Below are 72,089 nucleotides of genomic sequence, written 5' to 3'. Positions count from 1 at the left end.
TCAAGTAAACATACCCATATATACTCAAGTCATCAGTGAGGGTGAAAACATAACGATAGCCACCACAAGCCTTAACGCTCATTGGACCGCACACATCAGTATGTATAATTTCCAATAAGTTGGTTGCTCGCTCCATTGTTCCGGAGAACGGAGTCTTGGTCATTTTACCCATGAGGCATGGTTCGTACATGCTAAATGATTCGAAATCAAGAGACTCCAAAAGTCCATCTGTATGGAGCTTCTTCATGCGTTTGACACCAATGTGACCAAGGCGGCAGTGCCACAGATATGTGGGACTATCATTATCAATCTTACATCTTTTGGTATTCACACTATGAATATGTGTAACATCACGTTCGAGATTCATTAAGAATAAACCATTGACCAGCGGGGCATGACCATAAAACATATCTCTCATATAGATAGAACAACCATTATTCTCGGATTTAAATGACTAGCCATCTCGTATTAAACGAGATCCAGATACAATGTTCATGCTCAAAGATGGCACTAAATAACAATTATTGAGGTTTAAAACTAATCCCGTAGGTAAATGTAGAGGTAGCATGCCGACGGCGATCACATCGACCTTGGAACCATTCCCGACGCGCATCGTCACCTCGTCCTTCGCCAGTCTCCGTTTATTCCGCAGCTCCTGTTTTGAGTTACAAATATGAGCAACCGCACCGGTATCAAATACCCAGGAGCTACTACGAGTACTGGTAAGGTACACATCAATTACATGTATATCACATATACCTTTAGTGTTGCCGGCCTTCTTGTCCGCTAAGTACTTGGGGCAGTTCCGCTTCCAGTGTCCGCTTCCCTTGCAATAAAAGCACTCAGTCTCAGGTTTGGGTCCATGCTTTGGCTTCTTCCCGGCAACTGGCTTACCGGGCGCGGCAACTCCCTTGCCGTCCTTCTTGAAGTTCTTCTTACCCTTGCCTTTCTTGAAACTAGTGGTTTTATTGACCATCAACACTTGATGTTCCTTTTTGATTTCTACCTCCGCTGATTTCAGCATTGAAAATACCTCAGGAATAGTTTTCACCATCCCCTGCATATTGTAGTTCATCACAAAGCTCTTGTAGCTAGGTGGGAGCGACTGAAGGATTCTGTCAATGACCGCCTCATCCGGGAGGTTAATGTCCAGCTGGGACAAGCGGTTGTGCAACCCAGACATTTTGAGTATGTGCTCACTGACAGAACTATTTTCCTCCATCTTACAACTGTAGAACTTGTCGGAGACTTCATATCTCTCGACCCGGGCATGAGCTTGGAAAACCATTTTCAGCTCTTCGAACATCTCATATGCTCCGTGTTGCTCAAAACGCTTTTGGAGCCCCGGTTCTAAGCTGTAAAGCATGCCGCACTGAACGAGGGAGTAGTCATCAACACGCGACTGCCAGGCGTTCATAACGTCTTGAGTTGCGGGGAAAACGGGTGCTTCACCTAGCGGTGCATCTAGGACATATGCTCTTTTGGCAGCTATGAGGATGATCCTCAAGTTCCGGACCCAGTCCGTGTAGTTGCTGCCATCGTCTTTCAGCTTGGTTTTCTCTAGGAACGCGTTGAAGTTGAGGGCAACATTAGCGTGGGCCATTTGATCTACAAGACATATTGCAAAAGTTTTAGACTAAGTTCATGATAATTAAGTTCATCTAATCAAATTATTTAATGAACTCCCACTCAGATAGACATCCCTCTAGTCATCTAAGTGATCCATGATCCGAGTCAACTAGGCCGTGTCCGATCATCACGTGAGACGGACTAGTCATCATCGGTGAACATCTTCATGTTGATCGTATCTTCTATACGACTCATGTTCGACCTTTCGGTCTCTTGTGTTCCGAGGCCATGTCTGTACATGCTAGGCTCGTCAAGTCAACCTAAGTGTTTTGCATGTGTAAATCTGTCTTACACCCGTTGTATGTGAACCTTAGAATCTATCACACCCGATCATCACGTGGTGCTTCGAAACAACGAACTTTCGCAACGGCGCACAGTTAGGGGGAACACTTTCTTGAAATTATTATGAGGGATCATCTTATTTACTACCGTCGTTCTAAGCAAATAAGATGCAAAAACATGATAAACATCACATGCAATCAAATAGTGACATGATATGGCCAATATCATTTTGCTCCTTTTGATCTCCATCTTCGGGGCGCCATGATCATCATCGTCACCGGCATGACACCATGATCTCCATCATCATGATCTCCATCATCGTGTCTTCATGAAGTTGTCACGCCAACGATTACTTCTACTACTATGGCTAACGGTTTAGCAATAAAGTAAAGTAATTACATGGCGTTTATTCAATGACACGCAGGTCATACAATAATTAAGACAACTCCTATGGCTCCTGCCGGTTGTCATACTCATCGACATGCAAGTCGTGATTCCTATTACAAGAACATGATCAATCTCATACATCACATATATATCATTCATCACATCCTTTTGGCCATATCACATCACAAGGCATATGCTGCAAAAACAAGTTAGACGTCCTCTAATTGTTGTTGCATGTTTTTACGTGGCTGCAATAGGGTTCTAGCAAGAACGTTTCTTACCTACGTCAAAACCACAACGTGATATGCCAATTTCTATTTACCCTTCATAAGGACCCTTTTCATCGAATCCGATCCGACTAAAGTGGGAGAGACAGACACCCGCTAGCCACCTTATGCAACTAGTGCATGTCAGTCGGTGGAACCTGTCTCACGTAAGCGTACGTGTAAGGTCGGTCCGGGCCGCTTCATCCCACGATGCCGCCGAAACAAGATAAGACTAGTAGTGGCAAGTAAATTGACAACATCTACGCCCACAACAAAATTGTGTTCTACTCGTGCATAGAAACTACGCATAGACCTAGCTCATGATGCCACTGTTGGGGAACGTTGCAGAAAATAAAAAATTCTATGCTTCACCAAGATCAATCTATGGAGTCATCTAGCAACGAGAGAGAGGAGTGCATCTACATACCCTTGTAGATCGCGAGCGGAAGCGTTCAAGAGAACGGGGTTGATGGAGTCGTAGTCGTCGTGATCCAAGTCACCGAAGATCCTAGTGCCGAACGGATGGCACCTCCGCGTTCAACACACGTACGGTTAGGAGAGACGTCTCCTCCTTCTTGATCCAGCAAGGGGGAGGGAGAGGTTGATGGAGATCCAGCAGCACGGCGGCGTGGTGCTGGAAGTAGCGGGGATCTCGGTAGGGCTTCGCCAAGCTCAGCGAGAGGGAGAGGTGTTACGGGGGGGGAGGGAGGCGCCAGGGGCTAGGGTGCGCAGCCCTCCCTCTCCCCTCTTTATATAGGGGCCCTGGGGGGCGCCGGCCCCCTAGAGATCCAATCTCAAGGGGGGCTGGCGGCCAAAGGGGGGAACTTGCCCCCCAAGTTAGGTGGGGCGCCCCCCACCCCCAGGGTTTCCAACCCTAGGCGCAGGGGAGGCCCAAGGGGGGCGCACCAGCCCACCAGGGGCTGGTTCCCTTCCCACTTCAGCCCATGGGGCCCTCCGGGATAGGTGGCCCCACCCGGTGGACCCCCGGGACCCTTCCGGTGGTCCCGGTACAATACCGGTGACCCCCAAAACTTTCTCGGTGGCCGAAACTGGACTTCCTATATACAAATCTTTACCTCCGGACCATTCCGGAACTCCTCGTGACGTCCGGGATCTCATCCGGGACTCCGAACAACTTTCGGGTTACCGCATACTAATATCTCTACAACCCTAGCGTCACCGAACCTTAAGTGTGTAGACCCTACGGGTTCGGGAATCACGCAGACATGACCGAGACAGCTCTCCGGCCAATAACCAACAGCGGGATCTGGATACCCATGTTGGCTCCCACATGTTCCACGATGATCTCATCGAATGAACCACGATGCCGAGGATTCAAGTAATCCCGTATACAATTCCCTTTGTCAATCGGTACGTTACTTGCCCGAGATTCGATCGTCGGTATCCCAATACCTCGTTCAATCTCGTTACTGGCAAGTCACTTTACTCGTACCATAATGCATGATCCCGTGACCAACCACTTGGTCACATTGAGCTCATTATGATGATGCATTACCGAGTGGGCCCAGAGATACCTCTCCGTCATACGGAGTGACAAATCCCAGTCTCGATCCGTGTCAACCCAACAGACACTTTCGGGGATACCTGTAGTATACCTTTATAGTCACCCAGTTACGTTGTGACGTTTGGTACACCCAAAGCACTCCTACGGTATCCGGGAGTTACACGATCTCATGGTCTAAGGAAATGATACTTGACATTGGAAAAGCTCTAGCAAACGAACTACACGATCTTGTGCTATGCTTAGGATTGGGTCTTGTCCATCACATCATTCTCCTAATGATGTGATCCCGTTATCAATGACATCCAATGTCCATAGTCAGGAAACCATGACTATCTGTTGATCAACGAGCTAGTCAACTAGAGGCTCACTAAAGACATGTTGTGGTCTATGTATTCACACATGTATTACGATTTCCAGATAACACAATTATAGCATGAATAACAGACAATTATCATGAACAAGGAAATATAATAATAATCATTTTATTATTGCCTCTAGGGAATATTTCCAACATGTTCATGCTCAACGCTGGCACCAAATAACAATTATCCAGGTCTAAAACTAATCCCGAAGGTAGATGTAGAGGTAGCGTGCCGACGGCGATCACATCAACCTTGGAACAATTCTCGATGCACATTGTCACCTCGTCCTTAGCCAATCTTTGTTTAATCCATAGTCCCTGTTGCGAGTTACAAATATGAGCAACCGAACCAGTATCAAATACCCAGGCACTACTACGAGAATTAGTAAGGTACACATCAATAATATGTATATCAAATATACCTTCATTCACTTTGCCATCCTTCTTATCCGCCAAATACTTGGGGCAGTTCCGCTTCCAGTGACCAGCCCCTTTGCTGTAGAAGCACTCAGTTTCAAGCTTGGGTCCATCTTTGGGCTTCTTCCCGGGAGTGGCAACTTGCTTGCCATTCTTCTTGGAGTTTCCCTTCTTTCCCTTGCCCTTTTTCTTGAAACTGGTGGTCTTGTTAACCATCAACACTTGATGTTCCTTCTTGATTTCTACCTCCACAACTTTGAGCATTGCAAAGATCTCGGGAATAGTCTTTTCCATCCCTTGAATATTATAGTTCATCATGAAGTTTTTGTAGCTTGGTGGAAGTGATTGAAGAACTCCGTCAATGACACAATCATATGGAAGATTAACTCCTAGATGAGTCAAGTGATTATGATATCCAGACATTCTGAGTATGTGTTCATTGACAGAATTGTTCACCTCCATCTTGCAGCTATAGAACTTGTTGGAGACTTCATATCTCTCAATTGGGCATTTGCTTGAAATATTAACTTCAACTCCTAGAACATCTCATATGATTAATGACATTCAAAACGTCTTTGAAGTCCCGATTCTAAGACAGAAAGCATGGCACACCAAACTATCGAGTAATCATCAGATCGGGCTTGCCAGACGTTCATAGCATCAAAATCTGCTCCTGCAGCAGGCCTTTCACCTAGCGGTGCATCAAGGACATAATTTTTTCGTGCAACAATGAGGATAATCCTGAAGTTACGGACCTAGTCCGTGTAGTTGCTACCATCATCTTTCAACTTAGCTTTCTCTAGGAATGCATTAAAATTCAAGGGAACGGTAGCACGGGCCATTGATCTACAACATAGATATGCAAAAACTATCAGGACTAAGTTCATGATAAATTAAGTTCAATTAATTACTTAAGAACTTCCACTTAGATAGACATCTCTCAAGTCATTTAAATGATACGTGATCCAAATCAACTAAACCATGTCCGATCATCACGTGAGATGGAGTAGTCATCAATGGTGAACATCTCCATGTTGATCATATCTACTATATGATTCACATTCGACCTTTCGGTCTCTAGTGTTCCGAGGCCATGTCTATACATGCTAGGCTCATCAAGTTTAACCCGAGTATTCTGCATGTGCAAAACTGGCTTGCACCCGTTGTATGTGAACATAGAGCCTATCACACCCGATCATCACGTGGTGTCTCAGCACGAAGAACTTTTGCAACGGCGCATACTCGGGGAGAACACTTTATACCTTGAAATTTAGTTAAGGGATCATCTTATAATGCTACCACCGTACTAAGCAAAATAAGACGCATAAAGATAAACATCACATGCAATCAAAATATGTGACATGATATGGCCATCATCATCTTGTGCTTTTGATCTCCATCTCCAAAGCAACGTCATGATCTCCATCGTCACCGGCTCGACACCTTGATCTCCATCATAGCGTCGTGGTCGTCTTGCCAACTATTGCTTCTACAACTATCGCTACCGCTTAGTGATAAAGTAAAGCAATTACATGGCATTTGAATTTCATACAATAAAGCGACAACCATAAGGCTCGTACCAGTTGCCGATAACTTCTACAAAACATGATCACCCCCCCCCCCCCTACCATAACTTCCGGAGGGGGAAGGAACGAGGAGGGAGGAGAGAAGGAAGGGGGAGGCCGAATCCCTCCCCTTCATTTCTCTCTTCTCCTCTTTCCTTACCCTCGTATATATAGGTGGGAGAGAGAGGGGCTGGTCTGCCCCCTTCTTGGCCCATTAGGTCCATGTAGTTGCTGGGGGGAAGCCCGGAACCCCTTCCGTGACCCGATATGTACCCGGTACCCTCGAAACACTTCCGGTGTCCGAATACCATCGTCCTATATATCAATCTTTACCTCTCGACCATTTCGAGACTCCTCGTCATGTCTGTGATCTCATCCAGGACTCCGGACAACATTAGGTCACCAAATCACATAGCTCATATAATACAAAATTGTCATCGAACGTTAAGCGTGCAGACCCTACGGGTTTGAGAACTATGTAGACATGACCGAGACACCTCTCCGGTCAATAACCAATAGCGGAACCTAGATGCTCATATTGGCTCCCACATAATCTACAATGATCTTTATCGGTCAAATCGTTATGACAACATACGTTATTCCCTTTGTCTTCGGTATGTTACTTGCCCGAGATTCGATCATCGGTATCATCATACCTAGTTCAATCTCATTACCGGCTAGTCTCTTTACTCGTTCCGTAAGGCATCATCCTGCAACTAACTCATTAGTCACTTTGCTTGCAAGGCTTCTTATGATGTGCATTACCGAGAGGGCCCAGAGATACCTCTCCGATACTCGGAGTGACAAATCATAATCTCGATCTATGCCAACCCAACAAACTCTTTCGAAGATACCTGTAGAGCATCTTTATAATCACCCAGTTACATTGTGACGTTTGATAGCACATAAGACACTCCTCCGGCATCCGGGAGTTGCATAATCTCATAGTCGAAGGAATATGTATTTGACATGAAGAAAGCAGTAGCAATAAAACTGAACGGACATAATGCTAAGCTAACAAATGGGTCTTTTCCATCACATCATTCTCCTAATGATGTGATCTCATTCATCAAATGACAACACATGTCTATGGTTAGAAAACTTAACCATCTTTGATTAACGAGCTAGTCAAGTAGAGGCATACTAGGGACACTGTGTTTTGTCTATGTATCCACACATGTATCAAGTTTCCGGTTAATACAATTCTAGCATGAATAATAAATATTTATCATGAATAAGGAAATATAAATTAACAACTTTATTATTGCATCTAGGGCATATTTCCTTCAATATATATGTAGCATAAGTTGTGGCTCATGGTAGTACACCAGTACCTAAGATGGAAAGCCAATCATTAAGATTTTTTTACCGAAGACAATCACTAAGTATTTTGAACATATTTTTCCTGCCATCATTTTTTGAAATTGGTTGCTTGATTAGAAATACACACTGTTAGTATATACTAGGATAAAGTGTTGAGGCGTTGCCTATGAAGATCATGTATCACGGCGGCACACGGCACCGCGCGGGATGGCTTCAACATTCAATAGAACTTTTTTTGTGAAAAATCAACAAAGTTATCAAATAAAAGAGGAGAAAGAAAACCCTTGCGGAAAGGTTGATAAGAAGATTTATCAACAGGAAATATCTTCCAGCCAAACGGAAAAAATATGAAAGAGACATGATGATTCTTTTCATTCAATAAAGATTTTCTTTATGAAAGATTTACCAATATGCTTTTTGTATATACATCATAACATAAAAAGTAAAGTAAACAGGCAAAAACAGACCAATTAATAGGATGATTCATGTATAAAGTTTAATAACACCGTATACAGTATTTCTCGCATAATGTATCAATAGACGCGGCGTGATGCCGCGCGGGCATAGCTAGTAACAACTATAAGGCCTCATTTGGTTGCCCAAGGAAACAAGCCCGGGGTAGCAAACCCCATCGGGGGATTTTGAGGGGCAGGTAGGATCCCCTTGTCCTATGGGAGAAATCTCCCCAAAGTCCACGTTACCAAATGGCAACGGGTGGAAGGGGGCAATATTCCCTTCAAAAAATAAATTTGAAGAAACACAAAATGAAGAATTCTACACAATTAATTCTGAAACAGCTCAGAAAAATACCATGAAAAAATAGGAATAAACCACAAAAATATTCAAAGAGTTACATACAATTCTAGAAATCACAAAAAAATCAAGGAATTTGCAAGTGTATAAATAATCACTGATTTAGAATATCATCTTGAGGCACTCATGAGAGTATAGTCAGAACTAAGGATTATTACCCAGGCTCATCTGCACCCGGTTAGAAATTTTTTTGTAAATCAAAAAATTCCAAAATATTTTGTGCGGTAGAAAATTTGATGCGTGAGGCCCGCTCCAAATTTCAAGTCAATTGAACATCTGAGCAGCTCTCAGCAAAAAAGACAAATCGGGCCAAAACAGTCCATGAAAAAGTAAACATTTTTACAGACCTCCAATTTGTCTTTTTTGCTGAGAACTCCTTAGATGTCCAAATGATTTAAAAATTAGAGCAGACCTTACGCATCAAATTGTCTGCCGCACAACAAAATTGGAATTTTTTGAATTTTTCTGCTATTTGTTTTCATTTTTTCATCAGCGCGGGTGCAGACTCAGGTGCAGAGATGGATTTTCGCTAGAGGGGCAACATTTCTTAGGTACTCTAATACAGAACAAGAAATCAAGTGTCACTCCTCTCGTGCTGAGTGACGATCCAAATGGGACTATGACCTTCGTGACCTAAAGGCTTAAGAATGTAGCTGACGTCCAACAAAAATTGTGTTGTAGCCTCATCTCGGAAGTCTAGCCCCCCTGTTCACACAAATGAAAGGATCATAAGCTGGGAAAGAGAAGTATATGAGAAATGTATTAACAAATTCTAATATGGCATGATAACACCGTGTTAACTGGCACAAACTAATTCAGTGAACAGAAAACATAGTGCAACCGCATTGGCACTTCAGCTCCAATCTTTCATGTGCAGAAGTTCAATTCGTCGAAAAGACCCCGATGGCCGGTCCAGATTGGTTATCTGAAACCAATACCGACTAAGACATAATCATACAGATCTTAACACAAGATACAGCTGAACAGAAAAAACAAAGTTTCACGATCACTGGTGACATTCTTAAGCCGATAATTAGTTATCGAGTATTATTTATTCTTACCAGTCGATTCTGAAGCACCAGTTATACTCAAGAAAACTGAAAAACGATTTTAAAAAAGTTATCGAGAATTATTTACTCTTACCAGTCGATTCTGAAGCACCACCCTTCCCATTTGTTATTGTACCTTTTGAATGTTCAATTTTGGAAGCACCAGAAAATACCTCATTTTCTTTGATGCTGCTTCCATCACACATGGTTCCGTTGTTGCACTTTCCTCTCGTTCTCTAAGATGACAATCGGATTAAAAGTATTGCAATAGTGGACATAAATTAAGTGAATAAGTAAAACTTACTCCCAACTAAGATTCAGTTTAACTATGTTCTTAGTCATAATAATATTATAAATGATACTGCAAGTCACATACATTGAATCATATCATACATCATCGTCTTTTAATTTTTGTCTTCTAATCTAATGCAATAATACACCCATTGCTGAAATTGTGGAGAAGACTGATTGCTCAATGTATGTCCACTAGTCTCATGCTTTGTGTTGTAGCATTTTGTACATCAGGGAATACAAATTCGTATGGATCTGGATGTCCACGTTCATCAGGGAATGTGAAGGCATGAAGTAGATAAAAATATACGAGGTTGAAGTTGGGGGAGAAGGGGGGAGGATAGGAAACCGCGGTCGCCGGAGGGGGGCGGAGCTTTGAGGCTGAGGGGAGATCCGGTGAAGGAGGAGGGTGATGGCCGCGGTCCGTCGTTGTCGCCGAGGAGCGGAGCGTGGACCCTGAGCACCGGAGGGAGGGGTCAGGGGCATCGCTTCTATCGCCGGCGCAGGAACTCGGAGGCGGAGGAGGCGGGGCGACGGATCATGGTCGACGACGTCAGTCGTACTCTCGTCTCGCTCGAGCCGTGGGTTTTCTCCTCGACATATGGGGTCGTGGCTTTTCTACCCGTGGAAACGGCATGGGTGAGGCAGGGTTACCTCCCGAACAGATGCATCCAAATGTCGCGGCCGGTCTCCCCGGGCCTACACAGCCTGTGGTTCTTCGACCCAGGGAAATAGCGGGATCCCCTGCAACCAAACGAGGCCTAATAGAATGAAAATTAGCCACAATAGAATTCAAAATAGTGCCATCGGTCTAACAGGGGCGTGCTGCTAACCAGCATACAAAGATTACATTCGATGTTCAGCATGGATATTAAACCTATCTCTACTCCTATAAAAAAGCGAGTCGGTGGTGATGGTGTGCCTGCCTTCGGGCTGTATATACCGTCCGATCTTGAACCTACGGCTGAGATTGAGACCGAGCGTGTTGTACAGAGCCAACGACCAAAACAGGATATTATGGAGGTTTCTCTCGTGAGATCGATTAATCTAGAACCTCTCCAAGTTTCGTCGCCGCCGGCCCCTCCCGTCTCTTTCCTTGCGACCTCGTTGGAGTTGAGTTGGGCGAGCATCACGTAGTAAATCAGATTTGGCTTAAGATCTCCCCTGTGACATCACTCCTTGTGGATCTAGCCGTGCAGGCTGTCGGAGAAGGAGAAGGAAACACGGCGATGGACGGACAGAGTCAAAGGAGACGACACAATTCGGCCAACACTGCTCACGGGAGGAGGTGCTTGTGGTGGGGACGCATTTCTTGCGTCATCGCGGACCCGATGTCGGCCGGAATCGGTGCCGTGGGAGGAGCCTCGTGTGCGGCGGCGGTCATCGGGGTCGGGGAAGATGATCACGGCACGGATGTCGTGCTGGCCGAGAGGCAATGCCGATGGGCACTCCGGTTCCACCTCGTCGGCGTGAACCACCTGCTGAGCGGGAGCAGCGCCGGGCGCTCGGGGGATGGAGATCGACCGAGCCATGAGCCCATGACAGACAGCGGTCGGGAGCAACTCGGAGGGGGCTGCCTGCAGCAGCGCAGCGGTCGGGAGCAGCTTGGAGGCGTTGGCTGGAATGGAAGCAGCGGAGGAGTCGGCAGTCGACAACCGGGAACAGTGATTGGGACGAAATGAGAGGAAATCCATTGGGGGCGTTCTGGACCTTTCGGCGCTAGCGTCCGCTCCCATGCACCAGGCAATCCGTTCCGTGCTTGCCGTCCTTAAGCCAGCCTTGAACGTCCCAATGGGCAGCGAGCGGACGAGCTGGCTGTGGCCGGCGGCATGATGGGCACTCATGACGGCCGGTCCAAATGACGGCTCGGACCAGGATCGGACCGACCCGGACCGTGTCCACCCTGAATGGGCACTAGGCTGTGCACAAGACCTCTACATGCGAAGCCTATCAGTACGCCACCGTCGGCTACTACAGGTTTTTTGCGTACAGTGTCGATGGTGACATGGTGGAGCCTACATGCGCAGCTTCGGAGAAGTGAGCAGCTCCGGATGGTCGTTCGCAGTGCAAAGTCGCCCTCGCCGGAACCGGCGTGGCGTTTGGCAGTTCCAAGGGGCATTTTCCGTCCCTGCATCTCCTAATTGTCTTTTTTTTAGGGATTCCTTGTTGTCTCCTAATGGGTTCAATCGGTATACAATGGCATATTTGAAAGTATAAAACTTTGTAGTGGCATGTTTTAAAATATGAAAATACACAAAATAGTGATATCAATTCTCAAAGCCTGAAAATTTGGAGTGGCATATAGTACTCTTTCAATCCAAATTAACTGACACGTACATAGTATAACTTTAGTACAAAATTGTAGTAAGTGTGCGGCAAATAATTTGGATCGGAGAGAGTATAGGCTTCTCCCTCAGTGATATCCCACCAGGAAAGATGGCCATGTCGCCCAGGACTGCACTCTCGGCCACCCTGGTAGGATCTCCAGGCTGCCGTAGCCAAGGACGACGAGCTGCGGTCCCCGTGATGGACAGCAACGGCGTCTGCGGGAGACGAGGAGTATCCCGTGTTTATTCCGATGAGCACTTGCAAGCTCTGAACCGTACATATTGCCATGACGAGGCCGCCCGTATTAATTCTCCGTTTCTAGGGATACGTGATGCCAGTGGTAGTGCAATAACACTGGCACAGTACACCGCGTTGTCCGTGCCAATGCTGTTGTGTTCTACCTCCACACTTGGCCGATATGATTCCATCCGCCGGGAGGTGCACGCACATATGTTTCATCCCCAATATTGCTTATGTGATTTTCTTATTTGCTCAACTTCGGGTCTGAAAAAGTTGATATAATTTCATCCCCAGTATTGCTTAGTCGATAGGCTAATCAATAGCTTAATAGTTTATAATCACTTGGGCCAATTACCTGATGCGAGACAGGGAAAACAATTGTTTAAGAGCCTTAAGCAATCTGTTCACAGAATTCTGCATGGGCTAGAATCAGGGAAATACAATAAGTTGCATGTACACAAAGTTTTGGATAATAGAAGTGTAAATTTGCACAGTACCATTAGAGGAAGCTTGTATGCTCAACATGCTTAACCATGTCAAAGCTCATGCACGAGTAATTATATCCTCGGGTTATTCGAATTATCTGGAAGGTGAGCTTTAAAATTTTGTAAATTAGTATTTCAATAGTTCAGAGCTGCTGCTTTACTACCCGTTTTTAGGTGGATGGTCTCTATTTTAAATCCTGATACAAATAATGCACTTTGACAAGTTCTATGTTTGGCGAATGATTCCAAGGCCTCATAGATGCCTAAGGTATGTATCTAAGCATGAATGGGTGTACAATATTACTTCTCTTCGTGGTGGCAGTGTATGCAGATTCTTGTAGCGATTAGTGGGGTGTGGACTAGAAGTAGATCATGTGTTGACAAAAAGCTGGTTGGGGTCATCGCAATTGCCAAATGTGTGTCGGCAATTTTTTTATTGTTGCATGCTCTCTGTCCCCCTCAATATGGGACAACAAGTAGAAAGTTGGATAGGGAGAACACCAAGTCTTCTGCAAGGTGAAAATTAGAATAAAACGGTTGGCTTGGACGAGGGAGTTCATTGGTCGGAAAACATAAGTTTGATTTTGCTCGATGTGTACCTATCAATAATATGACATCGCTTTGATTGATGTCTTGATACATCTTTTATTGTTCAGTAGGCTCCTGATACTTAGTAAAGAATTCCCATCAGATTATTTGTGATTCTGTAGCGTAGCACGGGCGTCTTACTAGTATATCAAAAAATGATACGGCTGTGGGATTTCGAGCAAACGAGCTAAGAGATACCAGCAGGACACACATTGCGTCGAACGAAGCAAGCGCTGCACAGGGGATCCACGACTTGGGCCACGCGCACCGCACAGGGGGTCCACTATTGGGCCGGCCACTGGAACCAAATCTAGTTGAACCCAAAACAGTATGACGCAAAAATCCCAAGAAATAATGCACAGGCAGTAACTCGAACAAACGATCGGCTGAAATGTTTCTTACCTCACGTAGCTAGCCACTTGCCATGACCACGTTTGTTGACAAATATGTTTTGCGCTAACCTTTAACAACAGAAGCGGCGACAGGTTTGAAAACATTTATTGAAAATTCAAAATACTTCCTGGAAATTATGAACTAATTTCAAATTCCGATTCTTTTTAAATTTTTGAGTATTTTTTTAACGTGTGTTCTTTTAAAAAATGCAAACAAATTTCATGAAAACGATTTTTTTTTGAATTTCCCAAACATTTTTCGAAAACATGGATAATTTTAAAAGGAACAATTTTTGAATCTTGAGAACAAATTTGGAAGCGCGAACAATTTTTTAAAGCATAAACATTTTCTGAAAATCTTGAGAACAAATTTTGAAACGAAGAACAATTTTGAAAAATCCCAAAAAAATAAGGAAGCACGAACAATTTTTTAAATGACGAACATTTTTTGAATCTTGAGAAAAAATTTCAATAATTCCGAACAAATTAGGAAGCGCGAACATTTTTTGAATATGTGAACAAAAAATGAAATCCGATACATTTTCTGAATTTCAAAAGTTTTGAACATTTTTGCATTACAATAAGATTTCTTGAATTTTGAGAACTTTTTTCAAAAACTGAATTTTTTTTGAAAACATGAACAAAATTTAAATTATTTGATTTATTTAAAAAAGAGACGAAAAGAAAAAGAAATAATAAATCAAAGAAAGAAAACAAACATAAAAAAGAAAAAGAAAAGAAAAAAGAAACAGAAATGACTAAAAACGAAAATAAGAAGAAAAAAAAAGAAAACCAGAAAACCCGGTTCACAATTTCCTTTGCGACTCCGATGATTCGTCGTCCGATGACGAGGAGGCGATATTGGCTGCCGTGTTGGTCCATCACCACCTCAACAGCCAGCGGCCGTTGTTCCGTGGCTCCATTCCGGGCCACCTTCAGGCATTGAATCGCAACCGAGAGAGCGGGCATTTCCTTCTTTGGAAGGACTACTTTGATACAACAAACCCGTTGTTCAAACATCAAATATTTCGCCGCCGTTACCGTATGAGTACGCATCTTTTCAACCGTACTAGAGGGGGGGGTCGGCTATGATGACTATTTCGAGTGCAAACAGGATGTCGTTGGCAAGATTGGTTTTTCCTCTTATCAGAAATGCACTTCCACCATCCGAATGCTTGCATACGGAGTGCCCGGTGATCTCATTGACGAGTACGTCCGTATGAGTGAATCTACTTGCCTAGAGTCCCTGTATAAGTTCTGCAAGGCTGTTATTGTTGTGTTTGGCCGACTGCTGAAAATACAGTCCATTTGTTGGCGATGAATACCAGCAGGGGCTTCCCAAGGATGCTTGGTAGCATAGACTGCATGCACTGGGAGTGGAAGAACTGCCCTTCTGCTTGGCAAGGGCAGTGTAAGGGCCATGTCAGGGCTTGCACTATCATACTAGAGGTTGTGGCATCTCAAGATCTCTGGATCTGGCACTCTTTCTTTGGCATGGCCGGATCACACAATGATATCAATGTGCTTTAGCGCTCGCCGGTGTTTGCTAGGCTTGCCGAAGGCAACAGCCCACCGGTGAACTTTACTGTCAACGGCCACAACTACGACAAAGGATACTACCTGGGTAACGGTATCTATCCTCAGTGGACCGCTATTGTCAAGACAATACCCAACCCTGTCGGAGAGAAGAAGAAATGATTTGCCCAAGAGCAAGATAGTGCTAGGAAGGACGTCGAGCGTGCCTTTGGTGTTTCGCAATCTCGATGGGGCACCGTTCGGTATCCTGCTAATATCTGGAGCACGCAGAAACTATGGAAGGTGATGACTGCTTGTGTGATCATGCATAATTTTAACATATAATGAGGCTAGCCAACTCGTCTCTACGGTTGCCCCTCGATTTGCTCCAGTTTCGACCGTTGGATGTTGGTCAAACAACAGCTTTCTTTATTCGTTGACGTTGGATCTTCGGTTGTTTCCGTTTTGACCGTTGGGTGAGTTCGTGCAGCCCATGACCTGTGTGCTGGGCCTCTCATCGGATTGGCTGGGTGAGCCTTTTTCGGGTGCTGGGCGGCCGATCCTGCCGTGCCGCGTGCGCGATTGTCACGGGCGGGCGGGCGTCGTGGGCGCTGCGCATTTTCCGGTCGCCCCTTCTGTGCTTTCCGCTCCCAACTGTAAGTGGGCCTACCTTCTCTTTGGTGCCGCGGGTCGGTGTCACGGCTATTGTTTTTCTGTGTGCGAGCGGCCTCCCGCGTCTAGATCGGTTCGTGATTCTGCTGACCAGGGTTGGCGGATGGGATTCTGCTGACCGAGAGGCTCGCGTATGGAGCGGGCACCATCGCCATGCCGCGTCACGTCGTGATACTAGTCAAATTGCTTTTCCTTCAGGTCGTTTGTTACCGTTCGCGGGACGAAATCACTGTTTTAACCCTTTCAGCAAACTTTGTCACAAAATGAACTTGACATGAAAGTATTTCACGATCTGACCATTTTAGCAACGCCACAGCCCGCGGCGTTGCAGCCCAACATAGAAACGCCGAGCAAGCTCGCGTTTCTGCTCCACATGAAAACGCCGAGCTAGCTAGCGTTACTGCTCAGGCCGAGCTGGCGTCGCTCGCTGACACGGCTCGTTGGAAACGCCAATACGGTTGGCGTTTCTTGCTCGGCTACAAACGCCAGGGGCCATGGCGTTTCCGGCTTCACTGTTGGTGTGGATATACAGTGAGACGTCTAGTCGATTCAGGAGGAATAATCACGCAGCCAGATGCATGTGTGCGCGCCGTGCAAATGCATGGCCCTGTCTCCCTACGCGTAGTGCTAAGCACACCACATGCATGGTGCATGCACGCATGCTGCTGCCAGGTGGTTGCTAAACATACCAGTAGCATGGCCTTGTCATGTTGCCCCTCATACTCACGTCGATCGTGCATGCAGTGGTCAGTGGTCTGACCGACCCGTAAATTCAGGCAGGCAAGCACCACTAGTGGCATGCATGCCGTGCTGCTCTGAAGCTACAACCAGGCGACGCATCATGGAAACGCCAAAGCTCCTGGCGTTGCTGTCCAGGGCAGAAACGCCAAAGCCCTATGGCGTTTCTCACGTGTCCGCAACGTAAGCTACCTCGGCGTTTCTTTTTTGGACAGGAACGCTAGCTAGCTCAGCGTTTTTATTTTGGGCAAAAACGGCGCGGGCTATGGCGTTGCTAAAAGGGTCAGATCATGAAATACTTTCATGTCGAGTTCATTTTGTGACAAAGTTTGCTGAAAGGGTCAGAATAGTGATTTCGGCTCCGTTCGCGGGCGTGTCCGTGCTGCTGACTGTGGGCACTGCGCTGGGATGGGCCCGCTGGTCTGTGACTCGCCCGCGTCTCCTGGGGTGTGGCTTGCTGGGTGCCATGCTGTTGTGCCCGATGCGTGGTGGACGTGCGTGTGTAACTTCATGGGGCCGTTGCGGCGTCGCGTGCGTATGCCATGCCCAGGCTGCTGAGTGCCCTGCGCGTGTTCGCCGCTCTCACTGACAGTGGGCTCTGACCCCACGCAGGCCGCGTGTCGGTGTCTGCTTTGTGGGTTCCGATGCCGCTCTGTGCGAGTTGGGTGTGCCGTTGCGGACTTGCGGTGGGCAAGGGCCTCCTTTTCTCTTCGGTTTCCCCCTTTTCTTCTTCTCCCGCTTCTCATTCTATGCACGCTCGCTTCCCCCACTTGCTGCCCGCTCTCTTCGTCGCATCGCTTCATCCCGTTCGAATGCTCTGTCCTCCGGCTCTGCACCATGGCCATCCGTTCCTTCATTGGTGATGTTGGTTGAGGTTCTTTCTATTCTGCTCCTCCGGTTCTTTCCTGCCGTTGTTTCTATGATTTACTGATCTGGTATGTTTCCATTTGCTCCCTTCGTGCGCAGCTTCCTTGGATTTCGCGTTGGCTCCTTCGTAGGAGCGTGGGTCGTTCCGTCCTTGCTGTCCAGGTTAGTTTGAGCCTCTCTGCTTCTCTATGGGTGCATGCCTGTTAGGTGTTTGATGAAATGCGCGAGGGTTGCTCGATGAATGTTGTCGTGTGTTTTCATCTTGCGTTAGTTATGCATGGTTCGCGGTGTCAGTTTCCGCGGCTTGTATGAGGATATGCTGATGCTGATACTTTTGTGAGATAGTGATGTTTGAAGGCGATGTGTCTTTTTGTTTTTCTTCTATTTTGTTGCTTGTTTTACTGTTTTCGTTTGGATGGATAAGCGCTTTTGTTTTGCCTGTTTTGGAAGAGCATTGCAGCACACAGTGTGTTTTTAATGCTTGGTGCTTTCTCCTGTGTTCTGATCTCTCTTCCGGTGCAGTTGGTTAGTTTTTTTATAGATCCTATATGGTTGCATGTCATTGTTCTGTATTGATTGTTTCCCTTTCTATTTTACAGATTGTTATAGGAATTTCCGTTTAGCTCGTCGCCGCGTCTCCATTCTGCTCGCTGAAGTCAAGAAATCCAGGAGATGGCTCGTGTGCCAATGGTTGACAGGATTGCTCCACCAGAACTTACCCAGCTTATTGGATAGAAGTACAAGCTCCTTGTGTCCATTGCAAGCAGAAGCTTTAATGTCAACAGTGAGCAGTTGTCGTTCCAAGTTGTGAGGATTATAGAGACCTACAAACCCGAGTTAAGCTCGTCCGTGTTTGACTATGTCCCAGGGACGGCTGGAGCATCAGCGCCTACTTCACTGGTTGGCAGTCCAGTGTCTTCTGGGATGTTTACACCAAACACACTAAACATCTATAATGCACAGCCTGGTAGCTCATCAGGCAGCCTTACTATAGGCTATAAAACATCTACAGCCGAGGTATGTGCCTTGTTTAGTTTCCTCTCTGCCATGTTGCAGATTTAATCTGAATGGCAGCAAACTGTTTCAGTTATGCTAACTGCCTTTTGATGTGTAGGCACGCACACCCACTTCAAAGCTCAGTGCTGCCCTTCTTCCAGCTACACCCCCAGGGTATACCTTTTGAAACAGATAATTGCAATGTATCACACTCCTTGCTTGCACTTATGCTGCTGTTTCCTTTCACAGCAAATCACCATGTCCAAGCGGCGTGTTTTGTTTCTTGGTACTGATAAGCAAACTACTGCACTGGAAGAACCTCTGAAGAAGCTTGCCGAGGCTGACAAGGTCAGGCTTCTTTATACTCCTCATCTCAAATACCTATGGATGCATATCTTTTAGATTTCATAGAAAGGCAACTCGGTTGTACGAAAACCAATGATTCATGCATTCATTATAATAGGTTTCTCTTATTCCTTGCTCATTTGTACTAATACAGTAGGGTGCCTATCTAACACAATGAAATAGAGTTGATAACACATGTTTTATCAAGATAAAAAATATATAGATATTTACCTTCGTGTATCAATGTCTAATGTTCCTCTGCTGTCAACTTGCTTGGTTTGCTAGGTGCATGAGAGCAAACATGACGATCCAGCTGAACCTTCTTCACCTGCTGTTGAAGAAAAGAATGACAAAGATGACCAGACTCTGATGATCAAGAACAAAAGGTACGACCTATGATGTATATTTATCTTTTTGTTCTTTCACCTTATACAGATGTCCCAGTTCATTTCTGACTATGACACCTTGCGATTAAGGGGCACTGGTGTTGGAAAGAGAGCTGGGGTAACAAAGAAAACAAAGTAGTGACTGCTCTACACTGGCCATGCAGAGATAAATTTTCTATAGGTATATCAAAAAACTGTCCCTTGATAGTGTTGTTACATTCCTTTCCTTACAAGTGCATAATTCCTAAGAAGTCTCTTTTATAACCAAATTAAACAATTAATTAATAACTGGAAAAATGGAGTTTTCACCATTGTAGTATTCCTTTCCTTAGCTTGCTATGTGCTTCTCTTAAATGTCAACAGCCTGTATAACCTACTAATTGATATCTACACACTGTAGGATGAGGTGGCAAGCAGGGAAGTAACACTAGTAGAAAATGAAGGAAATATGCCCTAGAGGCAATAATAAAGTTATTATTTATTTCCTTATTTTATGATAAATGTTTATTATTCATGCTAGAATTGTATTAACCGGAAACATGATACATGTGTGAATACATAGACAAACATATAGTCACTAGTATGCCTCTACTTGACTAGCTCATTAATCAAAGATGGTTATGTTTCCTAACCATAGACATGTGTTGTCATTTGATTAATGGGATCACATCATTAGGAGAATGATGTGATTGACATGACCCATTCCGTTAGCCTAGCACTTGATCATTTAGTATGTTGCTATTGCTTTCTTCATGACTTATACATGTTCCTGTAACTATGAGATTATGCAACTCCCGTTTACCGGAGGAACACTTTGGGTGCTACCAAACGTCACAACGTAACTGGGTGATTATAAAGGAGTACTACAGGTGTCTCCAAAGGTACATGTTGAGTTGGCGTATTTTAAGATTAGGTTTTGTCACTCCGATTGTCGGAGAGGTATCTCTGGGCCCTCTCGGTAATGCACATCACTATAAGCCTTGCAAGCAATGTAGCTAATGAGTTAGTTACGGAATGATGTATTACGTAACGAGTAAAGAGACTTGCCGGTAACGAGATTGAACTAGGTATTGGATATCGACGATCAAATCTCGGGCAAGTAACATACCGATGACAAAGGGAACAACGTATGTTGTTATGCGGTTTGATCGATAAAGATCTTCGTAGAATATGTGGGAGCCAATATGGGCATCCAGGTCCCGCTATTGGTTATTGACCGGAAACAAGTTCTAGGTCATGTCTACATAGTTCTCGAACCCGTAGGGTCCGCACGCTTAACGTTTCGTTGACGATATAGTATTATATGAGTTATGTATGTTGGTAACCGAATGTTGTTCGGAGTCATGGATAAGATCATGGACATGACGAGGAACTCCGGAATGGTCCGGAGATAAAGTTTGATATATGGGATAATAGTGTTTGATCTCCGGAAGAGTTCCGGAATTCACCGGAAGGGGTTCCGGATGTTTCCCGAAATGTTTGGGAACGAGAACACGTTATTTGGGCCAAAGGGGAAAGCCCACAAGGTTTTTGGAAAGCGCAAAAGGAAGTTTTGCGGAGTCCAAGGGCCAGATGCCGGGAACCCTGGCGTCTGGCCCTGGAGTCCGAGAAGGACTCTTGCCTTTCGGGTGAAACAGACTTTGTGGAGGCTTTTACTCCAACTTTCGACCCCAAGGCTCAACATATAAATAGAGGGGCAGGGCTAGTACCAAAGAGACATCAAGAAACACCAAGCCGTGTGCCGGCAACCCCGTCCCCTCTAGTTTATCCTCCATCATAGTTTCCGTAGTGCTTAGACGAAGCCCTGCGGAGATTGTTCTTCACCAACACCGTCACCACGCCGTCGTGCTGCCGGAACTCATCTACTACTTCGCCCGTCTTGCTGGATCGAGAAGGCGAGGACGTCATCGAGCTGAACGTGTGCAGAACTCGGAGGTGCCGTGCGTTCGGTACTTGGATCGGTCGGATCGTGAAGACGTACGACTACATCAACCGCATTGATAAACGCTTCCGCTTGGCGATCTTCAAGGGTATGAAGATACACTCCTCTCGTTGCTATGCATCACCATGATCTTGTGTGTGCGTAGGAATTTTTTTTGAAATTACTACGTTCCCCAACAGTGGCATCCGAGCCTAGGTTTTATGCGTTGATGTTATATGCACGAGTAGAACACAAGTGAGTTGTGGGCGATACAAGTCATACTGCTTACCAGCATGTCATACTTTGGTTCGGCGGTATTGTGAGATGAAGCGGCCCGGACCGACATTACGCGTACGCTTACGCGAGACTGGTTTCACCATTACGAGCACTTGTGCCTAAAGGTGGCTGGCGGGTGTCTATCTCTCTCACTTTAGCTGAATCGAGTGTGGCTACGCCCGGTCCTTGCGAAGGTTAAAACAGCACTAACTTGACGAACTATCGTTGTGGTTTTGATGCGTAGGTAAGAACAGTTCTTGCTAAGCCCGTAGCAGCCACGTAAAATTTGCAACAACAAAGTAGAGGACGTCTAACTTGTTTTTGCAGGGCATGTTGTGATGTGATATGGTCAAGATGTGATGATATTTTATTGTATGAGATGATCATGTTTTGTAACCAAAGTTATCGGCAACTGGCAGGAGCCATATGGTTGTCGCTTTATTGTATGAAATGCAAACGCCCTGTAATTGCTTTACTTTATCACTAAGCGGTAGCGATAGTCGTAGAAGCAATAGATGGCGTAACGACAACGATGCTACGATGGAGATCAAGGTGTCGTGCCGGTGCCGATGGTGATCACGATGGTGCTTCGAAGATGGAGATCACAAGCACAAGATGATGATGGCCATATCATATCACTTATATTGATTGCATGTGATGTTTATCCTTTATGCATCTTATCTTGCTTTGATTGACGGTAGCATTTTAAGATGATCTCTCACTAATTATCAAGAAGTGTTCTCCCTGAGTATGCACCGTTGCGAAAGTTCTTCGTGCTGAGACACCACGTGATGATCGGGTGTGATAGGCTCTATGTTCAAATACAACGGGTGCAAAACAGTTGCACACGTGAAATACTCGGGTTAAACTTGACGAGCCTAGCATATACAGATATGGCCTCGGAACACGGAGACTGAAAGGTTGAGCGTGAATCATATAGTAGATATGATCAACATAATGATGTTCACCATTGAAACTACTCCATCTCACGTGATGATCGGACATGGTTTAGTTGATTTGGATCACGTGATCACTTAGATGACTAGAGAGATGTCTATCTAAGTGGGAGTTCTTAAGTAATATGATTAATTGAACTTAAATTTATCATGAACTTAGTCCTGGTAGTATTTTGCAAATTATGTTGTAAATCAATTGCTTGCGTTGTTGCTTTCATATGTTTATTTTGATATGTTCCTAGAGAAAATTGTGTTGAAAGATGTTAGTAGCAATGATGCGGATTGGATCCGTGATCTGAGGTTTATCCTCATTGCTGCACAGAAGAATTATGTCCTTAATGCACCGCTAGGTGACAGACCTATTGCAGGAGCAGATGCAGACGTTATGAACGTTTGGCTAGCTCAATATGATGACTACTTGATAGTTTTGTGCACCATGCTTTACGGCTTAGAATCGGGACTTCAAAGACGTTTTGAACGTCATGGACCATATGAGATGTTCCAGGAGTTGAAGTTAATATTTCAAGTAAATACCCGACTTGAGAGATATGAAGTCTCCAGCAAGTTCTATAGCTAAAAGATGGAGGAGAATCGCTCAACTAGTGAGCATGTGCTCAGATTGTCTGGGTACTTCAATCGCTTGAATCAAGTGGGAGTTAATCTTCCAGATAAGATAGTGATTGACAGAATTCTCTAGTCACCATCACCAAGTTAGTAGAACTTTGTGATGAACTATAGTATGCAAGGGATGACGAATGCAATTCCCGAGCTCTTTGTGATGTCGAAATCGATGAAGGTAGAAATCAAGAAAGAGCATCAAGTGTTGATGGTTGACAAGATCACTAGTTTCAGGAAAAAGGGCAAAGGGAAAGAAAGGGGAACTTCAAGTAGAATGGCAAGAAAGTTGTCACTCCCGCGAAGAAGCCCAAAGCTGGACCAAAGCCTGAAATTGAGTGATTATACTGCAAAGGAAAAGGTCACTAGAAGCGGAAATGCCTTGAATATTTGGTGGATAAGAAGGATGACAAAGTGAACAAGGGTATATTTGATATACATGTTATTGATGTGTACTTTACTAGTGTTTATAGTAACCCCTGAGTATTTGATACTTGTTCGGTTGCTAGGATTAATAACTCAAAACAGGAGTTACAGAATAAACAGAAACTAGTTGAGGGTGAAGTGATGATGTGTGTTGGAAGTGGTTCCAAGATTGATATGATCATCATCGCACACTCCCTATACTTTTGGGATTAGTGTTGAACCTAAATAAATGTTATTTGGCGTTTGCGTTGAGCATGAATATGATTTGATCATGTTTATTGCAATACGGTTATTCATTTAAAATCAGAGAATAATTGTTGTTCTGTTTAAATGAATAAAACCTTTGATGGTCATACACCCAATGAAAATAGTTTGTTGGATCTCAATCGTAGTGATACACATATTCATAATATTGATGCCAAAAGATGCAAAGTTAATAATGATAGTGCAACTTATTTGTGGCACTGCCGTTTGGGTCATATCGGTGTAAAGCGCATGAAGAAATTCCATAAAGATGGATTTTCGGAATCACTTGGTTATGAATCATTTGATGCTTGCGAACCGTGCCTTTTGGGCAAGATGACTAAAACTCTGTTCTCCGGAACAATGGAACAAGCTACTGACTTATTGGAAATAATACATACCGATGTATGCGATCCAATGAGTGTTGATGATCGTGGCAAGTATCGTTATTTTCTGACCTTCACAAGATGATTTGAGCAGATATGGGTATATCTACTTGATGAAACATAAGTCTAAAATAGTTGAAAGGTTCAAAGAATTTCAGAGTGAAGTGGAAAATCATCGTAACAAGAAAAATAAAGTTTCTACAATCTGATCATGGAGACGAATATTTGAGTTACGAGTTTGGTCTTCATTTGAAACAATGTGAAATAGTTTCGCAACTCACGCCACCTAGAACACCACAATGTAATGGTGTGTCCGAACGTCGTAATCATACTTTACTAGATATGGTGCGATCAATGATGTCTCTTACTGATTTACCACTATTGTTTTGGGGTTATGCATTAGAGACAGTTGCATTCACGTTAAAAGGGCACCATCTAAATCCGTTGAGATGACACCATATGAACTGTGGTTTAGCAAGAAACCCAAGTTGTCGTTTCTTAAATTTTGGGGCTGCGATGCTTATGTGAAAAAAGGTTTCAACCTGATAAGCTCCAACCCAAATCGGAGAAGTGCGTCTTCATAGAATACCCAAAGGTAACTATTGGGTACACCTTCTATCACAGATCCAAAGGCAAGTTATTCGTTGCTAAGATGGATCCTTTCTAGAGAAGAAGTTTCTCTTCAAAGAAGTGAGTGGGAGGAAAGTAGAACTTGATGAGGTAATTGTACCTTCTCCCTTATTGGAAAGTACTTCATCACAGAAATCAGTTCCAGTGATTCCTACACCAATTAGTGAGGAAGTTAATGATGATGATCATGAAACTTCAGATCAAGTTGCTACCAAACCTTGTAGGTCTTCCAGACTAAGATCCGCACCAGAGTGGTACGGCAATCATGTTCTGGAAGTCATGTTACTAGACCATGATGAACCTACGAACTACGAGGAAGCGATGATGAGCCCAGATTCCACGAAATGGCTTGAGGCCATAAAATCTGAGATATGATCCATGTATGAGAACAAAGTATGGACTTTGATTGACTTGCTCGATGATCAGCAAGCCATGTTAAATAAATGGATCTTCAAGAGGAAGACAAACATTGATAGTAGTGTTACTATCTACTAAGCTCGACTTGTTGCGAAATGTTTTCAACAAGTTCAAGGTGTTGAATACTATGAGATTTTCTCACTCGTATCGAAGCTTAAGTCTGTCTGAATCATGTTAGCAATTGCCACATTTTATGAAATCTGGCAAATGGATGTCAAAACTGCATTCCTTAATGGATTTATTAAAGAAGAGTTGTATATGATGCAACCAGAAAGTTTTTGTCAATCCTAAAGATGCTAACAAAGTGTGCAAGCTCCAGCAATCCATCAATGGACTGGTGCAAGCATCTCGGAGTTGGAATATACGCTTTGATGAGTTGATCAAAGCATATGGTTTTATACAGACTTTTGAAGAAGCCTGTATTTACAAGAAAGTGAGTGGGAGCTCTGTAGCATTTCTAATATTATATGTGGATGACATATTGTTAATTGGAAATGATATGGAAATTCTGGATAGCATGAAAGGATACTTGAATAAGAGTTTTTCAAAGCAAGACCTCGGTGAAGCTGCTTACACATTGAGCATCAAGATCTATATAGATAGATCAAGACACTTGATAAGATTTTTCAATGAGTACATACCTTGATAAATTTTTGAAATAGTTCAAAATGGAACAGTCAAAGAAGGAGTTCTTGCCTGTGTTACAAGGTGTGAAGTTGAGTAAGACTCAAGACCCGACCATTGCAGAAAATAGAAAGAGAATGAAAAGTCATTCCCTATGCCTTAGTCATAGGTTCTATAAAGTATGATATGCTGTGAACCAGACCTATTGTATACCTTGCTCTGTGTTTGGCAAAGGAATACAATTTTGATCTAATAAGTAGATCACTGGACATGGGTCAAGAATAACCTTAGTGAGGACTAAGGAGATGTTTCTCGATTATGGAGGTGATAAAAGAGCCCGTCATTAAAGTTACAACGATGCAAGCTTTTACACCAATCCAGATGACTCTAAGTCTCCATCTGGATACATATTGAAAGTGGGAGCAATTAGCTAGAGTAGCTCTATGCAGAGCATTGTGGACATAGAATATTGCGAAATACATACGGCTCTGAATATGACAGACCCGTTGACTAAGCTTCTCTCACGAGCAAAACATGATCATACCTTAGTACTCTTTTGGGTGTTGATCACATAGCGATGTGAACTAGATTATTGACTCTAGTAAACCCTTTGGGTGTTGATCACATGATGATGTGAACTATGGGTATTAATCACATACAGATGAGAATATTGGTGTTAAATCACATAGCGATGTGAACTAGATTATTGACTCTAGTGCAAGTGGGAGACTGAAGCAAATATGCCCTAGAGGCAATAATAAAGTTATTATTTATTTCCTTATTTCATGATAAATGTTTATTATTCATGCTAGAATTGTATTAACCGGAAACATGATACATGTGTGAATACATAGACAAACATATAGTCACTAGTATGCCTCTACTTGACTAGCTCATTAATCAAAGATGGTTATGTTTCCTAACCATAGACATGTGTTGTCATTTGATTAATGGGATCACATCATTAGGAGAATGATGTGATTGACATGACCCATTCCGTTAGCCTAGCACTTGATCGTTTAGTATGTTGCTATTGCTTTCTTCATGACTTATACATGTTCCTGTAACTATGAGATTATGCAACTCCCGTTTACCGGAGGAACACTTTGGGTGCTACCAAACGTCACAACGTAACTGGGTGATTATAAAGGAGTACTACAGGTGTCTCCAAAGGTACATGTTGGGTTGGCGTATTTCGAGATTAGGTTTTGTCACTCCGATTGTCGGAGAGGTATCTCTGGGCCCTCTCGGTAATGCACATCACTATAAGCCTTGCAAGCAATGTAGCTAATGAGTTAGTTACGGAATGATGTATTACGTAACGAGTAAAGAGACTTGCCGGTAACGAGATTGAACTAGGTATTGGATACCGACGATCAAATCTCGGGCAAGTAACATACCGATGACAAAGGGAACAACGTATGTTGTTATGCGGTTTGACCGATAAAGATCTTCGTAGAATATGTGGGAGCCAATATGGGCATCCAGGTCCCGCTATTGGTTATTGACCGGAAACAAGTTCTAGGTCATGTCTACATAGTTCTCGAACCCGTAGGGTCCGCACGCTTAACGTTTCGTTGACGATATAGTATTATATGAGTTATGTATGTTGGTAACCGAATGTTGTTCGGAGTCACGGATAAGATCATGGACATGACGAGGAACTCCGGAATGGTCCGGAGATAAAGTTTGATATATGGGATAATAGTGTTTGATCTCCGGAAGAGTTCCGGAATTCACCGGAAGGGGTTCCGGATGTTTCCCGAAATGTTTGGGAACGAGAACACGTTATTTGGGCCAAAGGGGAAAGCCCACAAGGTTTTTGGAAAGCGCAAAAGGAAGTTTTGCGGAGTCCAGGGGCCAGACGCCAGGGTCCCTGGCGTCTGGGTCCAGACGCCGGGAACCCTGGCGTCTGGCCCTGGAGTCCGAGAAGGACTCTTGCCTTTCGGGTGAAACCGACTTTGTGGAGGCTTTTACTCCAAGTTTCGACCCCAAGGCTCAACATATAAATAGAGGGGCAAGGCTAGCACCAAAGAGACATCAAGAAACACCAAGCCGTGTGCCGGCAACCGCGTCCCCTCTAGTTTATCCTCCATCATAGTTTCCGTAGTGCTTAGGCGAAGCCCTGCGGAGATTGTTCTTCACCAACACCGTCACAACGCCGTCGTGCTGCCGGAACTCATCTACTACTTCGCCCGTCTTGCTGGATCGAGAAGGCGAGGACGTCATCGAGCTGAACGTGTGCAGAACTCGGAGGTGGCGTGCGTTCGGTACTTGGATCGGTCGGATCGTGAAGACGTACGACTACATCAACTGCGTTGATAAACGCTTCCGCTTGGCGATCTTCAAGGGTATGAAGATACACTCCTCCTCTCGTAACTATGCATCACCATGATCTTGTGTGTGCGTAGGAATTTTTTTTGAAATTACTACATTCCCCAACAGAAAAGGGGGCATTTGTACCAGTTCGTAAGGGCCTTTAGTCCCGGTTCATGAACCGGGACTAATGGGTCGTTACTAATACCTCCCCCCTTTAGTCCCGGTTCTAACACGAACCGGGACAGATGGGCCTCCACGTGGCCGGTGCGCCGATCCCAGGCAGGGGGGCCTTTGGTCCCGGTTGGTGGCACCAACCGGGACCAAAAGGCATCCACGCGTCAACATTTCAGTGGCTAGGGTTTTTGTGTTTTTTAAAGGGGGGGGGGGTTGGGGTTTTGGGGGGGTTAATTTAGGTGTTTCATATATTGTGTTAGCTAGCTAATTAATAGAGAGAAGTGTCCTCTCTTATGTCCGTGCTTGGTCGACGCTACGTACTATACATAGAGAGGCCCTCGACACGCTAGCTAGTAAGAAAATGAAGGGAACCATTAAGTACAGAAGATGCATACCGAGAGAAGTGATCGGTCGACCTCTCCTTTTACAAGAGATTGGTCGAACAACAAGTTTTTGTATTATCTATCCGATGCTACTGGCTACATACATATACAATATGTAAGATCTCTTAATTACAATCCCCTAGCAATTGAAATTAACTTCCACATGGTATTTTCCGGCTTTATTGATGACGTGGTCAAGAAAGAATCCCGCCAATTCCTCTTGAATTGCTTTCATGCGATCTTGTTCTAGCAGTTCATTCCGCATCTGCCACGTCTAATTTGAAGAAGGGGGTTAATTAATACATATATATGAATGAAACTCAACAGAAATGATGGTGTAATAAAATGAAATTGTGAATATTATTGCTTATGCACTTCATATTGTCTTTTAGAGTAGCCCCGCTTATTTTTCAAAGTCGCATTGTAGATGAACTCGCACACGTAGTATCCACATAAATCATTCCCTTGTTCCTTCCACAAGCACTTTACGAGAAATAGAGGTCAATCAAAATGATAATGAAGCATTTATAAATGGCATTGATGAAAGTATAGCTATAGAATCAACGGGAGATGCGCGCAACTAGCTAGCCAGTAGTACTTACTTTCGGGTATGTATATCGCAGCTCCTTCGGCAGTCCCGGAGCTTCTGCGGTGAACTGTTTCCAAACCCTGCAAGACAAAGAAAATAATTATTATTACTTGAGATATCAGGAAATGAACAAAAAGTAGCCGATATGGTGCGATAATGATCGATTGAACTTACTTGCTGAGCATTTCAGTGATGTCCGCATAGGTTTTGGGATCTTTCCGTCTCGAGTCTAAGACGGTTACTAGTCCACGCTCAAGCTTAATCTCCAGAAGAATATAGTGGTACCTGCGCACGCATGCATAACTCATCAATTACATTACTATAAGCTCGCTTGAGTAATAAGGGAAACCGAATATGCACACGACAGTAACACTCACGGGCCGTTGTAAGGAAAGAGTATGGTATCTTTGTTTTTATTTTTGATCAACGATTGTAGCAAGTTGTCCTCGGCCTCTTTGACGTTCTTTTCAACCAGAAATACATCTATGATATTTGTGTTAATGAACCCAATATCATACATTTCTTGTTTTCTGCACTCGACGATCTTCAATCTGCATAATATATTGAGGATAATTAATTATAAATACATGCAATGAAAGAGCCGAGCTATATATAGAGACTTAATGACAGAAATAGTACTTACAGACAGTAGCAAAAGACCGTTAATCTATCGAGGGCCTTTTGATTGAAGAACGCGAAGAACTCCTCAAATGGAACAGGCAACAGATCAGTTCCAGTGAGGTCGTGCTCCTCTTTAATGTTCAGATACAAACTATTCGTCCCCCCAGACTCTTTGCAGGTTTTCATGTACCAATTATGGAATCTTTGCATCATCGTTGTTAGAGATTTTTCATCTTTGACGAGAGGCTTCCTGTACTCGTATCTGTGTTCGTCCACCTCCATGAAATCAGGAAGTTGATTGTCAGGTAGGTAATCTCCAAGATTGCCATAACCGGCCACCGTCCCCGGAGCATTAGCGACGATGTCGCCGCTAGACACATTGAGCGGGGGGCATGATTGATTCGCTTGTTTGCCGAGCTAGGCAATTTTTTTCGCAGCAGCTCGTTCTTTTGACCTTTGATGTCTGACAGTACTTCCCGACCGCTCCGCTTCAAGATATGTCTATTCAGTAATGCGCTCATAGTTGGTTCTCGGCGGAGACTTTGCTGGTTTCCTCAGGGCATCGAGAGTGCGCTTTGCTTTCACCGGATCTACCTTCTCCTCCGAAGGTGGATGTCTCTTTGCTTTCAACCCTTCAAAGAAGTCGTCCACTTCGGCCTACACAATCTTCGCGTTTTCCTCCTTGGTCCTCTCGTACGGTAACTTCTCTAGAGGCTTGAGAGAAGGACTGTATCTGTATTGCCTCCCGCCTCTAGCTGTACTGCTAGACGCCAGAGCAGACGGAGCGGATGCTGCGTCTGTCTTCTTCCGTGCTTACTTACGAGGCGGAGGAGAAGGACTACGACGCGCTGGAGCAGCCGGGGCGGCGGCGGGTCTCTTCTGCCCTTGCCGGCGAGGCAGAGAAGGAGGAGGCTGCTGGCTGCTCGGGCGCGCTGGTGCATGCGGAGAAGGAGGCGGAGTGCCGCCACACGCCGGAGAAGGAGGCCCAATGCCCTGATCATCACTCGCCGGAGGAGGAGGGGGTGGAGGAGGCGGAGTTCCCTGACTTGCCAGAGGAGGAGGAGGAGGCATCCAGTTTGGAAGGTTGATGAGCTCCTTCCGCCATAGGCATGGAGTCTTCAGAGCAGAACCCAGCTTAGTATCCCCTTCACCGGTAGGGTGGTCAAGCTGGAGGTCCTCAAATCCCTCTGTTATTTCATCCACCATCACCCTAGCATATCCTTCTGGAATCGGCCGGCAATGAAAAGTTGCGTCGTGTTCAGTAGGATAAACAGAACCAACAGCCGCCTTGACCTTCAAATTCATCCATCGCATCATAATGTGGCAATTTTGAGACTCTGTGATAGCATCCACGGGAGAGCTGGCAGGAGCCGTCAAGACATGCTCCGGCTGAAGCAGCTCGGTGGAAGCCACGCTGCTTCTCCGCTGAGATGGCGGGGTAGCTTCGGGGGAAGCTTCGGCAGGTCGTTTGCTGCGATGTGCTTCTCGTTCCTCTAGCCCCATTACCCTTTCGTGCAGCGCCTGCAGTTGGCTCTGCTCCAGTTTCTTCCTCCTCTCCTGGGTTTTGTAACCCCCTGCGTCCGGAAAACCAACCTTCCACGGAATGGAGCCTGGCATGCCTCGTGTCCGTCCAGGGTGCTCAAGATTCCCGAGGGCCATTGTGAGCTCGTCCTTCTCCCTGTCTGGAACGAACGTCCCTTGCTACGCTGCATCGATATAGTGTCGAAGCCTCTTGACTGGTATTTTCAGTTGCTTGTCTGTCCAACAGCACTTCCCTGATACAGGGTCCAAGGTTCCGCCAGCCCCGAAGAACCAAGTCCGACAACGGTCTGGCCAGTTCATTGTCTCTGGTTCGATCCCTTTATCAAGCAGATCATTCTCAGCCTTGGACCACTTAGGCCGGGCTTTGAGGTAGCCACCTAACCCCGTGCGATGGTGAAACTGCTTCTTCACAGCATTTTGCTTGTTTGTCACCGACATCTTCTTACTCTTTTCCGATGTCTTGTGGGCCACAAATGCGAGCCAGTGATCTTTGATCTTCTCATATTTGCCGATGAATTCTGGTGTCTCTTCTTTGTTGACAAACTTGTTCAACTCTTTCGTCCACCTCCTGAATAGGCTTGCCATCTTCTTAAGAGCACAAGACTTGATTAATTGCTCTTTAACTGGCTTCTCCGGATCCTCCTCTGGCGGTAGGGTGAAATTTGCCTTCAACTCAGTCCAAAGATCATCTTTCTGCATATCATTGGCATAAGACACCTCAGGGTCTTCCTCCTTAGGCTTATACCATTGTTGGATGTTGATCGGGATCTTGTCCCTAACAAGAACCCCGCACTGAGCAGAAAATGTGTTCTTTGTCTGGATGGGTCCAATCGGTTCGCCGTCGGGCGCGATTGCTGTGATCTCAAACCTTTCATCCAAGCTCAACTTTTTCTTCGGGCCTCGTCTCCTTACCGAAGTTGTGCTCGATCCGGGGGGCTAGAAAAGGGAAGAAAGACGAGAATTAATTAATATGTGTACACATACCAAAACAATGAATGCATCAATTAACTAGTCCTCGGCACGGGCTTAACTAATATATATATACCTGGCCGGACTCGGTTCGGTCACCGAAGCAGTCAGCACATTCTCCTTCTTGTACCTCCATTAGGTCACCGGAGCCATCATGAACATAGCCCTCTTCTTGTACCGGCATTAATGGGCCGGTGCCATCATGAACATAGCCCTCTTCTTCACCCTGTCCTTCCTGACCATCGGTGTTGTTGAGAAATGATGCAACGACATCACTTCCTTGTGTGATTATCTCCCCCAACATCGCTTCTGTTGCTTCGTCTCGGGAGTGCTCCATACTTTCTGCAAATATTTACAACATGTCAATTATTATTCAAACATGGTACAGATGGATATATATTAGTGGCAAACGTAGAACTAGCTAGCTAATCACAATAAGGAATCATGCATGTTAGTGGCCTCGACGCTGCTTCTCTAGGGTTTGGGGTGGCCTAGACAACGCTTCAAGGGTTTGGGGTGGCCTCGACACAACGCTTCAAGGGTTTGTGTCGGTGTCAAAATCGACGGATCTCGGGTAGGGGGTCCCGAACTGTGCGTCTAGGCGGATGGTAACAGGAGACAAGGGACACGATGTTTTTACCCAGGTTCGGGCCCTCTCGATGGAGGTAAAACCCTACTCCTGCTTGATTAATATTGATGATATGGGTAGTACAAGAGTAGATCTACCACGAGATCAGAGAGGCTAAACCCTAGAAGCTAGCCTATGGTATGATTATTGTTCGTCCTACGGACTAAAACCCTCCGGTTTATATAGGCACCAAAGAGGGTTAGGGTTACACAGAGTCGGTTACAATGGTAGGAGATCTACATATCCGTATCGCCAAGCTTGCCTTCCACACGAAGGAAAGTCCCATCCGGACACGGGACGAAGTCTTCAATCTTGTATCTTCATAGTCCAGGAGTCTGGCCAAAGGTGATAATTCGGCTATCCGGACACCCCCTAATCCAGAACTCCCTCAGTAGCCCCAGAACTAGGCTTCAATGACGACGAGTCCGGCGCGCATATTGTCTTCGGCATTGCAAAGCGGGTTCCTCCTCCAAATACTTCATAGAAGATTTTGAACACAAGGATAGTGTCCGGCTCTGCAAAATAACTTCCACATACCACCGTAGAGAGAATAATATTTACACAAATCCAGTCTGCTGACGTATTCCATGGTGTGACATCACACCACGGCCAAGCCTTTATTCAAATCGTTTTACTATCCCACCTCAGCGCGTTTAGCAAGGCGGTTTCCTTGGCACGTCTTGTCAAAGCAGAGATCGTGTCCCCTTATTCCGGGATTCTCATCAATACGGGCGTGGGTAACCCAACCGCGCCATTGATTACGGCGCTTGGGAGATAAGCGAGTTTTACCAGGCTGGTGGGGACGCATAGCTTCATCCGCCCATATAAGGGGATAAGGATCCACCCTTTTACCTACGCCTTCTTCCTCCTTTGCTCATCCATTTCTGCGTACTCGAGCTCCAGCGCCCAAGTCCGCACATCCCACCTCAACCTTCTCCAGCCATGTCCGGAGCGGGAGGCAAGTGGATGGCCTCCTCCGTCACGGAGGGGCACATCAAAAAGCTGCGGACACTACTAGGAAAAGGGCTATAGATGGAAATGGCACTAATGGCGCACCAGACATGTGGTGCACCATTAGTATATACTAATGGCGCACCACCTTCTGATGCGCCATTAGTGTTGAAACTACTAATGGCGCACCCTGCCTACGGTGCGCCATTAGTACCAATTTTTTTTGAACTAGTGCGCCTGTCCAAACATACTAATGGCGCACCGTGTGTGTGGTGCGCCATTACTAGTTAAACTAGTAATGGCGCACCATGCCACGGTGCGCCATTAGTAACCTTGGCCACCACTTCCACCGAATGCACCCCCCCCGGTGGATCGCCTTTTCAGTTTTAAAAAAAATAAAACAAAATGATAAAAATGTCAAAAAATAAAAGAAAATAAGTTTCCCATGTGATATGTGGCCTAGTTGTTGGGAAAATTTGCAAATATGAATTTTGACTTCATTTGCAAAATCTCGCGAGAATTTGTAAAAATGGGCATAACTTTTGCATACTAACTCGGAAGAAAAAAAAATTTATATGAAAAATCATCTACTCGAAAAGTTACATCCAAATTGAACCCCGTTAAACATTTTCAAAATCCTCAAAAACCTAACAGAAAAAAAGATACGGGGCTTTTAAGATCTAGAGAGGCAAAAAAAATCAAAAAAAATCAAACTTACTAATGGCGCACCTGCCCATGGTGCGCCATTAGTATCTTCCCTCCTTCAAAATTCAGAATAAGTCAAAAAAATAAAAAAAAATTACTAATGGCGCACCTGACCATGGTGCGCCATTAGTATCTTCCCGCCTTCAAAATTCAAAATAAATCAAAAAAATAAAAAAAATTACTAATGGCGCACCTGACCATGGTGCGCCATTAGTATCTTCCCGCCTTCAAAATTCAAAATAAATCAAAAAAATAAAAAAATTTACTAATGGCGCACCTGCCCGCGGTGCGCCATTAGTATGTCGTATATATGGCTGGTCCTCTCCTCCTCTCTTCATTTCATCTTCCCTTCTCTCCTCCTCTGCGGCGACCTCCTCCTACCTCCTCCCTCCTCCCTCCTCCCTCCTCCCCTCCCCTCCCCTCCCCTCTCCTCCCCTCATGGTTTCTTCTCCCTCCTCTCCGGTGACCTCCTCCTCCCTCCTCCCCTCCCCTTCCCTCCCCTCCCCTCCCCTCATGGTTTCTTCTCCCTCCTCTCCGGTGAGCTCCTCCTCCCTCCTCTCCCTCCTCCCTCCTCTCCCTCCTCCCTCCTCTCCGGTGAGGCAAAAAATCCCCTCCTCTCCGGTGAGCTCCTCCTCCCTCCTCTCCGGTGAGCTCCTCCTCCCTCCTCTCCGGTGAGCTCCTCCTCCCTCCTCTCCGGTGAGCTCCTCCTCCCTCCTCTCCGGTGAGCTCCTCCTCCCTCCTCTCCGGTGAGCTCCTCCTCCCTCCTCTCCGGTGAGCTCCTCCTCCTCCTCTCCGGCGAACTCCTCTCCGGCAAAAGACCATGGCAACAAGATCCAAAAACAACAGGAACAAAATTTGAGAATATTGTCGTGCCAAAAAACAAGCAAAAAAACGAGCAAAAAAATGGGCAAAAAATCACGATCCAGATCTAGATTCTAAATGACGCATCACTAATGGCGCATCACAGGAAAGTGCGCCATTAGTATGCCGCGGTTACTAATGGCGCATCCAGTTGTGGTGCGCCATTAGTATCCAAAGCACCTGGCCCCTGGGAGGCATACTAATGGCGCACCGTGGCCTATACTAATGGCGCACCAGTGGTGCGCCATTAGTATACCAGATACTAATGGCGCACCACTGGTGCGCCATTAGTAAAAATTACTAATGGCGTGCTGTTAGTGGCGCACCACAGATGCGCCATTAATGGCCATAATAGGTGCGCCATTAGTAGAGGTTTTTCTAGTAGTGGGAAGGCCGGATACTTGTCCAACAACATCGCGCATTGGCTCCCCGACAAGGGCAGCTCATCCCCACCCCCAAGCCCCATGAGAGGGTGGTGTTCCTCACCCACTTCCTCCGCGGACTAGGTTTTCCACTTCACCCATTTGTCCGGGGGCTCATGTTCTACTACGGCCTGGATTTCCACGATCTGGCCCCGAATTTCATCCTCAACATCTCGGCGTTCATCGTCGTGTGCGAGGCCTTCCTCTGCATCCAGCCCCACTTTGGCTTATGGCTGAAGACCTTTAATGTCAAGCCGAAGGTAGTGGGCGGCCGCCAAGCTGGGTGCGGAGGCGCCATGGTGGGCAAGATGGCCAACGTCCTATGGCTCGAGGGCTCCTTCGTGGAGACCATAAAGGGGTGGCAATCGGGGTGGTTCTACATCACCAAGCCGTGCGACCCTAAATGGGCAGCGGCCCCCGAATTCCGATCTGGCTTCCCTACACGGCTCACCTCCTGGAAAGAGACGGGCTTGACGTGGGGTAATTCGGAAGAGCTGACCGGACTTCAAACCTGCGTCCAAACCCTGGTGAACAAGAAGCTCAAGCTTGTCAACATAGTCCAGGTCATGCTCATCCGCCAGATCCTCCCGTGCCAACAACCGGCTTTCAGCTTGTGGGAGTTTGATCCGGCACGGCACCAAACCTTGAGCAGGCTCTTCGATACTACGTACGAAGATGCGTGGAAGGTGCTGTTCAAGGGAGTCGAGGCTCCCGCATCCGCTACCGAAGATCGCGGATTCAGCTCGCAGCGTCAAGCCAGCGAGGTAAGCTACTTTACCCTTTACGGGACTCTTGTTTTCCATAGTTTGACTCTATGCGGGATCTAAACTCCCATCCCTTTAACAGGACTGGCAGAAGAAGGCCAGACAGATCGATTGTCCGTCTCCTTTGCCCGAAGGCCCAGCAGACGCACGCTTGACAAAGCTGCTGGTCCCGGCACCTCATGTGGTGCCAGAGAAGAAGGCCAAGAAGAAGGCCGCAGGAACTCGAAGGAGCTCTCGGCGCCTGGTGGTGTCAGACTCATCGCCCGATGACCCCGAAGCGTGCTCCTCCTATGAAGACGAGGAGGAGGGAGAAGAAGCCTCTCCCCCTCCAATGGGGGGAGGAAAGAAAAGGAAGGTCGCCCCAACTGGGGAGGCTGGAGGGTCCAAGAAGGGGAAGACCCTTCTTCTGGACTACACCTCCGACGCCGAAGACGGCGGAGAGGAGTGGCCAACCAGGGCCAAGCCCCTGGCAACATCGTAAGTATCCGGATACCAGAATAACTCATGGCGTTCCTTTAGTGCACAGTACCTTATGACGCTGAATATAATTATGCAGTCCGCCCAAGGCCCAGCTCGACGCTTCGTCGAGCAAATCCCTGGATCCGTCAGATATGAATAGTCTTTCACTCCCGACCGCTACCTCCCCTTGCCCCACGGACGATGCCGAGGTGGAGTCCCAAAAGGGGCCCGGTCAGGAGGAGGTGGTCCAGGAGGCGCCGCAAGGCAACCTCCTGGACTCCAAGCGCGAGGGGGATAAAACCCCAAAGGGCTCTAAGTCCGGCCCTGGGCCGGACTCCGCATCGGAACCTTCAGTGGTTCCGGAGTCCGACAGGTGGCCCCTTCATAAGAAGGGCAAGACTGCGACACCGGTGACCTCCGTCCAACCGGAGGCACCGAATAATTTGCTGGAGGCGCTTAACGACGCCTCCATCGACGAGGAGCACCGCACTGTTATGAGTGTGGTGATCCAGAAAGTTCAGTCCGCCAAAAGCGGGCTGACTGAAGCATGTGCCAGCCTTCTAATAGGCTTTGAGGTAAGTATGTAAAACATGTGAAAATGTTACCGCATAGACAGTATCCCCTGATGCTCAGTTTGGTGTTCAGAAAGAAAAGCCGGACTGAGGATCTAAAAAGATATACGCAGGAGTCTAACATAAAAATGTCAATATGGGAATGCAGGCCGCGCTGCTGACCTCTGCCGCACTGACTGCGGAGGTCGATGCATTGAAGTAGAGCCTCGAGCGGTCCGAGAACGATCTCGGCCTTGCCAAGAAGCAGCTCGAGGACAAGGAAGGTAGGTAGTACCTTATGTAAGTGTATATAAAAATACCTGGTTGCAAATAGTGACAGGACCAACGTTAATGTGACAGGGGCCACAACCGAGGTGGCGACCCTGAAGGAAGCGATGTCCAGGGCCGAAGATAATGCGGCCATGGAGCACACCGAGCGAGAGAAACAAGAGGCACGGGTGGCAGAGGTGCGGCAAGAGCTCAATGCTCTTGTGAAAAAACACGAGAGTTTAGAGCTTGACTCAGAGACGCGAGAGTCTGAGCTTGCCTCGGCACTTGAAAGTGCCAAATCTGCCAAGGCCGAAGCCCAAAAAGCCCTCCAGGAGATTGAGGCGATGAGAAAGATAGCGGCGGGTAAGGCATTCTTTATGAAAAGCAAGCATGTGAAAGTGAATTACATGTTACTCACCCGAATCCAGAGCTCTCCAGGAGCATTCGCAGATCTGCCCCGTAGTGTGTCCGACGCTGTCGCATTCTACCGAGCCGAAGAAGGGAGCTCGACGGAGAAGGTGTTCTGGTCCCAGTATGCTCAGGCCGGACACCCGGTGCCCTTGAGCGACCAGCTGAAGCAGTTGGTCGAGCTCCAGAAGGTAGCCGAACAGGCCATGAAGGGCCTTATAGGCCGGCTGTGGCCTGGGGAGGTCCTGCTTGAGAGCTACTTCGGGCTGGTGAGGTGGCTGGTGGATGCTTCTCCCTGGCTTGAAGTCATCAAGCGCTCCGTCTGCATCGAAGGTGCCCGTAGGGCCTTGCCCATGCTAAAGTGCACTGGGGCAAGATGGACGCTGAGAAGCTTGTGACGGACAGACCACCACCGGGCAAGGAGTATCGCAAGCCCGAGATGTATTATGAGGGCGTCCTGAAGTGTGCCCGCCTTATAGCGGGTGAATGCTCCAAAGATGTAATTTTTGAGTAAACTCGCATTTGTTATCCTGTACGCTGAAAACTTGTTCATATGCGCTAAGCAACGCTTGTGAATTTAAAATATTACCTTCTGTGCGGCCGTTTATTAAATTTGAGAGATGGCGAGTCGTCGGCTTCTACCCCCATGCCACAAGTGCTGGGGTGTTCGGGATAAACTTGAGCGCTCTTTTTCCTATTCTTGGGTCCTTCGAGGGAGGCGCTCAACGCATTAACGAACGAGGCAACCGGACTATAATGCTCGAACACTCTCACTTAGCCATAGAATTCTATAATTTTAAATTTCGGCGAAGCCCCTGGTATTCGGAAGACCGAGTTCGGGGCGCTATCCACGCCTGGGCCGGACAAAGCCGGCTCCTCGCTCTAAGCGGCATAAGTCTTTAGGGACTCGAAAACCTCTCAAACAGCGACCGGCTCTCGCCCTATCGTGACGGTCAGTTTTAGCTTTCTCCACTGAGGTGCTTAACCCAGCTCAACCGGGACACAATCGTAGTGGTTCTCCCAGCGCTACCTTAGCCGATATAACGGAACGTAAGGTACCAAAACATGGGAGCCGGGCAAACCCAACTATTGACCCAAGACATGATTCGGAGCCGATGCATATAATGTTATAAGTTCGGGGTGCCGAACTTGTGAAAGTGTTCGGACTTATCGCACCATATTTTGGGATACTTAAGCCCCTGGTGTATTTGGCCGTACCAAAGTGTACGCGTGCAACATGTCATAAGTGAACATATATAGATAAAAAAAAGGAATGCAATAATAAGCAGAAACTATGTATTGTTTATTTAAAAAGGCTGCGGTAAAAGCAGAACGATATAAATAGTGCGATAAGCAATGGACGGGACTATTTGACATGTCCCCCTCCAGGGGCGAGCTGCGGGATGATATGTGAAACAAGTATACTGCTCGTTATAGAGACCACCTGGACACTCGACGTAGCTTTCTGCTTCCCTGGCTGTTGCATCGTGTGTTCGGCGATTCTACTGCCGGACATGGCTTCTTGAGAAAGGAGTCCTGAAAGTAAGAGAAAAAAGAATGACACAATCGGTAGCCCCTGGTGCGGTTGAGCCGCCTTCTGGGCCTGCCGTGGTCATGCCCCTCCCCCTATGCCCATGGTATTTCCAGAGCGCAATTATGTACGCGTAGTATTGGTTTCGCAATTTCGCGAGGGCTGGGGTTGGGGCCGCATTGCTACGCGTGCTCGGGACGTGCCAGGCGGTCTTGTTGTAGGTTACTCCAGGCGCGCTTGATGGTGTCCGGACGTTTAATAGCCGGACTTGAGGATTGCCTTGAGAGGCTGCTTTGTACTTCCACCGCGAGGGCCGTCGTGTGCTCCTCCGTTCGGAGAGAGCGTTCAGTGTTTCCGTTGACCGTAATGACTCCTCGAGGGCCTGGCATCTTGAGCTTGAGGTATGCATAGTGCAGCACCGCATTGAACTTTATAAATGCGGTTCGTCCGAGCAGTGCATGATAGCCGCTGCGGAACGGGACTATGTCGAAGATTAACTCCTCGCTTCGGAAGTTATCCGGGGATCCGAAGACCACTTCAAGTGTAACTGAGCCTGTACAGTTGGCCTCTATACCTGGTATGACGCCTTTAAAGGTCGTCTTTGTGGGTTTAATCCTTGAGGGGTCTATGCCCATTTTGCACATTGTATCCTGATAAAGCAGGTTCAGGCTGCTGCCGCCGTCCATCAGGACTCTAGTGAGGTGAAATCCGTCCACGATTGGGTCTAGAACCAATGCGGCGAATCCGCTGTGGCGGATGCTAGTGGGGTGGTCCCTTCGATCAAAAGTGATCGGGTAGGAGGACCACAGATTGAACTTTGGGGCGACTGGCTCCATCGCATATACGTCCCTTAGTGCACGCTTCCGCTCCCTTTTGGGTATGTGGGTAGCGTATATCATGTTCACCGTCCGCACTTGTAGGGGGGAGCCCTTCTGTCCTATATTGTTCGGCAGCCGGGGCTCCTCCTCGTCGTCGCTAATCAGCCCCTTGTCATTGTTTTCGGTATTTAACTTGCCTGCCTGCTTGAACACCCAACAATCCCTGTTGGTGTGGTTGGCTGGTTTTTCGGGGGTGCCGTGTATCTGGCACGAGCGGTCGAGTATTCGGTCCAAGTTGGACGGGCCTGGAGTATTTCTTTTGAATGGCTTTTTCCGCTGACCGGGTTTAGAGCCTCTGAATCCGGCATTGACTGTTGTATCTTCAGCATTATCACCGTTAATGCGGCGCTTGTGCTTGTTGCGACGCGACCTGCCGTTGCTGTCCTTGGTATCCGAATTACCAAGGCTCTTGGTCATGTTGTTACTACGAGCTAGCCAGCTGTCCTCTCCCGCGCAAAAGCGGGTCATGAGTGTTGTGAGGGCTGCCATGGATTTCGGCTTTTCTTGTCCTAGGTGCCGGGCAAGCCACTCGTCGTGGATGTTATGTTTGAAGGCTGCAAGGGCCTCTGCATCCAGACAGTCGACGATTTGATTTTTCTTGGTTAGGAACCATGTCCAGAATTGTCTGGCCGATTCCTCTGGCTGCTGAATTATGTGGCTTAGGTCATCGTCGTCTGGTGGTCGCACATAGGTGCCCTAGAAATTGTCAAGGAATGCGGATTCCAGGTCCTCCCAGCAACCAATTGACTCCGCTGGCAAGCTGTTAAGCCAATGCCGAGCTGGTCCTTTAAGCATGAGAGGGAGGTATTTGATAGCGTGTAGATCATCACCACGGGCCATGTGGATATGAAGGAGATAATCCTCGATCCATACCGCAGGATCTGTTGTGCCATCGTATGATTCGATGTTTACGGGTTTAAAACCCTCGGGGATGTGATGATCCATTACTTCATCTGTGAAGCATAGTGGGTGTGCGGCGCCCCTGTACTGGGCTATATCACGACGTAGCTCAAATGAGCTTTGTCTATTGTGTTCGGCTCTGCCGGATTTGCTGTATTCGGCATGACGGTTATCGTCACGTGTAGTAAGGTGCCCACACGATCCGTAGATCGATCTTGTTTGCCTTGCCTTGTCCTCCAATATATCTCGCAGGTCTGGCGCATTTCCCCGTGCCTTGGTACTTTTTGAGCGACGCTGGGGTGCGGCTTGAGTGGAGGGCCGAGAGGCCTCTCTGTCGCGGCCACGAGGTGGCCGGTCAGCTGCATCATGCGCTGGTGATGTAGGTTTGGGTGCTTCCTCCTCTAATCGGGGTAGCAACTTGCGTTTTGGGTAGCTCTTGGAGGGGCATTCGAGTTCATACTCTTCGGCTGCAAGGACTTCAGTCCATCTGTCAGCTAGCAAGTCTTGGTCAGCTCTAAGCTGTTGCTGCTTTTTCTTGAGGCTGCTTGCCGTGGCCATAAGCCTGCGTTTGAAACGCTCCTGTTCGACGGGATCCTCAGGCACCACAAATTCGTCGTCGTTGAGGCTTGCGTCGTCTTCGGAGGGAGGCATGTAATTATCGTCCTCTACCTCTCTGTCTGTCCCTCTCTCATGAGGGCTGGCTTCTCCATCCTCCTGCGTCGTGTCCTGCTGGAGGGGGTTGTCTTCGGCACTTTCCGGGGTGTTATTGTCTCCCGTACCGGAATCACCGTTTTTGTTGTGGCGGGATTTAGAGCGACGCCGCTGACGCCGGCGCTTAGGCTGTTTCTTGGAGGGGTCATCCTCCGTTGTTCCCTCGCCATTCCCATCTTTTGGGATGTCCACCATGTATATGTTGTATGATGAGGTGGCCTTCCAGTGCCCTGTAGGCGCTGGTTCTTGGTCGTCTTCTGCATCGTCGTCCATACCGTCGATGTCTTTGGAGTCGAAGTCGAGCATGTCGGTTAAATCATCGACAGTGGCTACGAAGTGGGTGGTGGTTGGGCTTTGAATTTCTTCGTTGTCCGCATCCCGACCTTGCTGACCATAATCCGGCCAGGGCTCTCCTGATAAAGAGAGAGACTTTAGCGAATTCAGGATGTCACCAAAGGGCGAGTGTTGAAAGATGTCCGCGGTGGTGAACTCCATGATCTGCGCCCAATCGGATTCGATTGGCAGGGGCGCGGAAGGTTCGGAGTCCGGAGAGGAGTCCAGCACCTTGGAGTCACGAGCTTCGCAAAGGACAGGGTTGGTGTTCGGCTCAATCGCTGTAGAGATAGCAGCCCCCGAGGCGGTGTCCAACCACCCGTCCTCGATCGGCGCGGTCGGCTCCGAGCCAAAGGTCGGAGCAGATACTTGTGCGGCCTCCAGGGCACTGTCCGGCGGCAGAGCTAGATCATGCCCATCGTGACAGTGCGGCGCGCTTGGCTGTGGCTCGAACCCGTCGAAGACAAGTCTCCGCGGACGTCAGCCGTATAGTTCAAACTTCCAAACCTGACCTAATGGCCAGGGGCGTAGCTTTCAATCTGCTCCAGATGGCCAAGCGAATTGGCCCGCAGTGCAAAGCCGCCGAATACGAAGATCTGTCCGAGGAGAAAAGTCTCACCATGGACCGCATCATTGTTGATGATCGGAGGAGCCATCAGACCTAAAGATGACGACACAAAGGAACTCTCAATGAAAGCACCAATGTCGGTGTCAAAACCGGCGGATCTCGGGTAGGGGGTCCCGAACTGTGCGTCTAGGCGGATGGTAACAGGAGACAAGGGACACGATGTTTTTACCCAGGTTCGGGCCCTCTCGATGGAGGTAAAACCCTACTCCTGCTTAATTAATATTGATGATATGGGTAGTACAAGAGTAGATCTACCACGAGATCAGAGAGGCTAAACCCTAGAAGCTAGCCTATGGTATGATTGTTGTTTGTCCTACGGACTAAAACCCTCCGGTTTATATAGGCACCGAAGACGGTTAGGGTTACACAGAGTCGGTTGCAATGGTAGGAGATCTACATATCCGTATCTCCAAGCTTGCCTTCCACGCCAAGGAAAGTCCCATCCGGACACGGGACGAAGTCTTCAATCTTGTATCTTCATAGTCCAGGAGTCCGGCCAAAGGTGATAGTTCGGCTATCCGGACACCCCCTAATCCAGGACTCCCTCAGTTTGGGTGGCCTCGACGACAACGCTCTTTTAACTTGGTAAATTTGGGTGGCCTCGAGAGGGTTTGTCATGTAGGGGCGCGGCGAGAGGGGGTAGGAGACCAACATCGTTTTTTCTCTAGGGTTTGGGTGTCCTCGAGAGTTTTGGTCGAGCGAGAGGGCCGAGGGGGGTGCTGGGGGTATATATATCGACCGCCCCTCATGTCAAAGTTATCCGGGAGGGGGTTATATCGACAACGACGCGACATACATACACATGGGAAAATAATGTTATCGAGGACGGGGTATCGGTACCCTCCCCTCGTGTTGAAGTTTCTTCTTTGTCCTCTATTCTTTTCTTCTTCTTCTCCTCTTCTTTTTCTTCTTCTCCCTCGTGTTGAAGTTATCAGGAGGGGTATATCGACGACGACAGAGGAGAAGATCGAAGAAAAAAAAGAAGAAGAAAAAAAGAGGAGAAGGAAGGAATAGAGGAGAAGAAGAAAAAATAGAACTTTTTCTTCTTTTTCCTCTTCTTATTTATTTCTCCTCTTCTTCTCCTTTCTTCCTCTTCTTATTTTCCTTTTTCCTCTCCTTCTTTTTCTTCTTCTTCTTCCTTCTTCCTTCTTCCTCTTTTCTTCCTTTTCCTTATTTTACTTTTTCCTCTACACTAACCTAAAATGCACTAACCTAAAATCGATATCTACTAACAACCCAAATAAAAAATTAATACATATATGAAAAAACATATATAAACAAAAAAAATGCTATGAACATTATATTCATACATACATAGCCACATCCATTCATCTTATAGCTACCACATACATATATACATTATATATATGAAAAAATGCAATGAACAAAAAAATACACTTATGAAAAAAAATACTATCAAATGTACACATATATACACATACAAACACATATACACAAAAAAATACAAAAAAATGCTATGAAAAATGCAGGGCAGGGGCGGCGGGGCGGCGCGCGGCGCCAGCGAAGGGCAGGGGCGGCAGCGCACGGCGCCAGCGCAGGGCAGGGGCTGCGGCGCGCGGCGGCCACGCAGGGCAAGGGCGGCGGGGCGGCGCGCGGCGCCAGCGCAGGGCAGGGGCGGCGGCACACGGCGGCCGCGCAGGGCAGGGGCGGCGCGCGGCGGCCTCGCAGGGCAGCGAGCAGCCTAACGGCGTCGGTGGCGGCGGCGACGGCAAGGTGGAGCAGGGCGTCGGGCGGCGACGGCGACGAGGAGGAGCAGGTGGCGTCGGGGGAGAAGTGGGGGATTTGGTCGAAACTGCTAAGTGTTGTATATATAGGAAGAGCATTGGTCCCGATTCGTGAAACCAATCGAGACTAATGCCCCCCCTTTGGTCCCGGTTGATGCCACCAACCGGGACCAAAGGCCTCTTTTCAGCAGCCCAAAGGGCGGGAAGTGGTGGCCTTTGGTCCCGGTTGGTGGCACCAACCGGGACTAAAGGGGGGCATTGGAACCGGTTCGTGCCACGAACTGGTGGCCCCTGTGCTGCCCGCGTCGCGGCCAAAGTTTAGTCCCACCTCGCTAGTTGAGAGGGCTCGAGAGTGGTTTATAAGCGCTGTTGCGCCCACCCTCTCGAGCTCCTCTCAACTGCAGGCTTTCGGGCCTAATCTCACACTATGCTGTTGTGGGCCAAATGGGCCTTCTGCGGGCCTGATTCCTGGCCCAGGTTGGGTTTCTAGTCGTATTCAGGCCGTGGTGGCCCAATAGGTGGCAGTTTTTTTAGTTTTTTTCCAGTTTTTTTGTTTTGTTTTCTGCATTATTTATTTTCTTTTGTTTTCTGCTTTATTTTTTAATACTTTTTTCTTTTATTTTTAGAAAAACTATAAACATTCTGTTAGTGCCATTAGTTTTCAAATTTGAAAACACTTTTTCTTGTTGTTTTCTTTCTTACTTTATTTGTTTTATTTTGTTTCTACTTACAACAAAATATTTATTGTTGCTATTTTTATATTTTTTCCAGTTTTTTTGTTTTGTTTTCTGCATTATTTATTTTCTTTTGTTTTTTGCTTTATTTTTTAGTTCTCTTTTTCCTTTTAGTTTTCAAATTTAAAAACACTTTTTTTGTTTTTTTGTTTTCTTTGTTGCTTTATTTATTTTATTTTGTTTCTACTTACAACAAAATACTTATTGTTGCTATTTCTATTTTGTTTTCAGTTTTTTTGTTTTGTATTCTGCATTATTTATTTTCTATTGTTTTTTGCTTTATTTTTAAATTCTTTTTGCTTTTAAGTCAGTAAAATTATAAACTTTCTGTTAGTTCCATTAGTTTTAGAAAAATTATAAACTTTTTGTTAGTGCCATTAGTTTTCAAATTTGAATAGTTAAAATTTGAATTCTTTGAAGGATTGGTCATGGGCTAGGGGCGAGGCGCATTGGTCCCAGTTTGTGCGTGGAACCGGGACCAAAAGGTCCAGACGAACCGGGACCAATGGCCCACGTGGTTTCCCTCTTGAGAGTGTTCTTGGTGAGAACATAGTTGACAAGGAGCGAACCGGGATTAATGGTATTACGAGGGCCGGACCATAAGACATAAAAGCATTTCAAATGAACTCTGAAAAAGTTGAAAGTTGGCATGGTATCATAATTTCACCCACATAGCATGTGCATGTACAAAATGGATAATGGTATCATACTCATCTATTACAAGTTGGCATGGTATCATCATAATAGTTGCGGGAGAAAGTCTTCACTTTTTCTTCGCTTGTGTCATTTGCTTATTGCGCCGTAACCATGGATAATCTTCATCGTTTATCAGGATGCTGGGGTCAGCCTTGACTTTGAAGGGAGGAATTTCATGAAACTTTTCATAATCTTCAGACATGTATGTCTTGCCCTCCACTCCCACGATGCCCTTTTTTCTAAAAGAACTATGTGGCGCTTTGGCTCATCGTATGATGTATTCGTTTCCTTCTCTTTTCTTTTTCTTGGTCTGGTAGACATGTCCTTCACATAGATAACCTGTGACACATCATTGGCTAGGACAAACGGTTCGTCAGTGTACCCAAGATTTTTCAGATCCACTGTTATCATTTCGTACTGTGGGTCTACCTGTACCCCGCCTACTAACAGATTGACCCATTTGCACTTAAACAAAGGGACCTTAAAATCATGTTCGTAGTCAAGTTCCCATATGTCCACTATGTAACCATAATATGTGTCCTTTCCCCTCTCGGCTGTTGCATCAAAGCGGACACCGCTGTTTTGGTTGGTGCTGTTTTGATCTTGGTCAATCGTGCAAAATGTATTCCCATTTATCTCGTATCCTTTCCAAATCATAACAGTCGAAGATGGTCACCTGGACAACAAGTACATCTCATCACAAACAGTGTTGTCACCTCTGAGACGTGTTTCCAACCAACTGCTGAAAGTCCTGATGTGTTCACATGTAATCCAATCGTCGCACTGCTCCGGGTGTTTGGAGCGCAGACTATTCTTGTGTTCATCGACATACGGGGTCACCAACGTAGAGTTTTGTAGAACTGTGTAGTGTGCTTGAGACCAAGAATATCCGTCCCTGCATATTATTGAGTCCCTTCCAAGCGCGCCTTTTCCAGTCAGTCTCCCCTCATATCATGATTTAGGGAGACCTATCTTCTTAAGGCCAGGAATGAAGTCAACACAAAACCCGATGACATCCTCTGTTTGATGGCCCATGAAGATGCTTCCTTCTGGCCTAGCGCGGTTACGGACATATTTCTTTAGGACTCCCATGAACCTCTCAAAGGGGAACATATTTTGTAGAAATACGGGCCCCAGAATGACAATCTCATCGACTAGATGAACTAGGACGTGCGTCATGATATTGAAGAAGGATGGTGGGAACACCAGCTCGAAACTGACAAGACATTGCGCCACATCACTCCTTAGCCTTGGTACGATTTCTGGATCGATCACCTTTTGAGAGGTTGCATTGAGGAATGCACATAGCTTCACAATGGATTATCGGACATTTTCCAGTAGAAGCCCCCTCAATGCAACCGGAAGCAGTTGCGTCATAATCACGTGGCAGTCATGAGACTTTAGGTTCTGGAACTTTTTCTCTGGCATATTTATTATTCCCTTTATATTCGACGAGAAGCCAGTCGGGACCTTCATACTGAGCAGGCATTCAAAGAAGATTTCTTTCTCTTCTTTCGTAAGAGCGTAGCTGGCAGGACCTTCATATTGCTCCAGAGGCATGCCGTCTTTTTCGTGCAAACGTTGCAGGTCCTCCCGTGCCTCAGGTGTATCTATTGTCTTTCCATACACGCCCAAGAAGCCTAGCAGGTTCATGCAAAGGTTCTTCGTCATGTGCATCACGTCGATTGAAGAGCGGACCTCTAGGTCTTTCCAGTAGGGTAGGTCCCAAAATATAGATTTCTTCTTCCACATGGGTGCGTGTCCCCCAGCGTCATTCGGAACAGCTAGTGCGCCGGGACCCTTTCCAAAGTATACGTGTAAATTATTAACCATAGCAAGTACGTGATCACTGGTACGCATGGCGGGCTTCTTCCGGTGATCTGCCTCGCCTTTGAAATGCTTGCCTTTCTTTCGACATTGATGGTTGGTTGGAAGAAATTGACGATGGCCCAGGTACACATTCTTCCTGTAGCTTCCTAGGTATATACTATTGGTGTCAAGTAAACAGTGCGTGCATGCGTGGTATCCCTTGTTTGTCTGTCCTGAAAGGTCACTGAGAGCGGGCCAATCGTTGATGGTCACGAACAGCAACGCCTTTAGGTCAAATTCCTCCTGTTTGTGCTCATCCCACGTACGTACACCGTTTCCATTCCACAGCTGTAAAAGTTCTTCAACTAATGGCCTTAGGTACACATCAATGTTGTTGCCGGGTTGCTTAGGGCCTTGGATGAGAACTGGCATCATAATGAACTTCCGCTTCATGCACATCCAAGGAGGAAGGTTATACATACATAGAGTCACGGGCCAGGTGCTGTGATTGCTGCTCTGCTCCCCGAAAGGATTAATGCCATCCGCGCTTAAAGCAAACCATACATTCCTTGGGTCACTTGCAAACTCATCCCAGTACTTTCTCTCGATTTTTCTCCACTGCGACCCGTCAGTGGGTGCTCTCAACTTCCGGTCTTTCTTACAGTCTTCACTGTGCCATCGCATCAACTTGGCATGCTCTCCATTTCTGAACAGACGTTTAAACCGTGGTATTATAGGAACATACCACATCACCTTCGCAGGAACCCTCTTCCTGGGGGACTCGCCGGCAACATCACCAGGGTCATCTCATCTGATCTTATACCGTAATGCACCGCATACCGGGCATGCGTTCAGATCCTTGTACGCACCGCGGTAGAGGATGCAGTCATTAGGGCATGCATGTATCTTCTGCACCTCCAATCTTAGAGGGCATACGACCTTCTTTGCTGCGTATGTACTGTCGGGTAATTCGTTATCCTTTGGAAGCTTCTTCTTCAATATTTTCAGTAGCTTCTCAAATCCTTTGTCAGGCACAGCATTCTCGGCCTTCCACTGCAGCAATTCCAGTACGGTGCCGAGCTTTGTGTTGCCATCTTCGCAATTGGGGTACAACCCTTTTTTGTGATCCTCTAACATGCGATCGAACTTCAGCTTCTCCTTTTGACTTTCGCATTGCGTCCTTGCATCGACAATGACCCGGCGGAGATCATCATCATCGGGCACATCGTCTGGTTCCTCTTGATCTTCAGTAGCTTCGCCCGTTGCAGCATCACCGTGCACATCGTCTGGTACCTCTTGATGTTCAGTAGCATCACCGTATTCATGGGGCCCATAGTTGTCATCATACTCTTCTTCTTCGCCATCTTCCATCATAACCCATATTTCTCCATGCCTCGTCCAAACATTATAGTGTGGCATAAAACCCTTGTAAAGAAGGTGGGTGTGAAGGATTTTCCGGTCAAAGTAAGACTTCGTATTCCCACATATAGGGCATGGACAACACATAAAACCATTCTGCTTGTTTGCCTTAGCCACTTCGAGAAAATCATGCACGCCCTTAATGTACTCGGAGGTGTGTCTTTCACCGTACATCCATTGTCGGTTCATCTGCGTACATTATATATAATTAAGTTTGTCAAAAATCATTACAGAACATCATGAATAGATAATTAAGTGACCAAATTAATAGAAGTTCATCATCACATTAAAACCAAAGTACATACATAGTTCTCATCTAACAACATAAAGCTCTGCAGAGCATCTAAATTAATTAAACCATACATTGAAACTATGTAAAACATTTCAGTGCGAAAACAAATGCGATCATAATCGCAACCAATGTAACAACTGATCCAACAGCATGATGATACCAAGCCTCGGTATGAATGGCATATTTTCTAATCTTTCTAATCTTCAAGCGCATTGCATCCATCTTGATCTTGTGATCATCGACGACATCCGCAACATGCAACTCCAATATCATCTTCTCCTCCTCAATTTTTCTTATATTTTGCTTCAAGAAATTGTTTTCTTCTTCAACTAAATTTAACCTCTCGACAATAGTGTCGGTTGGAATTTCCGGTTCAACAACCTCCTACATAAATAAAATCTATGTCACGTTGGTCGGCATAATTGTCATAAACAATAAATGAACCAATAGTTATGAAAAGATAATGTATACCACATCCGAATCATAGATAGGACGAGGGCCGACGGGGGCGGATACCAAAACCATCGCACTATATAAGATGCAATAATAAAAGTAAGAAAATTATACAAGTATCTATATAAACATACAAGTAAGAATGTTTTTCCTTTCAGAAAGAAGATAAGAACAAGAGCTCACCACGGTGGTGTCGGTGACGAGATCAGCGCGAGCGATCGACGGCGGTGAAGATGGGAACGGGACATGACGGACCGCTAAACCTAGACAAATATTAAGGAAAATGGAGCTTGAAGAGGAGAAAGCTTAAGTAGTGTGGCTCGGGCATTCCATCAAACACCTCGTGTGCATAGGAGGTGAGCTAGAGCACCACAAAGCTCTCCCCTCGCCGTCCAGGAAAACAGAGCAGTGGGAGTGCTCTGCTCGCGGGCGAGGGGTATATATAGGCAACTCATTGGTCCTGGTTCGTGGCACGAACAGGGACTAAAGGGCAGCCTTTGGTCCCGGTTCAAGCCACCAACTGGGACCAATGGTGGTGGGCCAGGAGCGAGGCCCATTGATCCCGGTTCGTCCCATCAACCGGGACCAAAAGGTCCAGACGAACCGGGACCAATGGACCACGTGGCCCGGCCAGTCCCCGGGGCTCACGAACCGGGTCCAATGCCCCCATGGGTCCCGGTTCTGGACTGAACCGGGACTAATGGGCTGACCTGGCCTTGACCATTGCCCCCTTTTCTACTAGTGTAACCCACAACCAGTTTTCTTCATATGCGACATGGTACAAACAATATGAGAATTCAGCCAGTCCCAGTTATTTCAGAGACAACCTAATATTAGCATTGGCCTATATATTATCACAGCATTCAACCAACTCCATTTACAGTTTATTTTAGCCATTTTATTCCTTTGGACCTCAAAATACTAACTCACATCTTCCCTACATGGCATAATTTTTTTAGCGCTATCATATCATGTAACTGATCTCTCGTTACTATTGGAACCTGGATAAAACTCCTTAAAATGAAGCTAAAGCTATGTACAGCCAAAATATGTGTATGTTCTGTTGTTGTTAAACCTATTGCAGGTCAGACTACCTCACATTGTTTCCAGTATATCAGCGTTTAATCTGTAGAAAGAGATGGTATTTGCGCTGGTTGTGATTTTTTTGATTTTCATTGCTGGAGAGAACCAATTATCTTATTTCGCAAATTTATACTGCCTCTGTATTATTGTCATGCTATCCTTCTGAACAATGGCATCTATTTAATTACAACCACAGGCAGTACCAGCGATGGTCAAAATACCTTACATGATGATGTTGGACGTTCTTTTAGAGACTCTGGGCCTTCCACCAGCTGAGTACCGAACCAGAGTATATGATGGCAGCATGGTGTGTGTGACTGTATTGTTCCATACACCCACATCATATGTTGGGAATGATAGGTATCGAATGGTTATTCCCGGGGTACAATCTGTTGATCATTCTATGTCAGAAGACAGTGCTGCTATGGAAGCAATTGGATACATTAAATGCACAGTGAAGACAGAGATAAGAGACTATAATTACAGCACCATGAAGAAACTCGAGGAGGAAAATCGGTCTCTAAAACATGAGCTTAATATAGCTAGGTACAACAAGAAGAAAATGAAGACAAAGATCAGGTCCATCTAGAACAAGCTAATGATTGCTACATATGAGAAGAAGCAAAATGCTATGGGCTGGTTCGTCTTAACAAGGTACATGCATGGATTATCTCATCATATATCCAACGTAATGGCGTTGAATATGTCACCTGGGAAAGGACCTGTAGATAAGATTATCAGTGACCCTCAAACGTCAGGTGATCAAGTCAGAAAAGAAGCTAAGAGCCATCAGGATGGGTTTCTAGAACCTGGGCCTTCCAATCTATGTTGTATTCTGCTCCTTTTGCTTGCCGTAGCTGCAGAAGCTAGATGCAATTCTATAATTAGCTCCCTCTTTAAACCAAGACTTGCCAAGCTATGTGTGTAAGAAGTAATGGTACTTATGTTATAAGTATTTATAACGTATGCAATTCATGTTTCTATGGGCACGTGCTCAACATCTGTCGTTTAATACATTCCTATATGAACAATGTAGACACAACCATTCATCTAAATAACTCATTTTCCCCCGGTTATGGAAAAGAGCTGATATTGTGAAGCTAATTTACTAAAAAATATTGATGCAATTAATACATGGTTTTATTTTCCATTTGTTACATACTGTTTGTCCAAAAGTAAAACAATTAATACATGATTTTATATTCAAAGCACACATGAGATCAAGGAGCCTCTGCGCCATTTGGCGCAACGGGTTAACTAGTATGATCGTAGAAGACGAGCGCCCAGAACACCTATACGATCAAGGGTTTCAGTTTCAGGGTGAGAATGTTGTGCCAGAGCATGGAGGAGTGGCAAAGTTTGAACAGTTTACCCAATTTCATTAAGACATGCGTGATTGGAAATCTCGTGCAACTGCAAAATGATTTGGTTGAGCATATGTGGGCTTATCTTGGCAACCAATAGATTTATCTTTTTCTATTCGTTTACAGAACTATGTGAGACATTTTTATTTTATTCGGCTTGTAATAATTATGCTATTTTATTCGGTCCAAACTATGTTTGATTCAAACTATGCAAATTCATATATGGGTTGGCGCGTTGGGCGCGCTGCCGACCCATATCTAAAACAGGGCGGACGCCGGGCGGGCGGCCGACCCAAATGGACAAAAAGCGGACGAAATTGTCGTCCGTTTGGGTCGCCTCATTGGAGTTGCTCTTAGCACAGTATTTGCACGTCCAATCTAAGTTTTTGCATCACTTCGATGTTCACCACAAGTTAAAGTGGCCGTTTACACCAAGTTGTAGCACCACCGGTGTAATTGACTCTTTTCCTATGGAGGGAGTACTAGCTAGCTTAGTGTGCAGCTAAAACGTCAAAATCTTACCCCGTGTGAACGTGGAGCACATGGACAGCCTATATAAACTGAAAAAAGACAGATATCCCTGTCTGAACACAGTGCAGCGCGCCACCACTTTCCGCGGGTTAAATCAGTCGGTTGTTCTCAAGCTTTTTCCAATCCAATATATAATGATGCACACCAACTAAACCAAAAACGAGTAAAAACATCGTGACGACGAAGCGCGCAGTACAAAGAAATCTTGAACTGGTTGATTCGAGGTATGGCGGGGGTGGTGCAGAGCGTGCAGGCCTTGGCGTCCTCGCTGGGTGCGCTCCCGCCGGAGTTCGTGCGGCCCGAGCACGAGCGGCCGCGCGCCACCACTTTCCGCGGGGCCTCACCGCTGCAGATCCCAGTGGTCGACATGTCCTTGCCGGACGCCGGCTGCCGCATGGTGGAGGCGGCGACGGAGTGGGGGATCTTCCAGGCGGTGAACCACGGCGTGCCGGCGGATGCCGTGGCGGAGCTGCAGCGCGTGGGGCGGGAGTTCTTCGCGCTCCCGCAGGAGGAGAAGCAGCGGTACGCCATGGACCCGGCCGCGACAGGAAGATATGGTCCGACAACTTGTTCCACACCATCTCACCGCCGGCCGCGGTGAACCACGGCTTCTGGCCGGACAAACCCAGGTGTTAGACTATGTATAACTTCTGTACCTATGTACATATTGTAACACAACCATTATATATAATGAGATAAGCCACCCCTAGAGGGTTGTGCTAGTTCCCAAAACTTATTGTCTTACATGGTATCACGCTAGGTTACGATCGCTTCCGCTTCTAAACCCTAATACCCGCACCGCCGCCGCAGCCGCCGCCGCCTTCACCGCCGCCGCCGCGCCACCGATCGCGCCGCCGCCATGTCGAGCGCCGCCACCACCGGTTCCACTGCTGCGGGCTTCCTCCCGGCCTCTCTTGCGGCTCTGCTCAACCTCCCGCTCGATGCCGTCTCCGTTCCGGCTCCGATCGGGACAAGGAGCATCGGCTCCGTCTTCTCCACGCCGCCGGCGCCCTCGCTCGGGCGTGACCTCGTGGTCCACACCGCGGCGCCGCCGTCCGCTGCGGATTCCACAGGCGTCGTCCCGCCGCTCCTGCCGCGAGCGGATCACACCGCCCCGCTGGCGGGGTTGGCGGCGTCCGCCCCGGCCGCGGGCCTTGCGGCGTCCGCACCGGCCGCGAGCTTTGCGGCGCCCCCCCTGGCTGCGGTCCCGCCTCCTCCCGCATCGGCTTCGGTGTCTCCGGCTGCCTCCATGGTGTTTGCACCCCAGGCAGCCTCCTCGATGGGATCGTCTTCGCCGCCGCCGTTTCACTTCGGTCATCTCATCACCATCAAGCTCTCCGCAGACAACTACATCTTCTGGCGTGCGCAGGTTCTCCCGCTCTTGGGGAGTCACTACCTGCTAGGCTACGTCGACGGATCGCTTCCCTGCCCACCCGCGCTGGTAGACAGCGTGCACGGTCCGGTCTACAATCCGGCCCATCGCGTCTGGACGGGGCAGGACCAGGCGAACCTCTCCTCCATTCAGGGGTCGCTCTCGCCGGCAGTTGCCGGCCTTGTTGTCTTCGCGAAGACGTCTCATGAGGCCTGGACCATCCTTGAGCGCACCTTTGCAGCGCAGTCTCAGGCTCGTGTCTCTGCACTCCGTCGTCAGCTTGGAGAGTGTCAGAAGCTTGACTCCACGGCCACTGAGTTCTACAACAAGGTCAAGGGCCTTGCCGACACATTGGCCTCCATTGGACAGCCCCTCACCGACTCCGAGTTCAACTCGTTTATTGTCAATGGTCTTGATGAGGAGTATGATGCCTTAGTCGAGATCATCAACGAGCGGGGTAACTCGACACCCATGTTGGCACACGAGGTTTTCTCTCGGCTTCTTCTCACTGAGAAACGGGTCGAGACTCCCCGCACCAGGGGCACTGGCTCTCTCTCGGCCAACGTCGCCACCAAGGGTGGCCGCTCTTCTTCATCACCCCGGTCTCCCTTGGGGCTGCCACCGTCGCCCGCCTCGGCCCCCCCACCTACTGCGACCTTACCGGGGGCTGGCGGTCCACGTGTGTGTCAGCTTTGTGGCCGCGATGGGCACTGGGCCTCCAAGTGTCATAAGCGCTTCCAGCGAAGCTTCCTTGGTCTTGGCAATGACGGCAAAGATACACGCAACAATGCCCGTCAGGTCGCCATGGCTGATCGTCCCGCACCGCAGAAGCACCAGGGACACACTCAGTCCTACTCCATCGATCCACACAGGTACATGGACTCTGGGGCGACAGAGCATCTGACCAGCGAGATGGGGAAGCTTCACACTCGTGAACCCTATCATGGCTCCGACAAGATCCACACCGCCAATGGAGCAGGTATGCACATCTCTCATATTGGTCAAGCATCTCTTCTCACTAGACATGCCAATAGGAGTCTTCAGCTTCGCAATGTTCTTCGCGTTCCATCTGTGACCCGCAATCTTCTTTCGGTTCCTAAACTCACACGTGATAATAATGTGCTTTGTGAATTTCACCCTTTTGATCTTTTTATTAAGGATCGGGGCACGAGGGACATTCTTCTTAGTGGGCGGTTGTGCCAGGGCCTCTACCGTCTGGAGCATCCTGGCGTCGCTCGCGTTTTCAGTGGAGTTCGGGTCTCTCCATCACAGTGGCATGCTCGTCTTGGTCACCCGGCCACACCTATTGTCCGTCATATTTTGCGTCGTCATGAGCTTCCTAGTTTGTCTAGTAATAAAGATGTAGCAGTGTGTGATGCTTGTCAGCAGGGGAAGAGTCATCAACTTCCTTTTTCGGAGTCCAGTCGTGAGGTGAAACATCCGTTAGAACTTGTGTTTTCAGATGTATGGGGTCCTGCTCAGACTTCTGTCAGTGGTCATAATTACTATATCAGTTTCGTTGATGCTTATAGTCGCTTTACCTGGCTTTACCTTATTAAACGCAAATCTGATGTGTTTGATATTTTTGTTCAGTTTCAAAAACATGTTGAACGTCTTCTCAAGCACAAAATTGTTCATGTCCAGTCGGACTGGGGGGGCGAGTATCGCAACCTCAACTCCTTCTTTCAGTCGCTTGGGATAGCTCATCGTTTAGCATGTCCACATACACATCAGTAGAATGGTTCAGTCGAACGTAAGCATCGTCATATTGTTGAAGCTGGTCTTACTCTTTTGGCCCATGCATCTGTTCCGTTTTGGTTTTGGAGTGATGCTTTCACCACTGCATGCTTTCTCATCAATCGTACTCCTACTCATGTTTTAAACATGAAGACTCCCATTGAGGTTCTCCTTAATGAACAACCTGATTATACCTTTCTCAAGGTATTTGGGTGTGCTTGCTGGCCGCATCTTCGTACATATAACAAGCGCAAGCTTGACTTTCGTTCTAAGAAGTGTGTTTTCCTTGGCTATAGCTCTCTTCATAAAGGTTACAAATGTCTTCATGTTCCCACTAATCGTGTCTATATATCTCGGGACGTCGTGTTTGATGAGCATGTTTTTCCCTTTGCCAACCTTCCTGTGTCCACTGTCGAACCACCATCCCTGCATTCATCCTCTGTTGCTTCTGACCAATTTGATGATGTTGCATACTCTCCTTTGCTGTTACCTAACCATGGTGCAGGAACCGGACGTGGAGCTCGTTTGGAGCTGTTGGAGGATTCACCATCATCATCGTCGTCTTCTGGTGGGCATGTCGATCGCCCTCTGTTGCATGGCATCGATTCGCGTGCCCATGCATGGTCACCCGACGAGCCCGTCGCACTGAGCATCTCCACTGCTCGGTCTGCTACGCCAGTGATCGCCGAGTCTCCAGCGGCTTGGCCTTTTTCGCCAGCGGTCGCCGAGTCGCCCGTGGCTCGGCCCGTCACGCCGTCTTTGCCCGCGGCTCGGGTCCTCACGTCGCCTTCATCAGCGGATCGGCCCGCGACACCGGCCACGCCACGGCCCACTATGCCGAGCTCGCCATCGGCCCGGTCTGGGATGCCGGAGTCGCCAGCTGCTTCGTCTGCTCTGCCGGTTTCGCCGGTGGGCCGGCCTTCTTCGCCGACTGAGTCCGAGGCTACCGTGCCTGGCTCCTCGTCACCGGCTGACTCGTCAACGTCGCTGTCCTCCAGCCCATTGCAGGCTGCTCCGTCGACCTCGGTGGTTCCTGTGTCTCGACCACATACACGCAGTCGCAGTGGCATTTTCAAACCTAAGGAACGTACGGATGGTACGGTTGCTTGGTTGGCTGCTTGTTTGGCTGCTGCTGTTGCGGATCCATCTTCTGAGCCTCGCTCATATCAGGCTGCCCTGCGCATTCCACATTGGCGAGAGGCTATGGAGCAGGAGTTTCATGCTCTTCTTCGTAACAAGACATGGACTCTCGTTCCTCCACCATCACGGGTAAATGTTATTGACTCAAAATGGGTATTCAAAGTGAAGAAGCATTCGGATGGATCTATTGAGCGTTACAAAGCGCGACTTGTTGCTCGCGGTTTTCGGCAGCGTCATGGTCTTGACTATGAGGACACCTTCAGTCCTGTCGTCAAGCCTACCACTATTCGGCTTCTTCTCTCCATTGCTGTTTCTCGTGGTTGGTCCCTTCGTCAACTTGATGTGCAGAATGCTTTTCTACATGGATTTTTGGAGGAAGAGGTTTATATGAAACAACCGCCTGGTTTCTCTGATCCTGATCGTCCTGACTATATCTGTCGTCTTTCCAAAGCACTATATGGTTTGAAGCAAGCTCCTCGTGCCTGGCATGCCCGCCTTGCCTCTGCGCTTCGTGCTCATGGGTTTGTGCCGTCCACTGCTGACACTTCATTATTTCTTCTACAGAAGCCAGAAGTCACTATGTATCTTTTGGTATATGTCGATGATATTATCCTTGTCAGCTCTTCTCAGTATGCTGCTGATGCTCTTGTCTGCTCTCTTGGTGCTGATTTTGCGGTCAAAGATCTTGGGAAGCTTCACTACTTTCTTGGAGTTGAGGTCACTTCTCGTGCTACTGGTCTTGTCCTTACGCAGAAGAAGTACTCCTTGGAGTTGTTACAAAAAGCCGGCATGCTGAAGTGCAAACCGACCACCACACCCATGTCGTCTACCGACAAGATAATAGCTGTTGATGGTGAGCTTTTGTCTCCTGCGGATGCCACAGAGTACAGAAGCATTGTTGGTGGACTTCAGTACTTGACGATCACGAGACCAGATATCTCTTATGCTGTTAACAGGGTTTGTCAGTATCTTCAGGCTCCCAGAGATACTCATTGGGCTGCTGTTAAACGCATTCTTCGTTATGTTTAGTTCACCCTGACTTTTGGTATGCATATTCGGCCGACTTCCTCTCGGGTCCTTTCGGCCTTCTCTGATGCAGATTGGGCTGGTAGCCCAGATGACAGGCGATCCACGGGGGGTTACGCAGTATTCTTTGGCTCTAATTTGATCGCCTGGAGTGCTCGGAAATAGGCTACTGTGTCACGTAGCAGTACTGAAGCTGAGTACAAGGCTGTGGCTAATGCTACTGCAGAGATTATTTGGGTGCAGTCTTTGCTTCAGGAGTTGGGTTTGTCTCAACCACAGCCTCCTATTCTTTGGTGTGATAACATCGGTGCTACATACCTTTCTGCAAATCCAGTATTTCATGCCCGAACGAAACACATTGAAGTTGACTATCACTTTGTACGGGAACGTGTATCACAGAAGCAACTTCAGATCAAGTTTATCTCGTCTAAGGATCAACTTGCAGATATCTTCACTAAGCCTTTACCACTGCCACAGTTTGAGGCTTGTAGGCGCAATCTTACCCTTCTCAGTTCTTTAGAAAGTGACTAAGATTGAGGGAAGGTGTTAGACTATGTATAACTTCTGTACCTATGTACGTATTGTAACACAACCATTATATATAATGAGATAAGCCACCCCTAGAGGGTTGTGCTGGTTCCCAAAACTTATTGTCTTACACCAGGGGGTACCGTCAGGCCAACGAGGCGTACTGCGGCCGCATCCTGCGGCTGACGCTGGAGGTACTGGAGCGCCTCTCGGCGGGGTTGGGCCTGGAGGAGGGCGCCATGGCGGAGGCGTTCGGGGGCGGCGACGACGGCCTGGTGCTCATTCAGATGGTCAACTTCTACCCACCGTGCCCGCAGCCAGAGCTCGCGCTCGGCTTCGCGCCGCACACTGACCTGTGCGCGCTCACGGTCCTCGTGGCCAACGGCGTGCCGGGACTCCAGGTGTCCATGGACGGCCTCTGGTACGACGTCGAGCACGTGCCAGGAGCCCTCATCGTCAACGTCGGCGACCAGATCGAGGCAAGCTAACACTCCATTTGTTCTTCACTTTGATCGTACCGTGTCGTCAACTGAACGTCCCGCACGTGTGTTTGTGCTAGATTTTTAGTAACGGGAGGTACAGGTCGGTGCTGCACCGGGCGACGGTGAGCAGGGAGAAGACGCGGATGTCGTGGCCGGTGTTCGTGGAGCCGCGGAGAGAGTACCTCGTCGCGCCCCACCCGCGCCTCGTCGCCGGCGAGATCCCTGCCAAGTACGACTACAAGGCCAAGACGTTCGAGAACTACAGATACTGCAGGATCAACAAGCTACCGCAGTAGACGTCCGAGCCGCCGCCGGCTATGCATTGCTTGCACGCGTGAGCAAATGCAGTGATATCAATTTTCACCCTGCAAAGCTTCAGTGTTCAACCAACAATCTCGCTCATAGGCGAACGAAGTATGACGATGGTTATTTTCTCTCTTTTATCTTCACCGTGTGATGTGCCGCCGCCACCTCCTCGTCACTAAAATCCATTGAGGGCGCGCTTGCTTCATCGTTTTAAGCAAAACACCAGTGTAGAAAATACAGAGGCCACTCTTTTTCCCCAAACGAGCGCTTGGATTATTATAAACACCAGTGTAAAACACTAGTTTACACCCCTAAAGTTTAGGGTATCTCCAACGCCGAGCTGCAAATTTCCTAATGCATACACTGATGCCGGAGGCTGTCATTCAACGCTACTTGCATACATTTCAACAAATTTTGAATCAAGCAGATGAATCCGTGCAAACCGGACGGATTTTAATATAAACCGGAAGAGATTCATGCAAACACGACGGGTTTCATAGAAACATGAAAATTCATTACATTCTGGACATACTGCAACCAAAAGCGAGCGGAGCTCTTCGGGCTTTGAAGGCTCGACCAACCGAGGCATTGATTTGATGTCCTAACTGTTGAATCATAGATGGGCTTTACGCCCATATGAACAATGATTCCTGATTAATCTTGAGGTTCATGTATGATATGCTAGGTGATGGGATGTTTAGTCCCACCTTACTAGTTGAGGAGAGTTGAGACCTCTTTATAAGGGCCGCTTTATCATTTGCCATTGGGAGCTTGGAAAGAGGCACGCGCGCTCCTCCTCCACCGCCGCCCGCCACGCGGGTTGCGGGAACAAGCCGAAGCTTATTTTTGCCAGTTAGAAACGAATTAATTAATCCGAAATTAATTAACGAGTCGCTAACAATGCGCCATTGGCCGAGACGTCGGACCGTGGGCTCGTTGCGTTCCCGGGATTCGTCGACTCCGTTCACAGGTATCCGACCCTTCTTCGGGAACGAAGACTCCTTTGCCGGGAGTGCGTCGACTCAGTCGTGGGCCTCCGCCCTTCGGCGATCCCATCCCCCGCATGCACGGTTGGTCGGGAGAGCACGTGCCTCCGGAACCCTGCCGTTCGAGATCCTGCCCGGGGGAAAGACGGTATGAGATGTCCTGATTACTAATAAATTTGATGTTCACATTCGACCTAGAAAGAATTGACCTTAAATAAAGACATCAGCCAATAAAAAGTGACAGTTTCTGCGTGTGGTCGACGTGAATCAGTGCATTATCGTTAATCAATCATCAGCCTCGCACGAGCGGACAAGTCAGCTCTCTCGATGTGTCGCAGCGGCCACCTCGTCATAAAAATCCATTTAGACTCCCCACACTGGAAGTAATATAAATGATAACATCACACATATATCTAGACAAAATAAATGATATGACAAGTAATTAACGAAAAAATGGAGACATGTGATAACATAGCTAGTTACTCATAGTATGAGTAACATCACACATATCAAGACAAGATACATCTATAACCTAATAAATAAAGTGCTACATGACACTATAAATATGTTACTCTCCACTATAGAGGTAGCACTAGTAGAAAAACACCTAATAGTCCCGGTTCATAAGGGCCTTTAGTCCCGGTTCATGAACCGGGACTAATGGGTCGTTACTAATACCTTCACCCATTAGTCCCGGTTCAAACACGAACCGGGACCAATATGCCTCCACGTGGCCCTGTGCGCCGAGCCCAGTGAGGGGGCCTTTGGTCCCGTTTGGTGGTTCCAACCGGGACCAAAAGGCATCCACGCGTCAGCATTCCAGTGGCTGGGGTTTTTGTTTTTTTTAAGGAGGGGAGGTTGGGGGTTTTGGGGGGTTAATTTAGGTGTTTCATATATTGTGTTAGCTAGCTAATTAATAGAGAGAAGTGTCCTCTCTTATGTCCGTGCTTGGTCGACGCTACATACTATATATACATAAGTGATCGAGAGAACCATTCAGTACAGAAGTTCGTCATGCATACCGAGAGAAGTGATCGATCGACCTCTCCTTCTCCGAGAGATTGGTCGAACAACAAGTTTTCGTATCATGTATCCGACGCTACTGGCTACATACATGTACAATATGTATAAGATCTCTTAATTACAAACCCCTAGCATTTGAAATCAATTTCCACATGGTATTCTCCGGCTTTACTGATGACGTGGTCAAGAAAGAATCCCGCCAATTCCTCTTGAATTGCTTTCATGCGATCTGGTTCTAGGAGTTCATCCCGCATCTGCCACATCTAATTTGAAGAAGGGGGTTAATTAATACATACATATGAATGAAACTCAACAGAAATGATGGTGTAATAAAATGAAATTGTGAATATTATTGCTTACGCACTTCATATTGTCTTCTAGAGTAGCCCCGCTTGTTTTTCAAAGTCGTGGTGTGGATGAACTCGCACACGTAGTATCCACAGAAATCATTCCCTTCCTCCTGCCACAAGCACTTTACGAGAAATAGAGGTCAATCAAACTGATAATGAAGCATTATAAATGGCACTGATGAAAGTATAGCTATAGAATCAACGGGAGATGCGCGCAACTAGCTAGCCAGTAGTACTTACTTTCGGGTATGTATATCGCAGCTCCTTCGGCAGTCCCGGAGCTTCTGCGGTGAACTGTTTCCAAACCCTGCAAGACAAAGAAAATAATTATTATTACTTGAGATATCAGGAAATGAACAAAATGTTGCCGATACGGTGCGATAATGATTGATTGAACTTACTTGCTGAGCATTTCAGTGATGTCCGCATAGGTTTTGGGATCTTTCCGTCTTGAGTCTAAGACGGTTACTAGTCCACGCTCAAGCTTAATCTCCAGAAGAATATAGTGGTACCTGCGCACGCATGCATAACTCATCAATTACATTACTATAAGCTCGTTTGAGTAATAAGGGAAACCGAATATGCACACGACAGTAACACTCACGGGCCGTTGTAAGGAAAGAGTATGGTATCTTTGTTTTGATTTTTGATCAACGATTGTAGCAAGTTGTCCTCGGCCTCTTTGACGTTCTTTTCAACCAGAAATACATCTATGATATTTGTGTTAATGAACCCAATATCATAAATTTTTTGTTTTTTGCACTCGACGATCTTCAATCTGCATAATATATTAAGGATAATTAATTATAAATACATGCAATGAAAGAGCCGAGCTATATATAGAGACTTAATGATAGAAATAGTACTTACAGGCAGTAGCAAAAGACCATTAATTTATCGAGGGCCTTTTGATTGAAGAACTCGAAGAACTCCTCAAATGGAACAGTCAACAGATCATTTGCAACGAGATCGTGCTCCTCTTTAATATGCAAATACAAAGCATTCTTACCCTCAGACTCTCTGCAGGTTTCCATGTACCAATTATGGAATCTTCGCATCATTGTTGTCAGAGATTTTTCATCTTTGACAAGAGGCTTCCCGTACTCGTATCTATGTTCGTCCACCTCCAAGAAATCAGGAAGTGCACTGTCAGGCAGGTAATCGTCAAGATTGCCATAACCGGCCACCATCCCCGGAGCATTAGACACATTGAGCGGGGGGCACGATTGTTGTGCTTGTTCGCCGAGCTGGGCAATTTTTTCCCTTTTGCTCGTTCTTTTGACCTTTTAGCACTAACAGTAGTTCCCGACCGCTGGGCTTGGAGATATGTATGTTCAGTAATGCGCTCATAGTTGGTTCTCGGCGGAGACTTTGGTGGTTTCCTCAGGGCATCGATAGTGCGCTTTGCTTTCACCGGATCTACCTTCTCCTCCGGAGGTGGATGTCTCTTTGCTTTCACCCCTTCAAATAACTCCTTCACGTGGGTCCGCACAATCGTATCGTTTTCCTCCTCGGACCTCTCGTACGGTAATTTCTCTAGAGGCTTGAGAGATGATGGACCGTATTTGTATTGCCTCCCGCCTCTGGTTGTGCTGCTAGACGCCGGAGCAGACGGAGCGGCTGCGGCGTCTGTCTTCTTTCGTGCTTTCTTACGAGGCGGAGGAGAAGGTGTACGACGCGCCGGAGCAGCCAGGGCGGCGGCGGGTCTCTTCCGCCCTTGCTGGCGAGGCGGAGAAGGAGGATGCTGCTGGCTGCTCTGGAGCACCGGCGCAGGCGGAGAAGGAGGCGGAGTGCCGCCATGCGCCGGAGAAGGAGGCGGAGTGCCGCCACGCGTGCCCTGATCGTCACTCGCCGGAGGAGGAGGAGGTGGAGGAGGCGGAGTGCCCTGACTCGCCGGAGCAGGAGGAGGAGGCGGAGGCGTCCAGTTCAGAAGGTTGATGAGCTCCTTCTTCCATAGGCATGGAGTCTTCAGAGCAGAACCCAGCCTAGTCTCCCCTTCACCGGTAGGGTGGTCAAGCACGAGGTCCTCAAATCCCTTCGTTATTTCATCCACCATCACCTTAGCATATCCTTTTGGAGTCGGCTGGCAGTGATAAGTTGTGCCGGGTCCACTAGGATAAACTTGGCCAACAGCCGCCTTGACCTTCAAAGTCATCCATCGCGCCATCATGTGGCGATTTTGAGACTCCGTGATACCATCCATGGGATAGCTGGCAGGAGCCGTCAAGACATGCTCCGGCTGAAGTAGCTCGGTGGAAGTCACGCTGCTTCTCCGCTGAGATGGTGGGGTAGCTTCGGGGGAAGCTTCGGCAGGTCGTTTGCTGCGATCTGCTGCTTCTCGTTCCTCTTCTCGATCCTCTATCCCCATTACCCTTTCATGCAGCGCCTGCAGTTGGTCTTGCTCCAGTTTCTTCCTCCTCTCATGGGTTTTGTAACCCCCTCCGTCCGGAAAATCAACCTTCCACGAAATGGAGCCTGGCGTGCCTCGTGTCCGTCCAGGGTGCTCAGGATTCCCAAGGGCTATTTTGAGCTCGTCCTTCTCCCTGTTTGAAAGGAACGTCCCTCGCTGCGCTGCATTGATATAGTGTTGAAGGTTCTTGACTGGTATTTCCAGTTGCTCGTCCATCCACTGGCAAAACCCTGTTACAGGGTCCAAGGTTCCGCCAGACCCGAAGAACCAAGTCCGGCAATGGTCTGGCCATCTCATTATCTCTGGTTCGATCCCTTTTTCAAGCAGATCATTCTCAGCCTTGGACCACTTAGGCCGGGCTTGCAGGTAGCCACCTAACCCCGTGCGATGGTGAAGCGTCTTCTTCGCAGCATTTTTCTTGTTTGTCTACGACATCTTCTTACTCTTTTCCGATGTCTTGTGGGCCACAAATGCGGGCCACTGATCTTTGATCTTCTCATATTTGCCGATGAATTCTGGTGTCTTTTTATTTTTGACAAACTGGTTCAGCTCTTTCCTCCACCTCCTCATTAGGGTTGCCATCTTCTTAAGAGCACAAACTTGATTAATTCCTCTTTAATTGGCTTCTCCGGATCCTCCTCTGGCGGTAGGGTGAAATTTGCCTTCAGCTGAGTCCAAAGATCTTCTTTCTGCATATCATTGACATAAGACACCTCAGGGTCTTCCTCCTTAGGCTTATACCATTGTTGGATGCTGATCGGGATCTTGTCCCTAACAAGAACCCCGCACTGAGAAGAAAATGCCTTCCTTGTCCGGATGGGTTCAATCGGTTCGCCGTCGGGCGCGATTTCTATGATCTCAAACTTTTCATTCGAGCTCAACTTTTTCTTCGGGCCTCGTCTCCTTACCGAAGTTGTGCTCGATCCGGAGGGCTAGAAATTATAAGGAAGAAAGACGAGAGTAATTAATATGTGTACATATACCAAAACAATGGAAGCATCAATTAACTAGTCAGCACGGGCTCAACTAATATATATACCTGGCCGGGCTCGGTTTGGTCACCGGAGCAGTCAGCACGGTCTCCTTCTTGTTCCTCCATTGTGTCATCGGAGCCATCATGAACATAGTCCTGTTCTTGTACCAGCATTAATGGGCCGAAGCCATCATGAACATAGCCCTCTTCTTCACCCCGTTCTTCCAGCTGACCAACGGAGTTGAGGAGAAATGACGCAACTTCATCCCTTCCATTTGCGATTATGTCCCTCAATATCGCTTCTGTTTCTTCGTCTCGGCAGTGCTCCATAGTTTCTGCAAATATTTACAACATGTTTATATATGGTACAGATGGCAAACGTAGAACTAGCCAGCTAATCACAATAAGGAATCGTGTTAGTGGCCTCGACGCTGCTTCTCTAGGGTTTGGGATCGCCTCGACACGACAACGCTTCGAGAGAGTTAATTTGTCGGGTAGGGGCGCGGCGGGAGGGGGTAGGAGACCAACATCGTTTTCTCTCTAGGGTTTGGGTGTCCTCGAGAGTTTTGGTCGAGCGAGAGGGCCGAGGGGGGTATTTATATCGACCGCCCCTCATGTCGAAGTTATCTCGAGGGGGTTATATCGACAACGACGCGACAACGACGAGAAAGTAAAATAATTAAGGAAAAGGGAGAGAAGAGGAAGAAGGAAGAAGGAAGAAGAAGAAAAAAAAAGAGGAGAAGAAGAAAGGAATAGAGGAGAAGAAGAAAAAATAGAAATTTTTTCTATTTTTTCTTCTTCTCCTCTATTCCTTTCTTCTTCTCCTCTTCTTTTTCTTCTTTTTTCCTCTTCTTATTTATTTCTCCTCTTCTTCCTCTCCTCTTCTTCATCTTCTTATTTTCCTTTTTCCTCTCATTCTTTTTCTTGTTCTTTCTTCCTTCTTCCTCTTTTCTTCCTTCGACCCTCTCGATCCCTCGACCCTAGAAACCTCGAACCCTCGACCCTGAAACCCTCGACCCTTGACCCCTTAACGACCATCGACCCTCTACCCTAGTTCCCGACCCTCGACCCCCCGGCGATCCTCAACACCCTCGTTCCCGATAAAAATTAAGAAGAAGAAGAAGAAAAAAGAGGAGAAAAAAAGGAGAAGAAGCTCCTCTATTCCTTCTTCTTCTCCTCTTTTTTTCTTCTTCTTTCTCTTCTTCCTCTCCTCGTCTTCTCCTTCTTCTTCTCCTTCTTTCTCTACTTATTTTCCTTTTCCTTGTTTTACTTTTTCCTCTCCACTAACATAAAATGCACTATCCTAAAATGCAACAAACATAAAATGCACTAAATTGATCAACTAACCTAAAATCAGTGATAAAATGCACTAACCTAAAATCGATATCTACTAACAACTTAAAAAAAATACATATATGAAAAAATGCATATATGAAAAAAAACATCATCATATCATCAACAGAAAAAAATAGTATTTTTTCTAAAAATCTAGCTTTTGCATATATACATCAACATATATATACACTAACCTAAAATGCACAAAAATGCTATCGGAGAGGGGGTATATCGACCCCCCTCATGAATCCACATACATACATCTATACATACATATATACTTACATATATGTATAAATTTTTGCAGATATAAACTTTTGCATATATAAAGTTTTTCTAAAATCTAACTTTTGCATATATGAACATATATACACAGAGAACATATACATATATACACAGAGAACATATACATAAAATGCACAAAAAAATAAGAGAAAAGGGCGCAGGCGGCTGGACCGAAGGCGGCGGCGTGTGGTCGGGGCGACGGCGACGGGGTTGGGGAAGGGGCGGCGCGCGCGGCGACGGCGACGGGGTCGGGGAACGGGTGGCGCGCGCGGCGACGACGACGGGGTCGGGGCAGGGGCGGCGCGCGCGGCGACGGCGACGGGGTCAGGGCCGGCAGGGGCGGCGGGCGCGGCGACGGTGTCGGGGCAGTGGCTCGGCGGCGGCGACAGCGAGGTGGACCAGCCTGACGGTGTCAGGGCAGGGCTCGGCGGCGACGGCGACGAGGAGCAGAAGGCGTCGGGGCGAGAAGAAACAGATGGATTTTGGCGAAAACTGCTAAGTGTTGCGGCCTTTGGTCCCGGTTGGTGGCACCAACCGGGACTAATGCCCACCCTTTAGTCCTGGTTGGTGCCACCAACCGGGACCAAAGGCCTCTGTGCTGCCCGCCTCGGGGCCAAAGTTTAGTCCCACCTCGCTAGTCGAGAGGGGCGCGCAGTGGTTTATAAGCCCCACTGCCGCACCCCTCTCGAGCTCCTCTCCACCGCAGGCTTTCGGGCCTACTTGCTATTGCTTTGCCTGATGGGCCTTCTGGGCCTACTACGGGCCTGAATCATGGCCCATAGTAGGGTTTCTAGTCGTATTCAGGCCGTGGGGGCCCAGTAGGAGGCATTTTTTTTGTTTTTTTTGTTTTCTTTACTTATTGTTGCTATATTTATTTTTTTCCAGTTTTTTTCTTTTGTTTTCTGCATTATTTATTTTCTTTTGTTTTTTGCTTTATTTTTTAATTGTTTTTGCTTTTAGGTTTAGGAAAATTATAAACTTTCTGTTAGTGCCATTAGTTTTCAAATTTGTAAACATTTTTTTTGTTTTTTTTTCTTTCTTTCTTTATTTTATTTTGTTTCTACTTACAACAAAATACTTATTGTTGTTTTTTCTTTTGTTTTCTGCATTTTTTTTGTATTTTGCTTTATTTTTTAATTGTTTTTGCTTTTAGTTTTAGGAAAATTATAAACTTTCTGTCAGTGCCATTAGTTTTCAAATTTGAAAACACTTTTTTTATTTTTTTTGTTTTCTTTCTTGCTTTATTTATTTTATTTTGTTTCTACTTACAACAAAATACTTATTGTTGTTTTTTCTTTTGTTTTCTGCATTATTTATTTTCTTTTGTTTTTTGCTTTATTTTTTAATTGTTTTTTCTTTTAGTTTTAGGAAATTTATAAACTTTCTGTTAGTGCCATTAGTTTTCAAATTTGAAAACACTTTTTTTGTTTTTTTGTTTTCTTTCTTGCTTTATTTATTTTATTTTGTTTCTACTTACAACAAAATACTTATTGTTGCTATTTTTAATTATTACGAGGGCCGAACCATAAGACATTAAAGCATTTCAAATGAACTCTGAAAAAGTTGAAAGTTGGCATGGTATCATAAATTGACCCACATAGCATGTGCATGTACAAAACGGACAATGGTATCATACTCGTCAGTTACAAAGTTGGCATGGTATCATCATAATAGTTGTGGGAGAAAGTCTTCACTTTTTCTTCGCTTGTGTCATTTGCTTATTGCGCCGTAACCATGGATAATCTTCATCGTTTATCAGGATGCTGGGGTCAGCCTTCACTTTGAAGGAAGGAATTTCATGAAACTTTTCATAATCTTCAGACATGTCTGTCTTGTCCTCCACTCCCACGATGTCCCTTTTTCCTGAAAGAACTATGTGGCGCTTTGGCTCATCATACGATGTATTCACTTCCTTATCTTTTCTCTTTCTCGGTGTGGTAGACATGTCCTTCACATAGATAACCTGTGCCACATCATTGGCTAGGACGAACGGTTCATCAGTGTACCCAAGATTTTTCAGATCCACTGTTGTCATTCCGTACTATGGGTCTACCTGTACCCCGCCTCCTGACAGATTGACCCATTTGCACTTAAACAAAGGGACCTTAAAATCTACTCCGTAGTCAAGTTCCCATATGTCCACTATGTAACCATAATATGTGTCCTTTCCCCTCTCGGTTGTTGCATCAAAGCGGACACCGCTATTTTGGTTGGTGCTCTTTTGATCTTGGTCAATCGTGTAAAATGTATTCCCATTTATCTCGTATCCTTTCCAAATCAATACAGTCAAAGATGGTCCCCTGGACAACAAGTACAGCTCATCACAAACAGTATTGTCACCTCTGATACGTGCTTCCAACCAACGGCTGAAAGTCCTTATGTGTTCACATGTAATCCAGTCGTCGCACTGCTCCGGGTGTTTGGAGCGCAGATTGTTCTTGTGTTCATCAACATACGGGGTCACCAAGGTAGAGTTCTGTAGAACTGTGTAGTGTGCTTGAGACCAAGAATATTCGTCCCTGCATATTATTGAGTCCCTTCCAAGCGTGCCTTTTCCAGTCAGTCTCCCCTCATACCGCGATTTAGGGAGACCTATCTTCTTAAGGCCAGGAATGAAGTCAACACAAAACCCGATGACATCCTCTGTTTGATGGCCCATGGAGATGCTTCCTTCTGGCCTAGCGCGGTTACGAACATATTTCTTTAGGACTCCCATGAACCTCTCAAAGGGGTACATATTGTGTAGAAATACGGGGCCCAGAATGACAATCTCGTCAACTAAATGAACTAGGACGTGCATCATGATATTGAAGAAGGATGGTGAGAACACCAGCTCGAAACTGACAAGACATTGCACCACATCACTCCTTAGCCTTGGTATGATTTCTGGATCGATCACCTTCTGAGAGATTGCATTGAGGAATGTACATAGCTTCACAATGGCTAATCGGACGTTTTCCGGTAGAAGCCCCCTCAATGCAACCGGAAGCAGTTGCGTCATAATCATGTGGCAGTCATGAGACTTTAGGTTCTGAAACTTTTTCTCTGCCATATTTATTATTCCTTTTATATTAGACGAGAAGCCAGTCGGGACCTTCATACTAAGCAGGCATTCAAAGAAGATTTCCTTCTCTTCTTTGGTAAGAGCATAGCTGGCAGGACCTTCATACTGCTTTGGAGGCATGCCGTCTTTTTCGTGCAAACGTTGTAGGTCCTCCCGTGCCTCGGCTGTATCTTTTGTCTTCCCATACACGCCCAAGAAGCCTAGCAGATTCACGCAAAGGTTCTTCGTCATGTGCATCACGTCGATCGTAGAGCGGACCTCTAGGTCTTTCCAGTAGGGTAGGTCCCAAAATATAGATTTCTTCTTCCACATGGGTGCGTGTCCACCAGCGTCACTCGGAACAGCTAGTGCGCCGGGACCCTTTCCAAAGATTACGTGTAAATCATTGACCATAGCAAGTACGTGATCACCGGTACGCATGGCGGGCTTCTTCCGGTGATCTGCCTCGCCTTTGAAATGCTTGCCTTTCTTTCGACATTGATGGTTGGTCGGAAGAAATCGACGATGGCCCAGGTACACATTCTTCCTGCAGCTTGCCAGGTATATACTATCGGTGTCAAGTAAACAGTGCGTGCATGCGTGGTATCCCTTGTTTGTCTGTCCTGAAAGGTTACTGAGAGCGGGCCAATCATTGATGGTCACGAACAGCAACGCCTTTAGGTTAAATTCCTCCTGTTTGTGCTCATCCCACGTACATACACCGTTTCCATTCCACGGATGTAAAAGTTCTTCAACTAATGGCCTTAGGTACACATCAATGTCGTTGCCGGGTTGCTTAGGGCCTTGGATGAGAACTGGCATCATAATGAACTTCCGCTTCATGCACATCCAAGGAGGAAGGTTATACATACATAGAGTCACGGGCCAGGTGCTATGATTGCTGCTCTGCTCCCCGAAAGGATTAATGCCATCCACGCTTAAAGCAAACCATACGTTCCTTGGGTCACTTGCAAACTCATCCCAGTACTTTCTCTCGATTTTTCTCCACTGCGACCCGTCAGTGGGTGCTCTCAACTTCCCGTCTTTCTTACGGTCCTCACTGTGCCATCGCATCAACTTCGCATGCTCTCTGTTTCTGAACAGACGTTTCAACCGTGGTATTATTGGAGCATACCACATCACCTTCGCAGGAACCCTCTTCCTGGGGGGCTCGCCGTCAACATCACCAGGGTCATCTTGTCTGATCTTATACCGTAATACACCGCATACCGGGCATGCGTTCAGATCCTTGTACACACCACAGAAGAGGATGCAGTCATTAGGGCATGCATGTATCTTCTGCACCTCCAATCCTAGAGGGCATATGACCTTCTTTGCTGCGTATGTACTGTCGGGCAATTCGTTATCCTTTGGAAGCTTCTTCTTCAATATTTTCAGTAGCTTCTCAAATCCTTT

General features: G+C 46.8%; 1 long non-coding RNA gene and 1 pseudogene across 2 annotated transcripts; both read left to right on the top strand.

Annotated features, from left to right (window-relative positions):
• Positions 1-17,613: 17,613 nt before the first annotated feature.
• LOC123089516 (uncharacterized) lies at positions 17,614-20,029 on the top strand. Of its 2 annotated transcripts, XR_006442310.1 has the most exons (9): positions 17,614-17,740; positions 17,833-17,895; positions 18,333-18,517; positions 18,602-18,750; positions 18,848-18,903; positions 18,979-19,077; positions 19,360-19,460; positions 19,551-19,641; positions 19,861-20,029. It is a non-coding gene; the product is annotated as an uncharacterized lncRNA (long non-coding RNA). The 2 variants fall into 2 exon arrangements; XR_006442309.1 differs by having other exon boundaries at positions 18,333-18,750.
• A 33,832-nt stretch (positions 20,030-53,861) lies between these two features.
• Positions 53,862-60,367, top strand: LOC123089515 (flavonol synthase 1-like; annotated as a pseudogene).
• The last annotated feature ends 11,722 nt before the right edge of the window (positions 60,368-72,089 follow it).

This window comes from Triticum aestivum, chromosome 4B (assembly GCF_018294505.1).
Source record: "Triticum aestivum cultivar Chinese Spring chromosome 4B, IWGSC CS RefSeq v2.1, whole genome shotgun sequence".
Taxonomy (NCBI): Eukaryota; Viridiplantae; Streptophyta; class Magnoliopsida; order Poales; family Poaceae; genus Triticum; species Triticum aestivum.
Note: the sequence above shows the minus strand (reverse complement) of the source record. Positions and strands in the feature narration are given on the sequence as shown.